We start from the raw sequence: 71,766 nt of genomic DNA, 5'->3' as shown, positions 1-71,766 counted from the left end.
CTATTCTTTAATAAGCTTCTTACTTTCTACTCTATGCTTGCCTGGATGTGCTTCTCTGGTGTTACACTTCAACATTTGAGGAAGCAGGACTTGTCAAGGATCAAGAGGTGACCCCAATTTCAAGTGGGGATCCCAGACGCTAACCTCCCATACCACCAACTTCTTCATTCCACTGAATTAGTCCTGGTAGCATATAAGCCTCAATATGGTCCACCTGGAGGAAATAGACATGGTCCCCTCCCCCTAAGAACAAAGTAAAACAAAGCAACACACATATAATCTCCCCCTGACCCAAGTCCCCTCCTGTCAACCTCCTATTTCCTTGACCCCTTCCTGGCAAAGCAGTTTTCTCTGTTTTCTTCTAAATCTACTTGTAAAAGGCTTCTCCCTCTACAAGTCACTAGCTTTGATCAAAGAGACCTGAGGCCAAATTCAATTCTCTTTCCTTATCTTACTGTATTTCAGCAAATTTAGCCACACTTTCTCTTCTAAACCTCCTAACATCAACCTTTCCTCTTCTTTTTCCTATTCCATGGGACAGTCTTTCTTAGTCTCTTGCTTGCTTGTACTCTGTCAGGTAGGAGCACCCAGAGCTCTGGAGTCTTCTCTATGTCTATTCTCTCCTTCATGAGTTTATTCAGTATGGAGGCCTTAAACTGTATGCTCATAATTTCTAAATATATATCTCAAACAAAGGAGACAATGATTTTTCCTGCAGAGTGTAGGAGGGCTCCCACACGGAGCATCCTCAATAGTGAGGAGCCTAGAGCGCTCTAAGACCTCCGAGTAGGGATTCCACCCCAGCCGCAGTTGAATGGTTATCTCTGGTGGGTGCCAGGAAACCTGCATCTCTAAAGAACTCTAGGGTGACTATTTCACACCTCTTCTCAAACTTCCTTCCCAACTGATGACTGCACCTTTTGGTTCTTAACAGTGAGTTTTTCCTGACCTTCAGATTCTAATATTCAATTCTCTACACAAAATGTTTCAGAGACATTTCAAACTTGATAAACCAAAACTCTTGATCTACTACCCGCTCAAAGCATTTCTTCCCTCAGTCCTTCCTGTCGGAAAATTGCTGGTCCATCCACTTAGTTGCTTACTTCAGAAATGAGACAGATGTATTTGATTCTCCTTTTTTTCCTCACCTACAGTTGAATCAATCAACAGATAATATTGGCTCTATTTCTAAAATATATCTGAAGTCAATCATGTGTCGTCATTGTCACTGTAACCTGGTCTACAGGAGTCCTGACTCTATCCCCTTTCACCTGGACCACTGACAGACATCCATCTGGGCTCCCTCTTTTTTTTTCTGCCCAAAAGCCCATTCTTCACACATCAGAGTGATCGATCTTCCCTTCCAATTTTCTGTTGTGAAAAAGGAAAGGAAAACCTCAAAGCTCTTCGGGTCATTTTAGGATATAGAAGCTAGTTGGCCTAGAGAGGTCTGGGGAGATGGGCTGAGCTCATTTGAATCTGTGAGTGTGAACCCTGGGAAGATGACTGAAGACACGCTCCATTTCAATGCAAGAGCCTCGGGCAGGAAGCCACTGGATAATGAAAAATGCATGCGTCTGGCAGAAGATGAAGCAGACAGTGCTCTCTTCTGCTCCATCTCAGTTCTACTGGCTGCCTCCTGTGGCTGTGGTTATGTGGCTCCTCATGCTCCCCTAATTTCAGACCTGGAATTGCACCACGACATCATGACTATTTTTCTCTGTGAAGAGGTAGTCCTTCAGCTATCCAGGGACCTCTGTGTGGAACTGTGCCCTGCTGTGTGTTTGGCCCTTTGTGCTGATGTCCTGGTTTCTAAAAACTTCCATGGCAAGGCCAGGCAGAGCGGCTGAGCTTTCAATGCAAAGTTCATGTCAGCCTCCCAGAACCCAGAGTGGGGAGCCTAAGGGCAGGGCCCATGCTCCAGGAAAACAGAGGGGTCATGCCTTTTGCCCTTTACCCCTATGGTCCTGGCTTTCTTCTTCTGCTTCTGTCCACATTCAACTGTAACTGAGCACTCTCTGTTCAAAGGCAAGGTTCTCCAGCTCAGAAAGGCATGACCATTCTGGGCTGGGTGTTTACAAGGAGATTATTTGAGAGTCTGGGGATATAGGTCAATGGTAGAGCACTTGCCTAGCATACACAAGACCCTAAGTTTGATCCCCGGCACTGAAAAAAAAAAAATAAAGACCCAAGAACAAAAACCAAGGAGATCATTTGGAACACTTTCTCTCTCCCAAGAACCCTTGTCTATAAACCAGTAGTCTCCAGGAATGTGTCCCTGAAAAGGGAACCTGGTAACCTAGTAGGGGAGAGAGATGTTGATTTCTGACTTCTGATGTCTGGGGTGGGTGTGGGATTGGTGGGATGGATCTATTTAGGATAGAGGAGGAAGAGGGCTTTGGGGATCCCATCAGTCATGAGAACTGGACAAGTGAGTACAAGTCAGCTTCTCTATCCCTCTCTTGTTTTTCTAATTCCCATTGTGTCCCTGGTGGCAAGAACCATGCCTGCAGTAGGGTCAATGTAAAGATGGAAGGTGCTAACTAAACCAGGTAGAGATGATTTATCAAACGGCAATGGTCTCAGGAGGTGGACATGTAAAGCCCAAAGGCTCTTCCCTTTTGTCAGCTCTCCTGGATCTGGTGTGGATGTGTGGGGCAGAGGCACACATAGTTAGTGTAGGTCAGTCTACCAGACTCCAGTGGGTTAATTCTTTACATCACATGTAGCCAGTCCCTTTAGGTTCTTTAACCAAGTACCTCAATCCACAATTTTGCTGGATTATAGATAATAGATAAAGAAACCCCCTTTTTCACCTTCCTCCTTACCCCATGACCCCCAACCACAGTCTGTGTGACCTGGGTCATGTGATGATTTCTTTGAGTCTCAGTTTATTATCTGCAAAATTGGAGGGTGGGGTTAATACTATTATCTATATCATAATGATTGTGAAGATACCATTAACTAACACAATAAATGGTATTGCCATTTCTCGCTCTAGTTCCTATTTTGGGGCTTGTATATAACAGGCATTCTACATACATTTATAGAAAGAATGAAGGAATGAATTTCAGAAAGATAATCCTACCCCCTCCTTTCAGTGAGGTGCTAACTTTTCTGTTTTCTTAGACCAGGGAAATCCCACAGCTTTCCAGAAATGGATGTTTAGCCTTCAGAAACTGATGCATTAAATTGAGAGAAAACAAACAAATCAACTCTGTTTTTTATCTCCCTGGCAGCTGTTGGTGAACCGGTAAATAGACATCTGGAGGGAGGTCTGAACCAGAGCTCATTAAATCACAAAGTCAAGGGCTTTCCTTCAAGAATGTTGCTTTTTGCATATTTACATAATGATACCAATGTGGCTGCCCTGACCTTGTCAGGAAACAGAATTCATGCTAGGTTCCAGATGTGGCTGGCAGGATTCTAGTCTGCTTCCTGCTCGGACAGTACTGGGCCCCATGGGAGGAAAAAGATTGGAGAGAATCAGACACTCCCTCTCTGCTGGCCTTGGGCTGCTGTCCCAGTAGATGTGGTCCCTACCTCTGGTGGTGATTCTCAAACTGTGCCCCCCATCACCTAGGAGAGTTGCTAAAGCTACAGGGAATTGTTGATAGAATTGGGCTGAGGTTAGGCCCACAGATTTCAATTTTTAACAAGTTTCCAGGAGATGTTGTAACTTAGAGGCTGCTAAAAAACACTGATTCTTCACTTGAGCCTTCAGATGCCCAATGGGATAACTAAAATAGGATAAAAACTTCATCTTTCTTTTTTCATTTTGCATCTGTCTCATTTCTATCTTAAATTCTGGGTCAGATTCCAGTTCAACTCTACACATAGAAATGTTAATCACTTAAAGAGTATTCATCCAAATCTGATAATCCTGCCCCTCCAAGGTAGAAGGCATCAAGATAAGAACACTTTTGAGATTTGCAGGAACATCATAATCAACTGATTGTCAACTGCTGGCTTTTACAGTGTTCTGTTTCAGACCCTTGGAGCAGTTTCTAGAAGTCTCCAGTCATGCCCTAAACCTGAGAAAAAAATAACATCATCTTACCTTTCCAGCTTGTCCTTTGTTCTGAGTCATTCTCTCTTGTAGACACCTGGATATGAGGGACAATAGGTCCGATTCATAAATCCTTCAAGTGTTGAAATCACCCATAGACAACATCAACTTTCTTATAGCAGATAATTATCAACCAGACTTCAGTTTGATATACACGTGGCCATATTGGAGGACCATTGTTCTGCATATTCAAATCATCTAGGGGAGGTTTTCAAACATTTTTGGTAAGACCAACTAAAATCAGAATCTCTGGAGTAGAGGTCCAGGCACTAGTGTTTTAAAAAGTTCCCCAGAGAATTCTAATATGCAGCCAGGATTAAGAACCACCTCTGTGTTGTGCTGAATGCACATCTTACCATTGGCCACTCAAAGTGGCGGTTCAAAGAGACTAAAGCCAGGCAAGGTGGTACAGATTTGTAATCCCAGCTACTTGGGAGGATGAGGCAGGAGGATTGCAAGTTTTGAGGCCCGCCTTTGAAACTTAGCAAGACCTTTGTCAAAGTAAATAAAAGAGGGCTAGGAGTGTAATTCAGTGGTAGGGCCTAGCATGCACAAGGCCCCGGGTTCCATCCCTGCACCTCCAAAAACAAAACAAAACCTCTCACACAACCAGAATAAATTCTGGTTCTATCACCCCATCACTACCACTCAGGTACTGGGGATGGATCCTGTGTTAATGCAGGAATAGTCAGAGGTGAAATGATTGGATTATGAGAGCTGTAACCTAATTAGTTCATCCAAGTATGAATAGACTACCTGTGTGGTAACCATAGTCAGGTGGGGTATAGCTGGAAGAGGTCCCTGGGGGTATGCCCTGGAAAGGCTCATCTTCCCTGTGTCCCCTTCCCCTCTCTTTCTTTCTCTATTTCTGTTTCCTGGCCACAGTGAGCACAGCAGTAGTCCTCTACCATGCCTTTACACCAGACTATTTCTGCCTCACATTTGTCTCCAAGCAATAGAGTTGGCTAAACCATGGACTGAACCTCTGAAACCATTATCCCAAAATAAACTTTAGCTCCTCTAAGTTGTTTTTATCAGGTATTTCGTCACAGCAACAAAAAACTAACACTCTAGGCAAGTGCTCTACCACTGGGCTACATCCCCAGCCCTTTTAATTTTTTTATTTTAAGACTGGTTCTGCCTAAGTTGTCCAGACTGGTTTTGAACTTGTGATTCTCCCACCTCAGTCTCCTAAGTCATTGGGATTACAGGCATGCACTACCACACCTGGCAAGAGGTAGCTTTGATTATTATTACTATACACAGAGTGTGTGACTGGCAGAGTTCCAGGGCCCTTAGTGACCTAATATCGGTTTCTGGCCAGCCCTAGGGCCACTTTGGGTGCGACAGGGTAAAATACAAGAAGACTACACGTGTTAAAATGCAAAGGTGAACACTTGTTCCCATAAGACCTTGTGAGATCTCACAGGCTCAGCTGATGGGGATTACATTTACAGGCAAACTTCATCCCACTCTGTGTCAATATCCTTGGGCTATCAGCTAGCCATCGGGGGAAAGAACACAGCTGTGGCCATGGGCCTACCCTCCTCAATACCCAGCAGGTTTCTCATGAGACTGGGGAAGTTTAGGTCTGGGAATCACCCCGATTCTTGAAAAAAGGGCTTGTACCCATGCAGTAGGCACTCACAGGGCTTGGAACCGACCCCCGGGCCTAGGAACCCTATGTTGACCCAGAACCCAGGCTCTCCATGGAGAAAAGCCAACTCAGAGTCTTCTGTGGATGCTCAATGAAGAAAATGAAATTATACTTATAGGATTATACCCAAATATAATTTTTCTAATGTTAAAATATGTTTAGAGGGCTTTTCTCTTTCTCATTCACTGGTTTCAAGTGGAACAAATTACCATGAAATTAGTGACTTCAAACAACATCCATTCACTATCTCACAATTTTGTAAAGTTAGGATTCTGGGTGGGCTCAGCTGATCTTTCTACTCCGTGTCTTATGGGCAGAAATCATGGGGTCAGTTGAACCTTTACTAAAGGCTCCATAGAAGAATCCCTTTCCTAGCTCATTTAGTTTGGTGACAGAATTGAGTCTCTTGTGGTTGTGGGTCTGGCTGTCATCTGAGGTCTCTTCTACTTACTGAGTACCTCTCACAGTTCCTCCCTAACCCATCTTGGCATGGAGTCCTTCTCAGTCTTCTTTCTGACCTCCAATTCTGCCCCCTGCTGGAGGAAAAATGTTGCTTTTAAAGAGCTGCGGTACTGCATCCTGCCCACCTGGGATAATCTCCCCAGTGCCAACAAGGGAATAACACTGGGGCCATGCAAGTTTAAATAATGGAAATTGCCTTAAAATTCTCCTGACCACAATGCCTGTTTTATTTTTATTTTGAAACCTATTAACAATTTATTTGGGTACGATAAAGGAAAATTACAATATATTATAAACATTCATAGTGTTCTCAAAAAGAAAATCTGAAAGGAGCTGCTAAAACTAATTTGACAAAGGTTGTCACGGGTAGGCTTATAGGTACTTTTTACTTTTTCTTTCTGCCGCTCTTCCTTTCCCAAAACTTTTGCAAGGAGAAAGTGTTAATTTTGTAAAAAGAAAAAAGTCATCTTCAAAAGCAAAGAGATCTAACTCTATGAGATATTAAAAGATACTGAATTAACACCAATTTACGTGGTGTGCTACAGATGTAAGCACAGCTATGTACATCAAAAGGACAGAACATGTGGCCCAGAGACACAGCTGATATGAATAAAAATGACACATAGTCATAGATAAGGAAATAATTGGTGAGTTTCTGGTGGTGGGGTAACAATTTGGAGGTGAAATTCATTAAGAACTTGAATTCCCATCTTTAAATCAAATTACAGTTGGATTAAAAAAATTAAAAAGAAAACGAGCTCTTTGTGGGGTTATACACTTATAGTCCCAGGTACTCTGGAGGTTAAGGCAGGAGGGATCACAAGTTTGAGGACAGCCTCAAAACCTTAGCAAGGCTGAAGTGGTACAGCACTCTTTGCTTCAGTCTCCAGTTCCAAAAAAAAAAAAAAAAAAAAAAGACAATAGAATGAATCAGACATAACTTTTCTCTGTTAATATAGGAATACACAACCAGTGAAACTCCACACACATCACGCACAACCACAAGAATGGGGAGTTAGACTCCATCTATGTACGATATGTCAAAATACATCCTACTGTCATGCATATATAAAAAGAACAAATAAAAACATTTAAAAAATATCTTAGCATCTCCTTAAAAAGATAGGCATATTAGGAAATAAAACTAAATTCCCAAAGATGATTTTTCTGAAGTTAAAAATCTGGTTAGAAAGATGATGAGGAGATATAGGACGCGGAAGAGGGCGGCGAAGGGAGTGCATCACCCCAGTGCGCCGCGTCACTGTGCGGGAGAAAGACGAGGTGAAACAGCTGAAGGCTATCTTGTTGGGAATTTCCAGTGAAATTGAGGTGCTCCAGAATCTAGTGGACGGATTTCTATCGCTCGAGGTTCGGCTGCGGGGGCTCGGACGCGGGCGATTTCTCCGCACGGAGGGTCACATTGCCTGATCGGCAGATAGCCCCGCAGCTAGAGTCTGCGGCGCGCGCTGGGAAGCGGCGAGGTGCCGGAGCGGGGCTGCAGCGATGCGGATTCTGGGGGCTCCTGCCAGTGGTGCAATGGCCATGCTTAGTGCTGAGTTCCGGCTTTGAGACAGAGGAGAGAAGCGGTCCAGTTCGGTTCTCGACACCGGTCGGACCATGGAGGAGGACAGCAGCCGCCATCTTGGAGAGCTGATGTAATCATCCCTGTTTTCTACTGATCTCAGCTCATTCAGCTACGGAACAGGTGATTTCAGGCTGGTATTTGCCTGCGTCTCGCAGACAGATCGCTCAGGCTCGGGGCTGGAGAACCAGTGGAGAATACTCCTAGGGGCTCGCTCCTGGCAAGGCGTGCGCCGGGCTCTGAGCAGCTGGATTCTGGTTCCGGGCGCTGCTTTGGCCCAGGGCTGGGGAACCTGCAGAGACTGCGTGTTGAGGCCAGCTCCAAGTGGAGCATGCGCTGAGCTAGGGGCGGCTGGGTTCTGACTCCCGGAACAGTTTTGGCCCGGGGCTGGGGAGCCCGCGGGGACTGCGTCTTTGAGCCTGCTCCCAGCGGAGCGTGCACCGAGCTCAGAAAGCTTGGAGCGGCCGGGCTCTGGCTCCCGGAGCTGCTTTGGCCTGGGGCAGGGGAACCCGTGGGGGTCGCTCCTTGGAGCCTGCTCCTAGCGGAGCGTGAGCCGGGATCGGAGAGGCCGGGTTCTGGCTCCCGAAGCTGATTTGGCCCAGGGTTGGGGAACCTGAGGTGACTGCTTCTCGGTCCGGGTCCTGCTGGGTGCTGTGGGGGCCAGGGGGGCAGAGTGGAGCTGCCGCCTGCGCCCAGAGCAGGCCAAGTGACCCGCCGGCGTGGTATCACGACACCCCAACTGTAGCTGGGGCCGAAGAGAGTAGCCGCCCATGCCTAGAACAGGACCAGCGACCCGACGGCGCGGTAGCCAAGTCACCCCATTTGGAGTAGGGGCTGTGCAGAGCCGCCGTCTGAGCCTGCAAGGTAGGCAGACCTGCGATCCACTGGCAGGATAGGCTCGGTAGCCTGCCAGTGTGGTGGATACGAGCACCGAGGCAGTCATGTCACACTGGTTGGAGTGGGGGAGGAGCAGAGCCGCAGCTTGTGTCCGGAAAAGGCCCAGCGACCCGTTGGAGAGGCAGTCAGGTACCCCCATTGGGGGGGGGGCTGAGCAGAGCTGCCCCCCGAGCCCCCAAGGTAGGCAGACCTGCGACCCACCGGCGGAACAGGCCTAGAGGCCTGCCAGCGTGGTAGACATGTCACACCAATTGGAGTAGGGGCCGAGCAGAGCCGCCGCCCATATCTGGATCAGGACCAACGACCCGAGGGCGTGGTAGTTACGTCACCACAATTGGAGTGCAGGCAGAGCAGAGCCGCCATCCGCGCCCGCAGGGTGGGCAGACCTGCGACCGACCAGCGTGGTAGACAGATCACCCTAATTAGAGGAGGAGCACAGCCACTACCCGCCCTGCAAGGGAGATTTTCCAACTATACAAGAGCAATATAAATAAATAGGGGGAAAATTTCAAAAAAACAACAGTTTCACCAAGCAGAAAGAAACACGAGCAGTATGAAAAGACAAGGAAAGAAAGGACCACAAGCAATGCAGGTCAACTCAACTTTAGAAGAGGTAATAGCTGCAACAGATGGAATGTCAGATAAAGAGTTCAGGATATACATGCTTCAGATGATCTGGAGTCTCAAGGAAGACATGAGACAGCAAAATCAGACAATGAAAGATCACTTTGACAAGGAACTACATAAACAAATCCGGGAAGTAAAAGATCAATTGCACAGGGAGATAGAGGTAATAAAAAACAAACAAATAGAAATCCTAGAAATGCAGGAAGCAATAAACCAACTTAAAAACTCAATTGAGAATACTACCAGCAGAGTAGATCACTTAGAAGATAGAACATCAGACAATGAAGACAAAGTATTTCAACTTGAAAAGAACATAGACAGCTCAGCAAGACTGCTAAGAAACCATGAGCAGAACATCCAAGAAATATGGGATAACATTAAAAGACCAAACTTAAGAGTCATTGGGATACAGGAAGGCACAGAGCTCCAAACCAAAGGAATAAACAATCTATTCAATGAAATAATATGAGAAAACTTCCCAGACTTGAAGAATGAGACAGAATCCCAAATCCTAGAAGCCTACAGGACGCCGAATGTGCAAAATCATAAGAGATCCACACCTAGACACATTATAATGAAGATGCCCAACATACAGAATAAGGAGAGAATTTTAAAAGCTACAAGAGAAAGGAAGCAGATTACATTTAGGGGTAAACCAATCAGGATAACAGCTGATCTCTCAACACAGACTCTGAAAGCTAGAAGATCCTGGAATAACATATTTCAAACACTGAAACAAAATGGGTTCCAACCAAGAATCGTGTATCCAGCGAAATTAAGCTTCAGGATGGAAGATGAAATTAAAACCTTCCATGATAAACAAAAGTTAAAAGAATTCGCAGCTAGAAAACCATCTCTTCAAAAAATCCTTGGCAAAACATTACAAGAAGAGGAGATGGAAAATAACAATGAAAACCAACAGTGGGAGGTAGGACAGTAAAGGGGGGAAAGTAATCAAAGAGGAAAACAAATCAGGTTTAGTAACATTAATAAACAAATATGGCTGGAAGAACAAACCATATCTCAATAATAACCCTAAATGTTAATGGCTTAAACTCACCAATTAAGAGACACAGGCTAGTTGAATGGATCACAAAACAAGACCCAACAATATGCTGCCTACAGAAGACGCATTTGATAGGAAAAGATATACATAGACTGAAGGTGAAAGGTTGGAAAAATCATACCACTCATATGGACTGCGGAAACAAGCAGGAGTGTCCATACTCATATCTAATAAAATAGATTTCAAGCCAAAGTTAATCAAAAGGGATAAAGAGGGACACTACATACTGCTCAAGGGAACCATACACCAACAAGACATAACAATCATAAATATATATGCCCCAAACAATGGTGCAGCTATGTTCGTCAAGCAAACTCTTCTCAAGTTAAAGAGTCTAATAGACCACCATACAATAATCATGGGAGACTTTAACACACCTCTCTCACCACTGGACAGATCTTCCAAACAAAAGTTAAATAAGGAAACTATAAAACTCAATAACACAATTAACAACCTAGACTTAATTGACATATATAGAATAAACCACCCAACATCAAGCAGTTACACTTTTTTCTCAGCAGCACATGGATCCTTCTCAAAAATAGATCATATATTATGTCACAGGGCAACTCTTAGACAATATAAAGGAGTAGAGATAATACCATGCATCTTATCTGATCATAATGGAATGAAACTGAAAATCAACGATAAAAGAAGGAAGGAAAAATCAATCAATAAGTACATGAAAAAATGCTCACCATCGCTAGCAATCAGAGAAATGCAAATCAAAACCACTCTAAGATACCATCTCACTCCAGTAAGATTGGCAGCCATTATGAAGTCCAACAACAACAAGTGCTGGAGGGGATGTGGGGAAAAGGGTACACTTGTTCGTTGTTGGTGGGACTGCAAATTGGTGCAGCCAATTTGGAAAGCAGTATGGAGATTTCTTGGAAAGCTGGGAATGGAACCACCATTTGACCCAGCTATTCCCCTTCTCGGTCTATTCCCTAAAGACCTAATAAGAGCATGCTACAGGGACACTGCTACATCGATGTTCATAGCAGCACAATTCACGATAGCAAGATTGTGGAACCAACCTAGATGCCCTTCAATAGATGAATGGATTAAAAAAATGTGGCATTTATACACAATGGAGTATTACTCTGCATTAAAAAATGACAAAATCATAGAATTTGGAGGGAAATGGATGGCATTAGAGCAGATTATGCTAAGTGAAGCTAGCCAATCCTTAAAAAACAAATGCCAAATGACTGCTTTGATATAAGGGGAGTAACCAAGGACAGGGTAGGAACGAAGAGCTTGAGAAGAAGATTAACATTAAACAGAGATGAGAGGTGGGAGGGAAAGGGAGTGAGAAGGGAAATCACATGGAAATGGAAGGTGACCCTCAGGGTTTTACAAAATTACATATAAGAGGAAAGGAGGGGTAAGAGAAGAATAATACAAGTGGAAGAAATGATTTACAGTAGAGGGGGTAGAGAGAGAAAAGGGGAGGGGTGGGGAGGGGAGGGGAGGGGGGATAGTAGAGAATAGGATAGACAGCAGAATACATCAGACACTAGAATGGCAATATGCAAATCAATGGAAGTGTAACTGATGTGATACAGCAATCTGTATACGGGGTAAAAATGGGAGTTCATAACCCACTTGAATCAAACTGTGAAATATGATATATTAAGAACTATGTAATGTTTTGAACGACCAACAATAAAAAAAATTAAAAAATAAAATAGGAAAAAAAAAAGAAAGATGATGAAAAGGCTTTTATTTTTAATCATTTGCTGGCATCAACTCCGTGATTTCCACAAAGCTGGTAGGCTATTGATACATGGTTTCCTGGTTGAAGTCTTTCTAGTATGTAAACAATAAACCACAAATGAGGTGGTTCCACATTACTGAAGTGCTGAGGGTTTTTATACTTTGGGGTACAGAGTGTCCCACCCATGCACACTCTCTGTTGTTGAAACAGTTCTGCATTGCCAGCCAAGGTCTTCCACACTGCTGACATGATGGGCATTCTCCGTAGACTGGTGCCCAGGTGGTTGGCACAGTGAGCTCTGTCTGGAGCCCTGTTAGTGCTCTTTCCTCTTTTGCTGTCATACTGCCACTAGGCCATTGAGGGACAGCCTCTATGCCCTGTGGCAGCTCCATGGCCTACTCATTCTGTTTGTCCACCACCTACTGTGCACAGTGTCTGCTTGAGATGCCCCAGGGGTGGAGACTTGTTGGCTGCATTCAGAAAGCAGGTGGAGCTACAGATTTCAGATTTCTTTGTAAAATGTGTTTGGTGAAAGGGTTAAAGATGTGTGTGTGTGTGTGGGGGGGGTATGCTTTCCTCAGAGCTGCCGAGGTTGCAGATATATGGGCATTTTCCTGAGAAGAGAATCCTCTTCTTCTGTCTGGAGCCCCTGGCCTGGAGGATCAGGGACTCCTGCTCTAAGTTGGACACGGTGGGATCTGAATGTAGGCAATAAGAATTCCTCTCAAAATCACCTGGGATTTGAAGCTATATCCGGGTGATTTGGAGACCCTGTTCTTCTTTATCTCTCAGGCCTGTTCTGAGGAGCTGCCCCTGAAGGATTGAGGTACTTATCCCTCATCCTTTTTCTCTCCCCTCCCTTCCCTCCCTGGGAGTGATTGACTAATCCTCCTCTGCTCCAAAGGTGGCTGGAAACAGCTCCTCTGAAGGTCTTTGTCCTCATCCTCCTGTTTGAGAAGCTTGACTGAGAGCTGTCATCAGGGAGGCCCATACATGCAGATGGAGTCCTTAAACTTGAATTATTTATGGACTGTTGCCAAAGAGCCACGGGGACCCACCAGCCCCATTGACAGGGGAGGAGAGTAGTTTTCCATCTGTTCACTCAAAAACTCATTTCCGCCCAAATGAAAATATTTAATCAGAAGCCTTTCCTCTCTGTCTCTGCAACTCCCAAATCTCAGACCTTCTTCCTTCTCATAGAACTGGGGGAAGGTCTTGGGAATAGGGAAAAACTCTCTAACCATGAAACTTCCTCCCCCAAAGGATTAGAGGGTTGTCACCTGCTCTGCAGTGCAATTAAGCAGCTCTCTGTTCCCTGAACCCAGCGAATAGTAAGCATCCAGGGAAACCTCCCCCTGCTTTTTCAGACAGCAACAGGGACCTGAGCCCATCTTGTTGAGTGAAGAGACCATTGTTCTCTGGGAACCAGGCTCTGGGTTTTGAATACTTATTGTGTGCCAGGCACATCCCTGTCCCCAACTAACTCCCTCCAGTGGCTTCTCACAGTCCTAAGGATAATGTCTAAAATTCTTGATATAGCCTACAATCCCCAGCAGGGCCCAGACCTCTCACCAGAGGGATTTCCTCTACTCTCTCCCCTCTAATGGTAGGGACTCCATGGCTAGATGGGGTGTGGATGGCTCTAGGAACCTCCCCCCAACAGGCCTGAGGTCAGAGCCGGAAGGTCTCATGGGGCAACCACACCTCAGTGACTGCCTTTCTCCCCAGGCCCCAGAGTTTGTGGAGTACAAGCTGTCTATGCCTGAGGCTACATCCTGGGTCTCTAAGACCCACAGGGGATGTGTGTGGGTGTGTGCATGTGTATAAGTGTGTTCATGTGTGAGTGTATAAGAGGATCCATGTGTGAGGAGAATGAGTGTGCAAGCGTGTGAGAGAATGTGTGAGTGTGTGTGTACACATGTGTGTATAGGGGTCCCAGGCTCCCTTCCCTCCCGACTGAGTTCCTGGACTGGCTCTCTGGTGTGGATGAGTTTCTTTCCTCGCCAGGCAGGGATGGCCAGACGCGGCCCCATTTGACTTCTCTGGATGAGGCATCGGGCCCATCCCTCATTCCATGGCCTCCTCTCCTGGCTTTGAAAGAGTTCTGAGCACAATATTCCAGGCAGCTCCTCAAAAGCATAATGTTGAATCACGGTTCCAAGCAAAGAGGTGTTTTTTTCTCTTTTTCCTGATATCCATGTGGTACCGGGGCACCCCCTGCTCTGGCTGCTCCCCTGTCCGGCTCCCCCAGCAGCATATGAACAAGTTATGGTCTAGGCTGTGCCAGCAGAGGTCAGACTTCCTGGGGTCTCTAGGAGAGTGCCTTTCTGGCCACCTGGCCCCATGTCCTGCTTGTCCAGGGCTGCCTCAGCCACCCTTCCATGGACTCTGGTCAAGTAGCAGGTAGAGGAGAACAGAGTGGCTAAGAGGGGGGCTCGTGGGCCAGGTCTGTGTTTCAAATTCTTCCTGTTTGGTGACCTGGCAGACTACTCTTCTGAGCTTCCATTCCTACAGCAGTGACATGAAAATTCTCATTGTTCTTCCCTGGTGTATAGATAGCACAGATGCAAAGACAACTCCTGTGGGTGTGCAGCCCAAGAGCTGCCCTCTCTGGCCCATAACTGTGCTGGTCTCTCAGTTTGCGGGTAAGGCCAGGTGGCCCCTGTCTGCTGAGGAAGGCACACCCCATTCTGGAAAGGTTTCTGGGCCCCAATGCTGAGGGTCTTTTCAGTCCTCTCTACACTCCAGAAAACCCTATAGTAGTCGTGAAACCCCTTTCCCTCTGTCTTCTGCGTCCTCTTCCTTGATTAGGGCTCAGCAGAGGCCTGAGTCCCCTCCTTCCCTCTTGTGCTGCATTCTGGTCTTTGGATGGTACAGGGCACAGGACAGACATGGCTCTCCCCTACTTCCCTCTTCTTGGAAGTTTATTCTCTGGATAGGAGCCCCTGATTAATGCTCAACCTGAGTCTCTGTGAGAAACTGGATGGTGTGAGGGCAGTGAAGGGATATTTAGGACTCCAAAAAGGGAACTGGACCCTCTCTGTCTAGGAGGGAAGGCTGTGCATGGTTATCAGCCAAAGGACTCCCCAGGAACAGTTTAGAGAATCAGATGGAGAGCCTCTTATTGGAAGGTGTGGGAGGAGGGCAGGCCAAGGATCGTAAGGGCAAATGGAGGGGAGAAGCAGGAGGACCTTAAACATATAGTTTAGCATTTGACATTTTTGAAGGACTCCTGTTGTAAGAGGACAAATAGATGAGGATGGTGGGAACACAAGGTTAAGAGAATAATTCCATAAAATGAGCCCACTGTGCTGACTCTCCACATGCTTTCTTTGCCAAAAAGCAATCTGCCTGCAGTCCAGCGTGGCCCAAGGGGACAGGATATGTCACATTCCTCAACAAACTGAGGCAGGGGGTGAAAGGCCTGACAATCAGTATAGATAATGAATGATGGGGGTGAGAAAATGAAGGCTGGTTATCAAAGAAATGATGGGTTGCTAACAGCTAATACCTCTGGAATCACAGGGATTACCCCCTGTGCTGCTCCTTCCTGTCCTTAGGCATCTACATGGAGAAGAAAAGAGAAGGTGAGGGTTCTGGGGTCTATAAAAGAGCAAGACACACCCACTTCTGGGGGCACCTAGCTTTGAACCCCACTACTCTTCAGAATAGTTTCTATCTCTCTGTCTTTTTCTTAAATAAAACTTGCTTTCTATTCTTGCTTCTGCAGCGTTTCTTGGGTGTTTGATCTTTAAAACTGGGGAACGAGGACCTGTTCCTGATCTCCAAGATCCGTGTCACTATGGTGATTTTTATTTTAAATGCAAGCATTTTAAAAAGGTATGCTAGCCATCTCTTTGGGTTCTGATGTTGTCTTGGTAAAGTCCAGGTGCATGTATTTGGGGGGCTTAAGACAATGTACAGCTGTAGGATACCTGGCATGAGCAAAGCTACTGTGGAAGCCCAAGCTGGTGACACTCTGGGAGGCAGGATGAGCTCTTGGGAAGAATCCAGTACTGGTCACTCACACAAGGCTAAGCTTCACCTCTCAGGACACCTTCTCCCCAGCCTTCTCCAGTTGGACCCTTCCCCTCCAGATTGCTCCTTCACCTCATTTCATCTCCTCCCACTTCTGGTTGCTCCTGGGGATCCCTTTCTCTGGTCCCCACTTTCTCAGATGCCTTCATAATCTGTCACAGAACCACATGCTATCCTTCAGGGTTCTCCGTATCATAGTCCATTGTGCCATTTGCTGACTGATGATTCTTTTTCCCACCTGTAGGGAAGCTTCATGAGAATAAGACCATGTCTATCCCCAGGGCCTAGCATGGGGGTGGATGTAGATGGCCCTTCACAAATATTTGTGGAACAAATGGATGAGTGACTTTATTTGCAGTGTTGGGGACTGAACCCAGGGCTTTGTGCATGCTAGGCAAGGGCTCTACCACTGAGCCACAGACCTAACTGGATGAGTGACTTAATGGATTGACTTAATGTGTCTTTCTCTAGGCTGGAAGCTATTAAAGGGAGGATCTCTGGGTGCCTCGTTCAACACTCTGGGCTCAGTAATGGTGGACTGAGCTGTATTTTGCTGTAGACATATTATTGATCACTAGGTTCATGATGTGGAGTGAATCAGCCCTGGCAGAGTAGGGTGAGAAGAGGCAGGACCATCCCATTCTCCTGGAAAGTGGGCTCACAGCTCCATGGATCCTGAGCATCCCTAACAGAGTGGTAGCAGTAAGGATAGGCCACGCTGCACCAAGCATTCTACATGGACCCCCATTTCATCCTCTTGATGGATCCAGGAAGCAGATGTGGCAGTCATCTCCCTGTTACAGAATAGCAGGTCCTGAGAGTTAAATGAATCTTCAAGGCCACACAGGTAGAGTGCAGTAACTCCATAGTGACTCCCTGAGTGCCAAGGCAGTCTAGACAGCAGATAAAGGAGTGGGGAAGGGATTTGATCATGGATTGACACAGAGGGTAGGGCATGGGAAACTTGGACTTGCTGTCTTGTCAGATGGTGGTCTTTGGGAGTCAGTATGCTGGGGTTCCAGCCCAGGCTCAGCTATTTTCTGCGTTATCAGTGGTTCTCCCTTTCCTGAGCCTCAGTCTCCTCATCTGTGTAATGGGACCATGAGAGCAACCACTTCACAGCGCAAAGACGAAGGGTCACAGCACAGAAGGGAAGATGCTTCAGAGTAAGGAAAGGAATAAAGTGCTGGGGGCTGGGGAATAATATTGGTCAAATTATATGGTTACATTGTGTTTATGCACAAATATGTAACAACAAATCCCACCCTAGGTCCAACTATAACGCACCAATAAAAAAATGTGGGGAAAAATAAAATGCTGGGGAAAGGGAACAATGAGGACTCAAACCCCCAGTGTTAGTGGAAGTAGAACTGAAAACAAGTTCAACAAAGATCCAGGTTCAAATCCCCACAAGCAGTATGGGCATCTGAGGGTCAACTGCTGGATCCAAGACCATCCCTCAGAGCTCCTTGCTGATCTGTTCCCAGGAAGACTTGAGGCATGAAGGACCGTGGAAGGCGGCCCCAAGAAACAGAACCCATCCCTCTGATACCCAGGCCAGCACCCAGTCCCATCCACACAAGGCATCTATTTCATTGGTTTTATTATTACAAACACACCATGGCGGACACACTCAAGAAATACAGGCTTTACATCCTTTTCTACTTGGACAGGGCCACATAGAAGCGTCCAAGCCACATGTGGATGCAAGACACATTTGACAGAAACAGTTCAACTCATAGCTTATAATGACGCCATTTCTCCAGCTGTGCAAGAGCTTTATAAAACCATACCAGAACTCCCCAGAGCGCTGCACTGCGTCATTCACGTTTTGTGAGCTCCACAATGCTGCAGCCTGGAAGAGATTCCAGGCACTTGGCATTGGCAGGACATTCCACGTTTGGGGTAAGTCCTTTCTGGAAGTGAATGTCAGGTAGTGACATCCAGATCTCTACCCTCAGTAGGCTAACAACCATGTGTAGGGGGAACAAAAAGTAAAAAGTACATATTCTCCCATCCCCCCACCCCAACCACCCAAGGCTCAGATCCCATTATGGTGTAGCCCAGGTGTATTGAAGTGTGATATTTGGTTTCAAAAACATTCAAATAGTCTCTTTGGCAAACTGAGAGAAATTGGCGGGAAGCTGGGAGGTGCATTCCTCCTGTGCTCCTTCGTGCTAATGCTTCATCCTTTCCAATAACCTCTGGTAGACAGGGGCTGTAAAAGAGGTTTGAAAAGTTAATAAGATGCAGACTTTCCCTTGTTCATCTGGGGGCACTGTCAGAATCTTCTGGAAAGGGCCAAATGGCCTTCCGCCATGCTTTCCGGCACATAGCAGGTGCTTTTTGGTTTGTGAAACTTTATATCTTATTCAATGTCTGATGTGCTGGGATTTTCTACATCTATCTGCTTGGAACCACATCCTTACCATGGGCTCCTGCCAAGTCCCTATGCAATACTCCCAGGGTCCCAAAGCCAAAGCTCACAGCAACCCTAAAAGACTGTGATGATCTTCATCTTACAGAAAAGGAGAGAGCTTTCTGGGTCTGACCTCAATTCACCTCTCTGGTCTGAGCTCAAAGGTCAGCTTACTCTACTGCACCATGATGTTCTTATATACATACAGTAGATGGCAGGCTTGGGCCTGATGGGGGTATGGCCCAGATAGAAATGCAAGGACTACAAATCCAGACCAGACTTACCTAGTCGCACAGACCTCTGGGAAGCCTGAAAGAGAACACAAGGTGTCAAGTTTTCTAGTGAAAATTATACCTGCCCCTACTTATGGAGTGGTTTGGCCCATCGCCATGCCTACTCAGAAAACATGCTGCAACGAGGAAGAGGAGAGGGAAGATAGAACTGATAGGCCCCTGGGAGCCCCTCAGTAGGCCTCTGTGTAAGCCCCTTTCAAGTGGGGTCTTAAGTAGACATTCATGGGAGGTCCCCAAGCCAGGCATTTCCATCGAGATCACAGCCTGGAGTTGGGGGACTGGTACTACTCCAGGTGGCTCCCAGGAGTGGGAGTTCAGCCCTAGAACCCTTCTTGAGGGCACTAAGGAGACACCTCTTTTCAAAAGTGAAGTGATGTGTTGGAGCTCCAGGTCTCTGGGTTCAGGCCTGCACTCCCAGCCTCTTCTCTTGAAATGTAAACCTTCTGTTTAGTGCTTCAGGTTCCCACAGGCTCCACCTGACCCAAAACAGCAAGGAGATTGTGTCCTGGGCCAGTTGGGGAGTAGTTGGAAAGGAAGCTCAGAAAGAGAGGTTCTGAGAAGGAGGCAGGGCTGAGGCCAGGGAAGGAGGCCCCCCACACATAATTGGCTCGGTAGCCCTTACCCAGGATCTACACACTGCCCAAGAGAGCCCCAACATCACCCAGAATGGGCATCCTATGGAAAATGAAAGAGCAACTCAGAGGCCCAGGCTCAGGGCAGGCCAGGCCACCCTAAGGTGACTTCAGTATGGGCTGGCATTGTTGGCCAGATGGACTCCAGAGTTTTTCTCACTAACAGTGGCTTCCTGGTGAACTGGGGTTCAGAGGCCCCTTTGTGGGCTAAAGTTCACAAAGGAAGCAGGAGCTACCTGGGTACTTTTTATGGATTCCACATCATCCAGGGCAGAGGATATCCCAGTGGATGTGGGGATATATTTCCTAAAAGCTCTGGGAAAGTGACCAAGGAAGTCAGGGTCTGGAAAGACCCTTCATGGACCCAAACAGGGACCCCAAGGCTGTTCCAGAGAGGCATGAACCTAATAGGCTTCTTACCCTGGAAAATGCGGATGCCTGTTTGAAGATTTCCAGGGCAGAGTCTGCAAGCTCATCCCCTCGTTCCTGAGGTCTGTTGGCTGGAGAAAGAAAAAGCAGCTTTGGTACGCTTAGCCTGGCGTCACTAACAGCCATGAGTGACAGGCACTATTGGGCTTTCTGACTCATGTTTCCAAACAAAATTTTCCCCTATAACTTTTCATAACTCATTGTGGAATTTGGCCCCTGGGGGAAGAGAGAGCAGAGAAAGCTAACATGCACAAGTGAGGAGGGACAGGACTGAAGTCCATCTGCCCTGGGGGTAAAGAGATACTGAAGATGAGCCCTGGGAACCCTGCAGCCCACAGCTGCATGCACTACACAACTGGACCTTGTCTTAGAGGGGCTAAGACAGTGGGCAATTCAGCAAGAAGACATGTATCCTCAAGTTCCTCAGTGTAGTGCATTCAAAACCACAGTTCCCAACTCACTTTTTAGACAGCCACAAGGAGCCCATTCATGTAGCCATGGTGGGAATGTCACAATTTCAGGTTATCTTTGTTTAGAACATTTTTCTTCTGTCACATGGAGAGAAGGACCCGCTGCAGAGTCAGCAGCGATGCTATATGTTAGGGACTTACCTGGAGGCTGCAGAATGGTGGTGATGACATGGACCACGCCATTTGTAGCCATGATGTCGGCTTCTGCAACAGGTTCCTTATTGACATTCACTACATTGTTTTTCTAAAGGAAAAAGAGACAACAATAATAAAACAGAACAGAATCTTCTTTCTTTCTTTCTTTCTTTTTGGTATAGTGGATTGAACTTGGAGGTGCTTAACCACTGAGCCACATCCTCAGCCCTATTTTGTAATTTATTTAGAGACAGGGTCACACAGAGTTGCTTAGTGCGTTACCCTTGCTGAGGCTGGCTTTGAATTCACAAACGTCCTGTCTCAGCCTCCCAAGCTGCTGAGATTACAGATGTGTGCCACCGCACCCAGCCCAGAACATAATTCTTCTATTCATTCACTAAGCATTTACTGAACACATACCTGTGTCAGGCCCCTGTTAAGTACTGGGGATACTCTGGTAAGTGACACAGTCCCCACCCTCTGCTGACCTTCAACCCCTGTCGTGGATTTGGCACACTGTGATTTATAAAATTTTCCTTTGTGTTATCCATTTAGTCCTCAAAAAACTTTTTTGTTTTGTTTTGTTTATCTTTGTGTCACTGGGGAGATGAACCCAGGGGCACTCTTCCACTGAGCTACATCCCCAGTTTTCTCTTCTTTTAAATTTTTTCTCAGGCTGGCTTTGAGTTTTCAATCCTCCTGCCTCAGCCTTCAAGTTGCTGGAATTCCAGGTGCATACCACCACACCCAGAGGGAGGTACTGTTGTCTCACTTATTGAAACTGAGTCTCAGGAGAGGTAAACTTCATATTTTAAGCCATGTAGGTGAGATAGCTGGGCACAGAAACCAGGCCTTTAATTCTGGGCCAAACGCCTTCCTTCCTCCCTCCCTTCCTTCCTTCCTTCCTTCCTTCCTTCCTTCCTTCCTTGGAGGCCCACTCAGGGAACATCTATCTCAGGCCTTCCTGAACCCATGCTCCTGTGACAGACAAGACCCAACACCTGAAACTAGGTGTTCTGGCTTGACCTGCAGGAGTCATACAAGTCACTCCCTATGTGTCTTCCCAGCTTCTAGGAAAAACTGGTGGTCAAGGGATGCTGAAGGCCAGGAGAGAGGATCGGGGGCCGTAGCCAGCCACACACAGAGTGATCCTTCCATGGAGAGGTCAGCAGCCTCTGCCAATGCAGCCGCTGGGCTGGGCTGGGCTGGCTATCTGCTCTCTCTCCAAGGTAGAATGGTATCAAAAACATGCAGAGCAAGAGAAGGTTCATGGAGCTGGCATCAGAACTGAAAAGTCCCTTGTAACAATCTGGTTCATGATGCAGCTCATGCCGCTCATGTTGGGGGCCAGCATAAGGAGAGGAGACAGATTTATCTCTCAAGACATATAGGTAATTCCCCACCATCTCCCCAAAGGGCCTCTCCAGATGCTTTATTCCCTTGTAAATCTGGAAGTTCTTACTCATGTCTAACTATATTCTCACTTCATTTCCCTGAGGCCCCTCTTCTCTTTTTCTCTCGTTCTTTGGACAAACAACACTCAGAGACCTAGGATGCATCTTAAAGAAAGTAAGTGTCACAGGCCATCCTGGGTGAGATGTGCCTTGGAACCTTGGAGGCCACAGCCAGCCTTTTGACTTGCTGGCACACTCACCGAGCTGACTTCCAGCTTGTCTCCTTGGAGAGACTTCAGCCGCACCAAGGCCCCAATGCCTCCGCTAACCAGGATTTCATCACCTACGTGGTATTTCAGGATGTTGGCAAGTTCCTTGGCATTTCCTGCAGGTCAGTGAGAAAAGGAGACAGAGTGAATCCCAAGGTTGGAAACTGCCTGGAGAGGTCAAGGGCCCAGATGAGAAGATGCAAGTGGTCACCCCTGAGATGGAGAACTCTCTGCCCTGGTAATAAGCACTCATTGAGCACTCAGTGTGTGCTCATTCCTGTGACCTGCTGTCTGCCTAACGGTCAGTGGACACAAGCACATATCTATCATCATGAATCTGCCCCTGCAGGCCCAGGGCTGCTGGGTTAAGCTCAGGCTCTCTCTGATGCTGAGCTCCCTAGCTGCTGAGGAGTTAATCCATACTCCTCTGCGAGTATGACTCATGTTTCCATGAACTAAATATTTGCTTGGAAAGCCAGAGACCTTTCCAGCACTGGCATCTGGGACGATTCATCAGTGTGGCTCCTGATGTTTACAACACAGTAGTGAAATATTTACACATTCTGCCCTCAATGCATATTGTGATTGAGACGGCTGTTTCCTGAAGGGAGTTTTTTTAAAAGAGTCAACAGCTGCACTCTGGAGGCGCCACGGAGCCCGCGAGGTCAGGGCCAAGGGGGTATTCCCTCTGCCGCATCCCTCCTCGGCACGTCTCCACATTCCTTCCAGCCCACATCAATTTCTCCACCAACTGGGGAGGCATCTGATGGCTCATAAAGGTGAACAGGCCTTTCCCAAATTAAGTGTGGGAGGCAGTTTCTAAAACCGCCAGCTGCCCTCTCAACTCTGAAACTCCTGTTTCCAGTCAATGGCTGATTCTCCCACGGCTCATGGGCAGCTATTCCCATCATCCTGAAACTGAGAACAGAGGAAGTTTTAAAGCCCGTTTTCCTGGTGGTACTGGGAATTAAACCCAGATGCATTCTACCTCTGTGCTACATTCCTAGCCTTTTTTATTTTGAGACAGGGTGTTGCTAAGTTGCCAAGGATAGCCTCTAACCTGCGATCCTCTTGCCTTGGCCTCACGAGCCATTGGGACTACAGGTGAGTCCTATCTCACTCACCTAACTAGCTTTAAAGCATCTTGTAGACTTTACTTGGACAAATCTACATTAGTGCCAGGGGATGGAGTCACAGGCACTAAGGGATTTCAAACATCTGCAGCTGCCATTGATGAGTTCCCCTTCCACAAAATACTGTCAGGAGATGCAGAGGTAGAAGACCCCCCCCCCCTCCCCAGCCAACTGCGCTGATGCCAGGCTGATGCCAGGGGCCTCCTTCTTTCCAGAAAGAGCTGGACTACACTCCATCTCCCAGGTCTGCCCATTTAGCCTGCCTGGGGTGGAGGTGAGGGGGGCCTGTTTGGGGAAGCTTTTTCTTGGCCCCTCCTCCACACCCATACAATTGAAAATGAGAGGGAAGCCCAGCAGGCCTGGGCCACCTAGGGAATATTCCATTCTTGCCTGGCTGAAAGAGGATGGAAAGTTTATGTTGTGCATGAACTTCTCCCCTCTTCTCAGGAACATACGTCAGCCTCAGGGACACAGACATTCATTTAGCAATAAAGAAAATTAAACAGGACACAAATTTAGCTCAGAGCTGACTGTAACCCGAGCCTTCTATGCTCCTGCAGGAAGGGAGGTGTAAACAATGTGTGTCTAGAGGTTTGGCAGAGGTCCTTCCTTGTCCTCATCCTCCTCCTCAGGCTCACCTTTCTGTGATGATGGCCCCGCCTCTCAAGGGCATGCAACTCAGCTAAATGCCAAAGCCCTCCGTCATCATGGCTCTTGATTCATGATGTGCACCTAGCACTGCTCAAAGCACCCCACAGAATCCCCACAACACACCCACTGAGGAAACTGGCTACCCTCATTTTTGTAATGGGAATACTGAGGCTCAGAGAGGTTAAGCAATTTGCTAGAGGTCACTCACCTGGTAAATGTCTGAGCCAGGATTTGAACCTGTTTTCAGGTAATCCAGAAGCCCAGACTTGTTACTGCTAGATTGCCTCCCGCACATCCTCAAAGACATTTCTCAAGGCTGTGCTTTTATCCCGAGGGACATTTAACACAAGAAACACAAGTAAATGGTCTCATTATTGCTCTTCTCACAGGTCCCCAGTGGAAAACACACCCCTGTGACTGAGCTGGTTGTTATCCACACTCAATTTCTGTCTACCTGTCTCTGCCTAGTTTGGTGCCCCAGGAAGCTGATTCTATGAATGACAACAACCTGGCTCCCTCCTCCTCCTGTGATTGGCTAATGGAGGCCCAGCAGGCAACTGGGAGGAGAGGGAGCTAGGGCACTGAGTGACCTCCCTTGCTATAAGTCCTGATAGTGGCTATGAATGGCTCTGCTGTTCTCAGCCCAAGGTGCAAGGTCTCTCTGTTTCTGCCCTCATTCCCCACCCCAGGCCGGGGTGGTGGTGGTGGTAAAGGCTTCCTTCTGTCACCAGCCCTGGATGGCATCATCCTTTGCTAGTTCCCTAAGCCCTGCCCTTTCTACAAATGGGCTCATCACTAAATTCCTTTGAGTCAACGCCTTTATAACACACCTACAGTTTCCTTCCAGGGCCCTGGATTGTTACTTTAGAAAAGTGGAAACATGGACTTAAGTTGGTTTTTACCCAAGAGTTTGTTCAGTTCTTCTGGTGGCACGGCTTGGAAGGCTTCATTTGTGGGAGCAAAAACTGTGTAAACCCCTTCCCGGTTGAGGGTCTCTGTCAGCCCTGCAGATTGGATGGCGGCTACCAGCATGCTGTGGATACACGCAAAGGAAATGTCACCCACCTGTGAGGGATGAGTCGGGAGGTTTTCTCCAAATACCTCACTACTGGGGATAGTAGAGTCCACACAACCAGAGTGCACACACCTTACCGTTTTTGACACCTTACTGGATTTGACATGCTGTCTATGCAAGAAAAGGAAACTAGTTCATTCTGCATCTTCTCTCCACCCAGTATTAATGTCATGCTTGGTTAAATGGGCAGAGCTCAGGGACCAGAGAGGGAAGGAGGGAGAAGAGAGGTGGGAGACATGGTTGACCCAGGGATTGACTGAGCCACTGGGGACTAGGCATGTGATTGTGGGAAGGGAAGAGGGATGTGTCTTCCAGGTCCTGGTACAGACAGCTGAGAAACTCAACATGACAATACCCAGTGGTGAATAAGCAAGTCAGAAATGGAGAGGGCACTGGGGACATCGGTTGCCAATAAGTAGATACTGCACAGAGAGGCAAAGACTTGTCTCCCCCTCAGAGTCATGTGCTGTCTGCTCTTAGGGATTTTGCAATGAGAGAGCAAAGTTTTTCTTGTGCTTTAGTAATAAAAACACTTCCCTTGATTATAGGGATTATAATCCCCAGAGTAACCTTTCTTTTAAACTTAAGATTCCAAGGGAAAGGACCCTTATCCTTTCCCTACCCCAAGTCTGGATGGTCACACCAGTGTACCACTAGTGTTAGCTGAAGCTCTGGGGAAGTTGAGGTACAGAGTCCTGCCCTGGCACAACCACTTGGCAAAAGTCCCACCCTGGGATGAGACTGGTTACCTAAAGCGACTGTCACCCTTCAGGATGTCCATGACGGTCCCCATGGGAGGGGTCAGCATCCGGTCCATGGTGAACAGGGACCCATACCGCCCCCTTTTGTCGTGGGCAGCAATGCAGCTGTTCTCGATGCACAGGCTCTGCAGAGAAAGACAGGGCTGGTCATCCTCCCAGAGCCTTCCGTCTGTTCAGGGCCTGTGCTGATGGCATCATCCCAAAGGTCAGAAAAGGTGGGATAAAATGACATATTTTCTCCAGGAAAGAAAACAATACCAAATGGTCTTCCTCAAGGAAAGAAAGAGCACAGAGGTCCCAGTAAAGTCACCCAGGGGACCCATAATGAGAATATTAGTTACACTTGAGGAACATGGACCATGATCAAATAAATAGAAGGAGGCCATGAGCTTGTTTATTTAACAGACGACAACCATCTTTAGTCAAATGGTGCTGGTTGGTCCCAGGCAGGAGCAACGTTTTGCCTTTTGATATCCCAGGGTAGTTGTGGGGTTTGAAGACAAATAAGAGACCAAGGAGGGCTGTTCAGGGGGCTTCTCTTCACATAAGCAGAAAGACTCAAAACCTTCATGCTTCCTCCCACATGTCCATCCCTCTGAGTTCCAGGTGGTCTTACTGTTTAATAATCCGGGTCAGATAGGTGTGTGGCTTATTATCTGAGACCTTCAGAAAAAGAGGTTCTATCTTTCTCCAGGAGCTCACTTACTATCCTATACTCTGCAGAAATCATTTCTTTCCTTACTAGAAACCAGCTCTTATGCCAACTCCTGCTTATAGAGGACATTTTAAAAACATGAATACAACTTCCATTTCTTAGAGTTGGGCCAAAGGAGGATGATTTAGGACCCAGAACTTACATTACGATAGACAAAAACTCTCAGTTTCTTGCCACCCAGAGTGTCCAGGGTCTGTCCATGGTACAAATACTTGGAGGCCACTTGGTCTTTAACTATGTGGTTCAGAAGCAAACTCCTCGTTTGGGCATCAAGGCGAGGGGTTCCATCTACAAGAGAAGGTGTGGTTACATCCAGAGAGCCAGGCTCCTTAGAGGACCAGAAGGATGAGAGACAAATGTGGTGAAAAGCTGATCACTCTTTTGAGTTTGGAAATGGAGATTGAGAAATCAAGCACGGCTGCCAATATTCCTTAATATCTGGCATCTTCCTCAAAGAAAATAAAAGTGCAGATAAGGGAAGGTGTTTGGAGTTTTGCCCTAAGTGGAAAAGAAAGGCATGCACACCACTTGATCCTCTTCTCTTCCTTCCCCATGGCTGCAGCTCAGCATTACCTCCATGCTGACCACCCACCTGTGCATTGGCATTGGCCTTACGGACAACAAAGCTAGGGGACATGCTGCTCTCCTGGCAGAGGTAAAATCTGGAGTTCTGAGAGAGAGACAGATCCCCAAATGCACCCTCAGCCTGGCCAAATGCAGAGAGTCTGAAGTTTCTGATGAAGCCACATCTGTTTGGATAGAGCTGGGTGGAAGGTCTAATGGAACCTGCAAAGCAGGAGAGTGTCCTGGAGGTGACAAGTGTGTGTGTGTGGCTGCCCCCAAAGATGGCCCAACTGGGGCACTTTCCCCATGTTACCTTTGAATACAGAATTCAGGGGGGCCAGGAGGGTCACCCGTTCACTTCCGGAGAGATGTGTACCGAGGCCTGCTTGTCTGAAAAGGTCAACGGCTGTGGAAACGTCAGACTCCGCAGCCAACTCAAACAGTGTCTTGGCTACGGGAAGGAGAGAGTGGGTTCAGAAGTTAACAGTGCTGTTTGCACTTGGCATCCGTCCACCCCAGAGTGTGACACGTATCAGCAGGAATGTCATCTCATGAATCAACAATCCTCTAAACACTGCAGGGCCCAGTGGATTTGTGTCATCAGAAAACTTAACCCAGGGGAAAATAGGTAAGCTTCAGTTGGGCACAGGGCAGAGGCTGCCCCAGGTGGCTTCATCGGGGCTTCTCTGAGGCTAGGCAGGCCACATTGCCTGTGTGGTGGCTTCTGAAGAGTACACAAGGGTCATGACCTCTCCTACAGATGGAGCGTTGTCTGTAACTGTGAGACTCCTTCACCCACTAAATAGGACACAGGCAGAGTCCATCCAGTCATCCTCCCTGGGTCAGTGACCCTGGGATAGCTTGAGCACTATTGATGAAGCAAATGCTCTGAGGTCAGCAAATGGTCCTCTGTGTCCAACCACAGTAGGCAGATCTGAAATGATTCCAGGATTGGGTCTCTCCTTCCCCATGTACTTTCTCAATAGGTCCCCACTGCCTCCCAGGTAACATCAAGACCCCCATACCTGAAGCAAAATCTGCTTATAATCTGGCCCCAACCCACCAGTTTCCAGGTGACTGTAAGACTACAAGTTACGTACAGGCAAGGAAGAGGCCCAAAGGATCCCTGAATCCCTCAAGCCCACCTCCAGGGACAGCAGGGGTGGTAAACCCGGCAGAATCAAGAGCCCTGGAGGCCTGGCTTACCTGAATCTGGGATAAGCAGTTCATCTATGTAGTGGATCACACCATTGGTGGCCAGGATGTCTTTGTTGGAGATGATGGCCTTCCCATTGATGGTGAGCATGTCCCCGCTGCAGCCCACCTCCAATGTGGTGCCCCCCAGAGTCTCCATGGACATCCCCGCAATAATAGCCTCTGCACACATGGCTGACTTCAAGATATGGTTGTTCAGCAGGTCTGGGTGCAGAAGAGGACACAGGTCAAGAAAGAGCCTGCTCTAACCCGACTTCAGGGCCAGCTGGCAGTCTGCTCATGGCTGTGAGCATTCCACACTTTTGGATAAGGACCTTCTGATGAGACTAGAGTGACACAGGGCCCAGATTCTTTCTCCTCCTGCTGGCCACCCTCTAAACTCTAGCTGGGGCTCTGGAGATAGACTGCCTGAGTTTGAATCCCATTGCCACGGGCTAGTTGTGGGACCCTGGGCGAGCCGTTTAGCCTCCTGGGGTCTCATCTTCCTCATCAGTCAAGTGAAGTCAAAAAAAGCATTTGTCTACTGTAGGTTGCTATAAGGCTGCCATGCAATCTGAAGCCTGAGAACAGAGGAGATTGTTAATCAACGTTCCCATTATCTTGAGAGCACTCAAATTCAGGGTGGATTCTCTATTAGGATCTGAACTTCAAGGGAAAAAGACTCAAGTGAGACTATCACGGTATTTTAAAAACTACTAACCTTTATAAAAATACAATATATGGCAGGAAAAGATGGAAACTGCAGCACAGGGCAGTTTTTATACAATTCATTTGTCTGGGTTTTTTGTTTATTTTACCCAAGAGTCTACTACTCGCTGCCAGGATCTGTCTTAGAGGTGTGCATGAGGAAGAGTAAGACATGGCCTTGGCCATCCCATTTGCCACACCTGCAATTAATAAATACCATTGTTTATTTACTTGTCCAGGTGCTACATTAGGGGCAGGGAAAGAACTGGGTTCCCAAGAAGTGCTCCTAAGCCCACCATGGCTCTTGCTGGCATTCATGACCTGTAAACAGAGGTGGCTATAAGGGTGATCAAGGAGGTCACGCCTTCCCCACCCCCCAGGCCAAACAGGTTCCTGGGCTGCTGCTCTCCAAGATCACCAAGGCCCTCTGTCTTACAGTCTCACCACAGAGTCTCAAGCTGTTCCTCAGTGTGGGAACCAAAACTGCGCTGTCATGGAGAAGAGGAAGCTCTGAGGCCCTGTAGAGGCTTTGGGCTGCTGGAAACAGACTTTGAAAGCCAGTGCTGACCCGATTCAGCCAGAGGGGAAGAGAAAGGACAGCAAGACCCCATGGGAATGAGGCCTTTGGGGATCTTGCATCTCAGACAAGGAAATTGAAGCTCTGGGGTGGGGTAGGGGTGAACTTCTAGGGCCAGGAGTAGTAGTCAAGCTTCAAATGGGACATGCCAGCCCAGGGTTGCTTCTCGCCTATCAGTCAACCTATGTAGTAACAGCAGGAGACCACTGATAGTAGGCCCATGGCCCTGTTCCTTCAACTCTGCAGCTACAGCAACAGAGAGCCCCTTCTTTGAGAAAACCAGTTACCAAGCAGAAAACACCAGATATGCAAAACACACAAATTAGCATTCATTTTTTTCTTCTACTTTACAATAAGGAGTTTGGATATTTATGAAGATATAATAATGTTCTGTACAAAAGATGTTTTAATGGGTACTATAGCTCTATTCTGGATCGTTCCCTGAAGGCCCAGGTGTTAAAGGCTTGGTCCCCAGGATGGCATTATTGGGAGGTGGTAGAAATTTTAAGAAGTGGGGCCTAGTGGGAGGTCTTTAGGTCATTGGGGGGTGGGCCCTCAAAGAGGATTGTGGGAACCTGGTCCCTCTCACTCTGTCTTTTTTCAGGTGAATGGCCCCAGAGTCATAGGCCCAAAAGCAATAGGGCCAATTGACCACAGATAGAAATTTATAAAACTAAGCCCAAAGGAACCTTTTTTCTTTATGAGTTGATTATCACAGGTATGTTATACTAATGGAAAGTTGACTCACACAATGGGGGACATAGTTCTCAATGGGAAGCAAACCATCTTGAGATGCCTGTAAGTCTCCTCTCGTTCAGGAAGACTTCAAGACCCCTGAACCTGTGTAGGCCCCATCCCAGCTTCATTCCCACAATGTGTTGAATATCTCTGTCATTGAACGCATCAGATCAGATCCCAACAATATGTTTTGAAGCCTGCCACTAGGCTTTAATGTCCATGATGGCAAAGACTGGGCTGTATTCACTTTTGTGACCCCAGGACCCAGCACAGTACAGGCATCTAGAGGCATCCTAATCCTCTGGACATACCACAGATCCCATCTGTGCTTTCAGAAATGTGCTCTTTCCTATCCATGCCCAGCCAGGAGGAGAACATTTTAAATTTATAGTATGTCTGAAATGCATGAGGCATGTATTGTAAAGGTAGGTTTAAATAGATTCAAAAGAAATGAAGTCATCCCTAGATTTTATGTTTGGGAGGAATTGTGTGGTTGGGATGCACAGGAGACTTGGGGCCTACTTTCTTTTCCAGGGCATTTGGGACTGATCAGGAAGCTTACTGCTCATGACCCTTAAAAAGTACAGAGTTGAGCCAGGTGCAGTGGTTCACACCTGTAATCCCAGTGGCTCAGGAGGCTGAGGCAGGAGGATTAGCAAAAGTGAGGCATTAAGCAACTTAGTGAGACCCAGTCTCTAAATAAAATACAAAATAGGGCTGGTGATGTGGCTAAGTGGTTGAATGTCCCTGAGTTCAAGCCCTGGTACCAAGAAAGAAAAAAAAAATACAGAGTTGAGGACTGTGGTTATGGCTCAGTGGTGGAGTGCTTGCCTAGCACACGTGAGGCACTGGGTTTGATGCTCAGCACCATATAAAAAAACAAATAAAATAAAGTTATTGTGACCATTTACAAACACACACACACACACACACACACACACACACACACACACACACATATACAAAAGAAGTACAGAGCTGAAAGGGATCTGGTGGGGGGAATGCTTGCTTCTTCCCTCCCCTTGGCATTAGTTGATGCCCACCTAACTTAGCAGCTCACCGAGGAAAGGATAGAACCAGCAATGGAGAGTTAAGAACTAGGGTTTTTTGGTTGTTGTTTGTTTTTGTTTTTTGTTTTTGGTTTTGTTTTGTTTTTGGGTACCAGGATTGAACTCAGGGGCACTTGACCACTGAGCCATATCCCAGCCCTATTTTGTATTGTATTCAGGCTGGCTTTGAACTGGGGATCCTCCAGCCTCAGCCTCCCAAACTGCTGGGATTACAGGCACCTGGCAAGAATTAGGTTTTAACTGTAGCTTACCCATGACTAGACAGAGGCAGATTTCCAGGGTCAGCATGGTGATTCTATTTTCAGGATACCTTTACCTGCCACCCCCATCCCACATCTCCAAACTGCCTATCCACCGGGCAGCCCTGCTCTGGTCTTGGCCACGTGAGTCTTTTGCTGTGGCTGGCCAGGGTCAGCTGTGACTTCCAGCTCTGCCTACTTCCCCAGCTCTCCTCAAATGCTGTGAGGTTCTGGGCTCACCACTTAACGCCAGGGAGGGGCTGTCTGGCTTCTGCAGAGACACGGCCAGACAGAAACAACACAAGCTATGACTGTGGTGTACATTCTGAAAGACCTCATGACAGGCAGTGTTCCTGTCTTGAAGTAGAGCAGGTTTGGGGTTCAGTCTGGTTGCTCAGCAGTTGCTGGAGCTAAGGATGCTCACCTCTCAGAGCCTCAGGGTCACCCAGGATTCGGTTCAGGGTCTCAGCAGGGATCTTCTCAAAGGCCTCATTGGTTGGAGCCAGGAGAGTGAACTGGCCGTCACCCTCAAGCACAGTGTTGAGCCCTGATGCAGCTACAGCAGCCTGGGAGGAAGAGAGAAGATGACGTACTTCCTGGAGCTCTGGGCTCTTCCCAGCAGGTGAACACACAGTCTTGCTAGTTCTCTATTGGGAGCTGGAGACTTTTACAGAAGCCCAAGGGGAAGAGAGAAGCTGATCTGGATATGGTGGCATACACCTATAATCTCAGGGACTCAGGAGGATGAGGCAGGAGGATCATAAGTTTAAGGCCAGCCTCAACAAATTAGCAAGACCCTCAGCAACTTAGGGAGACCCTGTCTCAAAATAAATTAAAAAGGTAGTTCTGTGGTAAAGCACCCCTGAGTTCAATCCCTAGTGCAAAAAAAAAAAAAAAAAAAAAAAGAAAAAGAGATGCTGGACCAAACCTCCCTTCTATTATGGCCTCCATGGGGGTCCTGGCTTGACCCCAACCATAAGGGCCATCTTTCAGGAACTACTGTACATCTTCCTTCCCACCTCCAGCTTATTCCCTCAGCCCTTCCCTCTTTCTTTGCTTCTTTGACTTTTATTCCTTCTTCAGGTCTTGTCAGAAATACCCTTTCTTTGAGAGGTCAACTTGGCATTCCTCCCAGCCCGCAAGCCCCCAGACAAAAGTCTATCTGCCTGGTTCTGACGCTCTCATGGCCTGTTGCCCTTCTCCCAACGGTAATCCCATAGTTATTGGTAATTACTTATGAGAGCTCCAGGAGCATAAGGATCACATGACCCATTCTTTACACCATAGCCAAAATGAGCTCCTAAAAGCCTGAGGGCATCCTGTCCCTCTCAGGATGGAGCCAGCCTCCTGCCCCCTCTGCATGGTCTGGCCTGGCCTTGCTGCATCCTCTTGCTTCCGTTGGGGTGTCACTCTGGCTCTTGTGCCTCTGCTTTGCTGTGCCTGCTTGGAGCTCTGCTCTTGCCTTCCCTCCACTGGCCTTGCTCTTGCCTAGTGTTTTGTAGAACAGGCCCATTATGTTCCTTCAGGCCTCCACTCCGGTCATCTCTTCCAAAGAGGCCTGCCCTAGGCCTCCTGATATTCTGCCCACCACCGACTTGCTGACCTCACCCTCTGTTCAGTCTGTGGCTGCCTTGTTTGCTCGTGTGGACTGGTTAACACAACAGAGAATATGAGCAACCCCAAGGACAGTCCACTCTATACCCCAGCACATAGAACAATACCCGGAAAGTAGGGGGTGCTTAGTAAGCATGTTAGGAACAGGAAAGATGGCCCTCAGGGAGGGCAAAGGGAAAAAGCAAGGGAGGAAGATTTGCCAAACCTAAATAGTAAGAGGGCTTTCAACAAGATCAACCATTATTGTTAATGAAAACATATGTTGCCAACTTTATAGTGACATCTTTCCCTTGCAGACTCCTGCCCTTTGGGTGACCCAGGAGAAAGGCAGGGGAGAAGAGTACAGAGTCACAGGGCCCTCCAGAGCCAGCTCCAAGCCATCCCAGCTTGCTGAGGCCCATCCACTCCAGCCGGTCCCTGTGTGTTTGTCTCTCTGTGTTGGAGATCTCCAGGGAGGGGCGGCCCACTCCCAATTGTATCCTTTGTGGTTAGGAAGTTCTTCTTGAATCAGAGCAAAAACCCTGACGGGGCAGCCTGCATTCACTTCCCCGAGTGGCCACTGCCAAGAGCAACACCACTCATCCCTTCAGTTGTAAGACAGATGCCTGCTGGGCATGGGGGATGGGAGCATGTTCTTTTGGCTCCAGACCAGTCAGAAGCCAGCCCAGGAGTCAGACTCTAAACTCCTGGTGGCCTCTCTGCTTGGTCTGGGTTTCAAAGAAACATGGGTAGGACTGGAACAGGGCTCCCAGGGTGGGAATGGGTGGTCTACACAGCCTGGCTGGCCATTATTCTGGTATCCCCATGAGGAAGCCAACATCCGGGAGGAAGGGTCCTCCCACCTCTGGAGCCCACAGTGGAGATCCAGGCAGCTCACAGCTCAGAGGACCCCATCCTGCTACAGTCACAAACCAATGAACCTTCCCAAGTAGCCAAGGAAAGGAAAGCTTTCCAAAGGAGGGGGCAGAGAGCCGGCATTCCACAGCTAGGCTCAGCTGGGCATATGATTAGTGGATTCTCCATGTTTCCTACATGAGACATCCTCTGTTCCACCAGGCCTCTCTTGGGAAGCCAGGTGTCCCCAGCCTGGGCCTCCGCCGAGGGAAGTGCCTCACCCGAAGGGTCTCAAAGGTGTCCTCAATCTCAATGATCTGTTGGATGTTGTTGGTGATGGTGGAGATGACCTTATCGATGAGGTGCACCACACCATTGGTGGCGTGGTGGTCAGCTTTCAGCAGCCGAGCACAGTTGACAGTTATAATCTGCCCAGAGAAAAAGCAAAGACAAGTGGTTAGCAAAATAGAATCAGGATGTGGAAGCCTCAGGAGGGGAAGATGATGTTTTCACATCCACCCACTGTGAAACCAGAGGATCTAAGGAGAAGACCCAGGAGGCCAGGGGTTGCAGAACAAAACCCCAGAGAGTAGCCCCACATATGGGTCAGCAGTGGACAGAAGACAGTGCTGTGTGGCTGGGGATTCCCGTACCCCATTGGGATAGTGATGGATTTGGATGTTGGAATTCTGGTACATGGAGGTGAGGGCCATGCCATGCTTCAGCTCATCGGTCAGGACCCGCCTGTCCACCATGTGGTAGCGGAGGGCGTTGAGCAGCTCAATGTTGACGTTGCTCACCAGGGAGTCCAGCACTTCCTAGAAGGAAGAACAATGTGACAGTTAGGAGGCTGCAGACCCCATGTTCAAGGGGTGGGCCCTCATTCCCCTGGGAAATATGCTTCCTAATCCTCAGGTAGACGTAGACCTCACTCCTACCAAAGAGACCTCCTCTGTGAATACCAAGACGGGTCTGTGCCCAGTGGGACAGACAGGACACTGTAAGAGACTTTGTGAGTCCTATTTAATTTGTATCTGTGGGGTGAAAGGTAAAGCTTCCAGAAACAGTAGGATATTGCTTCAGATCCTATTCTCCAAGCCCAGACCTCTCAGAATAAAGCAGTTCCCAGGAAGAGCCCTCTGGGCAGAAGGAACAGCTCACCGCTGGCAAAGAAGCCCAGGCCTCGTTGCTAGGGGCGAAGATGGTGAAGCTGCCTGGTCCCTCCATCTCAGGCCTCAGCTTCTCTGTGCGGTCCGTGTACAGCTGAGTGGTGGTGGATCCGACAACTCCCAGGGTCTCGTAAAGGTTTGAGAGGGGAAGGGCTGCAGGGATAGAAGACAAAGGAGGGATGGGCCTCTGCAGGACCACCCCAGCCAGACCACTCCTGCCCTTCCTTCTCTGCCAGAGAGGCCTGGAGATACATCTGCAGGTGAAGAGGGGTGAGGGAGTGGGTGGAAAAGCCCGAAGACAGTCTATTGCTGGGGAGCTGAGAGCTTAAAATAACTCAGTAAGTAGTCAAATGCCTCTCTATGTGAACTCAGCTAATTGGAAATTTCTAATCATTTTTTCCCCTAATCATTTTAAACACAGCAGAACACAGCTTTTTTTTTTCCTTAGACATTTAGATAACACAGGTAGGAATGTACACCAGAAAGAGAAATCCTTAACTACACACTAGTTTTATAGATTTGTATTCTTATTGAAACTAGTTTCCTAATGGCCTCTACTAGAAGGAAACAATTATAAATCTTTGAGAGGTATTTTGTGTATTTGCAGGTAATAAAATCCTTCTTAGACAGTGAGCCTAATGTTCATTTTAAAAGATCTAAAACTAGGGTCCAGAGATCAAGCTCCCCCTTATGGCCTATCTCCTTTCCCCAACCACTCTCCCCATCCCACCTAGTCCTTCTACTTGGGTCATCATGACATGCCCCCCACACCACGCCAACAACATCCTCCTCGTGACCTTGGCACTGACCATGTTGCACGCTCCCCCACTGCCCTTTAAATTTCAGGTTCACATTATTATTTTTTTTTTTGTCAAAAAGGTCTATTTTGTTGTCTGTCACTGATTTTATGACTTTGATCTAGTTATGGACTCAGTATCACACTGCTTTTATCATCATACTTTTTTTTATTAGCCATTTTTCAGGTTCATAATCTTAACTTAAAAGTAACTTATTTTTCAAAGTTAAAACACAAACTCCTCTACACAGTTGCTGGTAATGTGTGGCACTAAAGAAGAGACTCTGATCAATTTCAAAGGTGGCATCCTGTCTTTGGCCCAGAGCTGCCAATCATGGTATCCTTTACTGACTCTGGGTGAGCCTCCTTGCAGCTCTGCTCACTGCTGAACTCCAGTGGGCCAAATTTAGACACAGAGTGGGGGTACCCTGGGTTCCCAGCCCAGCCAGAGACCAAGTTATCCCATCTGACCTCTAGCAGGATCTGATCAGAAAGCAAAGGGCTGCCACGCCAAACCTGCTGAATGCATTTAGAATCAAAGATAAGAGGCCCAGGAGCCTCCACTTTCTAAAGAGGCTGGGCAGGCCAGAACTGGGTTCTGCTCCACTAGTTTGTTGAAAAGTAGCTCAGGAAATGCGCTATTTCTAGCTCCTATCTTCCACCTCTTGCATGGAACATAAAGGCCAGTGACACGTGAAAGAATGGGAGAATGCCAATACACCCTTCCCAGGGACCCATGTTCAGACCTTGTACACTTTTATATGCATGCTCCTCTCTCCTTACTCACCCCTCCAACCACACCCACAGGCAGGGCCTGGCTTATTACCTGCAGGACAGCCCTTCTCTCCTGGGACCTTCTCATATCCGGGACAGCACTCATAGCTGATGACTCTGTAACAAGAGGCACACACATTTGTCAGGCAGGGCTTCACTCCTCCTCCAGTGCCATCAGTCTCTCTCTCCCAGCAAATCACCGAATAGAAGAAGAGATCATGGGTGCAGCATCTTCCTCTGAGGAGCCATTTGCTAGATCATAACTACCTTTCACTGGCAAGAAGCTCCTCATGTCTCCTTGGCCTTATAGAATGTTCCTGAAGGTTGCCAACATCTACAACAAACCAACTAGGAAGCCCAACTAACTCAGTATACTCAATAGTGTAATTAGAAAACACCAAGAATTTATCTCCAACATGCACCAGAAACTAGATGGCCACTGTGCTGGAAAGGGAGCAGGGAGGAGCAGACAGATATGCACTAGTTCTAGCTCTGAGTCTGTCACATCCCGGCCAGTCCCCTTTCCTCCCTGGGTCTCAGTTTTCTCATCTATAAAATGCATGTGTGCATGTGTGGGTGTCACTGATTAAATCTCTCATGCTCTTCTAACTCTGATTTAATAACCAAAAAGTATAGGGTATCTGTGATCATCAAGTTTTTCTCAGTTTCTAATAATCAAATTTTAAAATTTAAAACTAAAATAAAAGCAGAGCTCCTCTTATGAAGTAGTATTTTTTTAAATTTTAAAGCTAAAAATGTGTTAATTGATAAAATGTTTTTATGGTTTCAAACTGAAGATACACAAAGGATGACATAGCAAAGTGTTCCCTACCCACCCTCCTCCTTCAACCATGCCTCGTCCTTCCAGAAGAAAACCCATATTGTCCATTTGTAAAATTATCTGCATTTGGATGAACATGAGATTGGTAGTGCAGTTTTAATCTTTGAAACAATTTGTTCAAGAAACTAAAGATGGTCTCCTTCCTTCAGACTACCCTATAATGAGACATTTTCTCCTATGTGGAGATCTGAAAGACACAGCTTCAGAAAATGTGATACTATGGGGAAGCCACAGGACTTCAATAACATTGCAAGGAAAAATTCTGAAAGTCTATTCCTTCCTAAGAAAGATCTTGTCGAGGTCACACCACAGCGCCAGCCAACTCTCCTTAGCAGGCCTGGAACCAAATGCAAACAGCACGGACTCCCCATGCTTTCCCTTCTTTCTGATACATCGATATGCCCTTTGGGACAAGAGAGAGGTTAGACTTGAATTGAAAAGGGCTTTATCAGACTCATGTAGGATGCTTAATGACATCACCAGAAGAGAGGCAGATGGATTGGGAAGAATTGTGGCTTTGGAGCGCTGGATTAGACTCTCAGTGCACACTGAGCATCCTGCTCTTGTGAATGCAACTGGAGTCAACTCTGGGAAGACTTATCAAGTGAAGATGAAGCCCGGTTCACCAGTTATCCAGGAGAATGTTTCAGGTTCTCAGGATATCAGGGAGTTATAGGTGCCACTTTTAGCTAGAAATGGGCCCCCAGGGAATGATGAGGATCCACAAGTTAGAAACATTCTTCTCTGTCCCATTTTCTCCATTCTCCTTTTGTCCAGCCCTTCTGTTCCTTTCTAACCTTGCATCCCAGCACTTATAAGGCCCAAACATGCTGTTCCCCAAGACTGACCTTGACCCACCCACAATTTTATCTTCAGAACTAAAATTGACTCTGCAACTAAAATAATATTTCATTGACATACAATTTGCAAAGGCAGTGTAGTTAAGAGAAACCGTACTAGAATCAGGGGTTTGCATTGTAATTCATTGGTAACTAACAGGGTGACCTTGAAAGTCTATTTCTCTCTGGTCTCAGTTTCCCCGTATACACAATGTTAGATGATCTCTAAAATTCCTTCCAACCTCACACTCACAAGTCTTTTAGTTGGTGGGCTGATTTCTATGGGACAGAGAGCCACTCTCTCAAAGAAGGACAATATCCTTCGATCCAGGGAGAGTTCCAAGCTTTGATCCTATGAATAAATACTAGGGTTTAGTGACTTCATTGGGAAGAAATGGAGTTAGGGAAGTAGGAGTAGGTCATATCTCTCCACAGTTAGTTTATTTCAAAAGTTATCTGTTACAAAATTCCATGGAGTTGGAGAAGGACAGTTGGAAAATCTACCAAGTCCTCTGGGCCTCTGGTGAGCATGGGTGCTATACACTCTATGGCCTGGAGTCCCCCATCAATCTGGCCAAAGACTCAAAAAATATTGGCTTCTGAGTTACATCTCTGCCCTTCTCCCCAGAAAAACAAAAGCACAGGAAAGACAAACAGCTCAGGTAGCTTCCCAAATGGGAACCTATGATTCCTGCAACAAGATATGTGTATGGGGGTGGGGCACATATGCACATGTGTGCAAGTAGGATATGTAGGGAGAAAAGGGTGCTGAGGGGCTGGGGGGAAAAGGTCAGAGATGAGCAGAACAGTCTCAGCAAGGAGAGGGTTAACAGGATTAAATTAAGATGTGTGAAGACATGAATGGTGTGACTCTACTTTGTGTACAATCAGAAACATGAAAAATTGTGCTCTATATATGTAATATGAAGTGAGGTTCATTCTTCTGTCATATATAACAAACTAGAATAAATTAATTTAATGAAAAAAAAAGCTCTAGGGGTGAAGGGGTCTCTTGACATGACAGGTGGATCGAGGCAGTACTAGGGCTCCCCTCACATTGCACCAAGTCGGACTCTTTTTCCATTGCTCTTGTCAATGCGCACATTTGGCAAAAGCAGAATGATCTGAAACTGTGACATCTGGAGGACACGGTTGTGTCTCCAAATCAAACAAGGTTAACTTCCGTCAGCACTCCCTGTGCTTCTTCAGGTGGGCTCTCTGCACCCATGTCTCATGGCAGCAGGACTGTACTCTGCTGTCACATGCGGATAGCTTTGTCAGCAAGTTCCCCACGGTAGAGACTCAGTTTCTGAGGTTGCAAAGTCTCCCCCAGCCAAGATCTTTTTCTAGTAAACTGAGCACAGCTCTCAGAAGGTTTCTCCTCTTCCCCTTGCCCTGCTGATCTCCCTCTCCCCGGCTCTCTCTGGGCATGCAAGTGTAGGCCAGGACACTCAGCCTGGGTATGACAGGCTTGTGACTTGAGATGGTTCTACAGCTGCTAGTCTCCTTGCTCTACCTGTCCCAACAATACTGGCCCTTTCCAGAACCAGCCTGCATGACCCCAGAGAAGCAGAGAGCAGCTGCAGGCCGCAGACCTAGAAACGGTCCATTGGGACGATTCCCCTGAAAGATTCTTGGGTTGCTGAGCTGCACAGCAGCTTGCCCCACCCTCCCTGTGCCCAGTGGGGTACTCCATGTGGGATCTAGCCCTGGAGAACACAGTTGCTGTGGGGAGACAGACAAGCAAGAGCCTGGATCTAATGCCATCCCTCTAGGATGAACACAGAGAAGGACAGAAACGAGTGGGAACCTGCAGTTCCTAGGTGTCTCTGAACAGCAAGGAACTGTTGGTCTCTGAATCTCATCTCATCAGCCAAAGCTTCTCTGCTCCTATCTTCTTGACCAGAAATAGTTTCTAATGACTAAAAACCTCAGGTCATAAAAAGCAAACTCTCCAAGGCAACAAGATACTAATTATCTGGTTCCAGTTTCTCAGGACAGAACAAGTTGCAGAAGAAAGCGAGTCAAGGTACCAGGATTAGAAGGGTATTTAAAGCAGCGGGCCAAAAAGATAGTGTCTACACAGGGCCTGGGTTTAGGGATGTTTGGGAAGCTCTCCTCCATCCCCCTGTAACATTTTCACATAGAATTGGACACAGAAAGAACCAGTATTTCTCTTCCCAAAGTAATTTTCCACAAAGTTAATATAAAGTTAAAATAATCACTCTCTCCCAAGTGCGCTTCACTGGGTGTAAATGCCAAGGAATTAACTAGACTTGTGGAGGAGATGGAGCAAGGAGTGGAGCCTGAGAGCCAGTCTCCTGTGACAGAAGGTAAACTATTCTCTGGGTCACAGTTTCCAACAGGAATCTCAGAGCAAACAGAATCACAGCGTCTAGACATGGGGGTGCCCCGCGGACTGCCTGCCTGGAGTGGTTTACTTTTTTCTGCATTCCTGGCCTTGGAAAGGAAGCTGAGCTGATTCTTAAGGTCCCCAATAGAAAATCAGAGATTGCTCTAAGCCACCTTCCACCAGCAAAGGCTTCCAGCATCCCAGGAATTCACTAGCCTGGTTAGTGATTAGGATGAAGACTTCAGAAAATGGGTGTATGCAATTGTGGTGATTTGTGTGAGATGTGTGAGGACATTTTGGGGACTCCTGGGTGTCTTCTCAGTTCTCATGCCCGTCATCTGATGAGGGCTGTTGAGGAGCCTCTTGCAGCAAGGGATCACCAAAGCCACCAGATTGGGAGTGACTCTGGGCCAAAGGGCTTCTCTGATCCTGAGGAGGCTTTGTCTCTGGAACCCACAAACACAGTTTTCAGGGCTGTAGAGAGAGACCTGGGCAGTTCATTCAGGTCCCACAGGCATGCTCATTTGTATACCTCCTTTGACACTACTGCTAGGCTTGATTCTTCCTGGGGGCAGCACAGTAGAGTGGACAGAACTGCCCCATTTACCAGCAGATGATTCTGAGCAGGACGCTTAGGCTTGCTGGGACTCAGTCACCCCATCTACAAATGAGCTAATGATCACATTCTATTAGAATGTAGAGTATGAGAAGTGAATGAGTTTTCATATGAGAAGCACTTAATGGATACTGGCTGTCAACTAAGTGCTCAGTTGTCCAGCTTCTTCTAAAACAAAGCATTCTAAGTGTAAACTTTAAAGTGGAAGCTAGGATAATAACTTGAGGCAAAGCAATATCCTACAGTGAGCTCACTGATTGAGTCACATTGTAACAAATAAATCCCCATAATACATGGGTGGAAGGCTTCTATTAGTTTCCCATAGCTTACTGTAACAAATAACCACAAATGTAGTGGTTTAAAACAATACAAACTTATTATGTTACAATTCTGGAGGTTAGAGCCACTAATCAGCCTCATGGGGGCTAAATCAAAGGTTGCATTCATTCCAGAAGCATTAGAAACTCGGTTCCTTTCCATTCCCAGTTTCTGGAGGCTACTGCATGCCTTGGCTTGTGGTTTTATCACCCCAACTTTCCACCACATCTTCTCTGACTCTGAACCTGCTGCCTCCCTCTTATAAGGACCCTTATGATTACATTAGATTCACCAAATAATCCAGGATAATGTCCTCCTCTCAAGATCCTTTTTTTTTTTAAAATGCATGAATACATTTATTAAAATTATATGTCTTAAGATCCTTAACCACAGCTGCAAAGTCCCATTGTCCATGTTGGGGAACACATTTACAGGTTTGCAGATTAGGATGTGGACATCTTTAGGGGTCATTTTTCTATTTTTCCCCAGGGCTTTTGCCCCAGGTAGTAAGTATGTGGTTCATATAAATTCTCAGCAGCATGAAATTTCAAATCAGCTAAGCAGCTTCCTAATTTACAGAATGTTCTAGAATCTTCAGGAAACACTGCTTAACAGATGTGATTTTGGTGTATGTCCAATATCCCTGATATGAAGCAGATCATCCACGGGGTCCTAGATGGTTGTTTGGGAAATATGAAACAGTGCTAGGGTGGGTCTGGGGACAGCCTACATGGCTTCTCACCATCCTCTTTTTCCTTTGGGACCAAGTTATGGGATACAGAAAAGAGAAGACTGGCTCTTCTCCAGTTTCATGTCAGATGTCTCAGCGTGCTTTGCACAGAATGAAATCTATTGAAAACAGACCTGCCACCTGATGGACAAGCTCAACCTTGTCATGGCTGGCTTCAGTAAAGGTGACATTTCTAAGCTTTAACACAGTGCTGAACAAGTATTGCAATGTAGCCCCTGGGCAAAGCAACACTTGCTACTAGAAAACCAGCAATATCCTGCCAGCCCATCTTGGCTCCAGAGAACTGCTTCTGCACTTGTGAAATGTGTTGCTTATGGAACAATTTCAAGACTTTGGAATGGACAGCTGCCATCCCTACCTGCCAGCTCCCTTCCTGTGTCACATTCATGATGTCTGAGCCCCTGCTATGTCTGCGACATCCCTATGACGACTGCTCTGATTTAGCTATTAAACAGATCTCCCTCTCTGCAGACACACACACACACACACACACACACACACACACACACACATGAAGACTAGTACAGAGACAGCCAGACTCCTGACCACAATTTCCTGCACCTTTGTTCAACCTTCCACATGTAAGAATTTTATTACCAATCAAACCAGGGCCTGAAATCACAGAGGAGGATGCTATTTCCCATAACCCTTTTTGATTGACCATTGTTATCACTCTGGTGCTCCTTAGGATCTGAAATAAAAGCTAAAGTGAGTTTCTAAGGAATAAAATGTACTCAAGTCTCTAGATAGGAGCCCACTGGTAACTACTTCTTGTAATAAAATGTATATGTTGGCTTGACACATAGTGTCCAAGTCTCAGATTCTTCTCTTTGGAAATACAGAAAAGCTCTTGTCTGAAGACATGAGGACAGTGCTGAGTGCGGCCTGTCCTCTCCCCTCCAGGAAGTGGAGTCCAGGGCCTCCCGGCTGCAGGCAAGTGGGTTCAGGGTCCTGCCTCACCTGCCTGTCCCGTGTCTCTGCTTGAATTGACGCCACAACCTTCACCCTTGTGCTTGGGGCTTGGTGCTGTTCATTTGCTTTCAAGGTCAAATTTTCCTTCTGGCCTTAGGTCCCCTGATGACCCATGTTGCCTCCTCCCCCAGACCATTTTGCTCTTTCATCTCAACACAACTGAGTCTTGCTGGGAAAAGGCCCGGTGCCCATGTCAGCCCCACTCTAAGATGGTTTTCTTTACTCCAACTACCATGCTCCCATGTCCCACTCAGTTCCTCATCCAACTCAATGCACGAGGGACCTACTTCCCCCAGGGTGACATTAATTCCAGCCAGCATGCACCCCACCCCCAGTACCCACAGCACTTAATTCATGGTGGTCAGATGGCAGCTCCCTCAGGGGTCTGGGTCTTAGATAAACAAGTCCCCCCCCCCCCCCCCCCCCCCGCAAAGCTGCCCTTAGCTTTCAAGGACAACAGAACTAAGTCAACCTCTTCCTCTTTTCCTCTCTGCTTTTTCTGGTTCTTCTCCAAGTCAGCTCCACCTTTCTGATGCTGCACGTGATGTTCCAGGAAGGGCCTGTCTTGTCCTGGATCATGAAATTTTACAACGACTCTTGTTTTTCTCTCCTCATTTCCTCTTTTCTGAAGCTACTCAGAGCAACAGCCACATTCAAGAGCTGAATGTGAACATCTTTTCCCTTTGATTTTCATTTTCCTTTTCTCTATTCCCTGGCTCCCCTCTGTGCTGACTGGAGTGAGGGTGCTGCCCCAATTCCTCAACACATTCTCTAAACCAAACCTGTCCCAGAAGGCAAGATTATTGCTGGGAGTGTTTTGTCAACACGTAGCTCTACTGCTTGTGACTTGTCCTGGCACACGCACAGAGAAAGAGGAGAGTGTTAAGAGCCAATAAGCCAATGTGACTCATCCTCCACCAGCGTCAGCCACGAGCTGCCGAGGAAAGTTACCAAGCTACTGTTAACCAGTCGGGCAAATGCTTCAACAGGGGGGCATCCAAAGTGCCACCCTGTGGCCAGCTTGTCATCACAATTGGATGACATTTGTAGAGAAACTTCAATTAATGAAAATATGGCCTCATTGTAACCGAGAGCTGTGAGATGGAGAAGTACTCTTGGCACAGGTGCTTTGGTTATCTTCCAAGAAGCAATTATGTGGGGCCTGGCTTTGTGTTTAATTGAGTAATTAATTGTTTGAGTAGATAATGTACCCATATGAAAAAAGACAGTTGGTACCAGTGGTATTATTATTTTTGAACCCAGGGTTCCTCTACCACTGAGATACACCTCCAGTTCTTTTTATTTTGTATTTTGAGACAGGGTCTCACTAAATTGACAAAGCTGGCTTCAAATTTGCAATCTTTCTGTCTCAGCCTCCCAAGTTGTGGGGACCATAGGTGTGTCCCACCACACCCAGCATTATTATTATATATATTTTTAATTTGGGCAACAGGGAAGAATAGGCTAGGCATAGAATTTGCATAATCTCTTTTTGTTCAAAACTGGAAAAATTATTGCTGAGCTTCTGTTCACTGAACCTGGAGAGTGTATCCTTCTAACTCACACAACTCTTAGATTTCAGGTGGGACTCTCATTGGCAGGGAGCCAGCTGCCACAGACCTGCCCCAGACAGGCTCCAGGGAGAAGCAGCTCTCTCCAGCTCTGTTCTGATTCCTGATTTCCCTCGATTCAGACTAGGATTGATCATTGCCTCACATAATCAGGGCCACACATTGGGATATTTATTTCCATGTACATTTTAAGGAAAGGGCATTTCCCTTTCCTTTAGTTGATTATTAAATTAGAAGAGATGGTTACTTGAAAGCAACATCAAAGCAATAAATTTAAAAATCCATAAGAGTGGAAGAAGTCCAAGACAGTGGCTTAGAGTTTCTTAATCCTCCTATTACACAGATGAGAGGAAGGTAAGGACCCTACAAATGGAAGTTTTGCACAGCACATCTTCCTATCTGTAGGATAGAGCCAACTTTGACAACTGCTGACAGTTAGTGCCCAAACAGATTAGGTTTCCTCAGAATTCTGTTAGAATATGCACACTACCCTATTTCCACCAGGCGCTGGGCAGTAGGGATGAAGGCTGCCTCCCTTTGTGCTTATACAGGAAGCAACAAGCCTTATAGTAATGTCACTGGAATATAGCCTGTTGTCACTTTTCTGTCTGTTTGTGTGGTCTAATTTGCAAATTCTATTGTAATGATAATAGCAGCTAGTATTTATTGAGCAGTTACTATGTGCCAGGCACCGTATTTGTTCTCTTATGTACATTATTTCATTTAATCCTCCTAACAAAACCATAAGGCAGGTCATTTCATTATTTCCATTTTACAGAGGAGACAGCTGAGTATTCTAAAAATGAACCCTGTCAAAGTTAGGGTCTAAGCCTATCTTAATATTGGGGGCCATCTCATTGTGGGCACATTTCTAAGCAACCTAAATCTTTTTGAGGTGTTTACCTTAGGACAACAGAGTCAGAGTGGGCTTTCCTATCAGCTCACCAACAGATTTTCTTTCCCAGAGTGACATGCTGGTGGTCTCTCCATGGACTTTCTGAATCATTTAGTGAAGATTTGGAAACGCACACACGTATGCACGTGCGCGCGCATGCACACACACACACATACAATTTTATGCTTCTTGCAATTCCAAACTAGCCTGAAAGACGTATTAAAGTGTTGTCAGCAGCCTTAAAAATGCAGAAAAAAATTGGCCAGCTTCCTAAAAATGCCACTCCCCAGAACACATTCTCTGACACGTTTGTACATGCACCTTCATGGCTCTTTAGGCAGCCTGACCTTTTAGAAGGTGGCTGGCCCAGCCCTGGGGGCACCTGTGGCTGGCACACGTGCAACATGGCCTCTTTGGTCTTGGTTATTTGCAGATACTCACGTGGACTTGCCACAGATCTTCCTCTGGTACCACTGCTTGCAGTTGGTGAAATACTTCTTGTTGGTGCCAATGAGCTTCTGCACAGCACACACGTTGGGGCTGGAAACAAAAGCAATGGTGTTAGTGAGGTCAGCATGTCCATCACATCATGTAGGTCTTCCCAGTTCATCAGATGGAGGACAGACAGCCATTTCGGTCTTGGCAGCAGGGTGGATTTTGGGGTAGGCTTTGGACCTGTCTACCTAGATTCCCATTGGTCCCCATGAAAGCTTTCCATCAAACAAAAAATTGCTTATCTATCTCACACATTGATATAATTTCATGTAACTATCCTTGGTATGGGCAATGGGACAGTGTAAATAAAGGCGTCGTAAATGTTTTAGATGGCATGGTATAGATCCAAAAAAATAGCAAAGTCAAAGTGGCATGTTTCCTATGCAAAGCAGCTTTGAAAGACATCCCAGCCATTCTCTGTATCTGTACTTCATACTGAGCCCAAACTTGACATCCCAATGTCTGTCACAGGCTCTGCAGTCATGAGGAGAAGACCCCAGCATCCCCCTGGCAGCTCTACATACACATATACTCATTGTCTAGACCAGCTGCCTGTCTCCCCAGCGATGACTCATCCAGAGGACAACACTGTAAATGAGGGTACATGGCAAGTAGTACATGACACCAAATAGGGGTGTTCTCCCACTTAACTCTTAGTTGTCAATTACTTAGACCCCAGTTTGAGTTCCACTTCTCCCCAAAAGCCTTCCTCCACTGCCCTATGTGACATCTTCTTTACATTCTCTGATCTGGGATGCAACTCTTTTGATGCTGGTTACCTGAAACCCTATAGCTGATGTGCGATGGATATCTCCTTTCTCCAGCTACCCTCAAAAGAACCTCGAAGGCAAGAGTCCTGCCTCTTTCTACCTTTGACATTCTGGATAGAGCCTGGCAACCGGTCAGGTGCAGAAGCTTGGAATAATCTTGTTGAAAATACTTGGTGAAAAGCATGACCCAGCTCAAAAAGACCTCAATGACTGGGAAAGCAAAGTGCAAATTTCCTGGGGTTTTGCCTAGAAGGCTCCAGAGCCACAGGGTTTTGTTGCAGGGTATTTTATTCTATTGTACCATCTCCTGATCCAATAGAATAGTGCTCAGGCCATTAGGAACCCCTGGGGGTAAGGAGGCTGCTGTGGCTGCATGGTGACATTTGGGATGGGAGAAGATGAGGAGGCAGACAGTTCATCTGACTAAATCATAAATCAGACAAAGCAAAGAAACTACAGCTGAGGGTTTTCACAAGACCTCAGTGCTCAGAGAGCTTCAGGTGTCACCCAATGAGTGGGCAATTACTTCAACATCAATTTCTTTGTGACTTTAAAACTGTAATCCATAGGTACCCTTTCATATGCACGATATTTTTCAGGAAAACCCTGATTTTTGCAGTAAAGCTAGGCCAACCATCCCACTATTTGGGCTGCTAGAATTTGATCAGCTCTTAAATATTTAGGTTATTGGGTGATTGTTTACTCTGAACCCTTACTTCTTTACCTGTCTCTTTTACCATGTCACCTCTTATCCACATTTTAAAATTATTATTATTTTTGGTTGTCCATTGACCTTTGTTTTATTTATTTATTTATCTGCAGTTCCAAGAATTGAACCCAGTGCCCCACACATGTTAGGCAAGCTCTCTACCACAACCCCAGCCCCTTGTTCACATTTTTATTCAATAAGCAGAGGTGAGTGGGCCACGAATACACAGAGAGTATTAGGGAAGTAATGCAAGAACCAGATAGGGAACAAAGCTGAGGCAGAAGAGAATGTGACAAGCCAGCAGGAGGGCAGGTGAGGGCTGCCTTACTCCCAATAGGATGTCACTAAATGCCCCCAGCAGATTTCTAAACACCTTGCTTCTCTGTTTGCTCTCTGGGATTCAGAGGTTAGACAGTCCCTAAGTAACTCCTGAAGATTCCCAGACAGCCACACTCCAGCTGCAAGTCCTACTTATTGTTGAATAATCTGCAAAGTTCTCCTATCTGGCCAAGCAGGCAATAATTACTGTTGATGAATTCCCTGCAACTTTCTGTAGGCATTTGGCCAATCTTCATGAGCCTCTTATGGATGTGGCTTCTACATTCCTCTGCAGAGGGAGAGTCCACTGCTGCTGCCCTGTGTGACAGAAACAGTGGTTGGGGCTGCTGTGACCCTCTCTTTCTCATATCAGGCCTGTATGAGCTGTGTACACAAGAAATTTATGCTGTAGTGCAATCAAAAAGAGCAAGCCATTTCTGGGCCTTCTGCCTGAAGAATAACAGAGCTGCTGTTCAACTTGGACTTGAAAAACCAAGTGCTTTAGGAGGATCACTCCAGTTTTTGATCTGTGATATTTGGAAGTGTGGCTGCATTTCTAACTTCTCGTTCAGTAGTATTTTTCCCCCTTCCCTATAGCAAAAGGCAAACCTGGGAGCCAAGAGACCACATTACAGAGACCACCCTCCCAACAGTTTTCTATGTTTGGATAAAGTCACTCTCTGTCACTAAGCTGTAGTTTCACCATCTGTAAAATGGGAACATGTACTGTGGGGAAGTTGAACACAAAAGTGGTGGTAGGGAGAAAGCGCTGCCCATGAGCAGAACACTGACCATTTTTCCCTTCATATCATGGAGCAGTCTGCATTTCCTTAAACTGGCAGAAATGTTTTTCTTCCCTTTTCACCAGTTCTCACTTTGAATAAAGGGCTGGAACTTGAACAGGGTTATCCATTTGCACAGGGTGCCACACCCATGTGTGCAGGGCCAGGCAGTCCCGTGGTATTTTCAAGGGATGGTTAGATCAGGGTAAATGCAAGTGTGCCTGCAACCACTTTGCCATGGTGCATGCACACGTGCATCCAGATTTTACTGGGGGAGGGAGTGCTCGTGTGACTTCTTGATCACTGTGCCCATCACAGACAGATTACTATGGGTTTTTTCAACTGCACTGCAAGAAGTTAATCAAGAGGATTAGCCTGCAGAGGTATGGCAGGGAAGTTGATCTACTATTTGAAACTCAATACAAAGCATCCGTATTTTTTTAAAACCCTATTTTCCATCCCGTCAGTATCTCTTCTGGCCTCTGAAGGGAAGTGGGTTTTCTGTGGAGATGGTTCTTGGTGCAGCACCCTCAGTACCTTCACTGTGTACAGAGATGCCATTCTGGGAGACAATGCTGCGGGGGCAGACTATGGGGATCTTCTCCTGACTTAGTGGTTAAGAGGCAGAAGAAACAGAAACATCCCAGGCATATTGTGGCATCAAAATAAAGCACAAGAAAGGCAGAGGAAGCAAAGGTGGGCTGGAGAGAAATAATAGGCCCGTCATCCCAGAGACTCAGGAGGCTGAGGCAGGAGAATTGCAAATTTGAAGACAGCTTTGGCAACTCATTGAGACCCTGTCTTAAAATTAAAAATAAAAGGGCTGGGGATAGAATTCAGTGGTATAGCAACTCGGGTTCAATCCTCTGTACCAAAAATAAATAAAAATAAAATAAAAAAATAAAAATAAAAACAAATAAATAAAAATAAAAATGCCAGTTTCACATTTTGACATTGAAGCCCCATGTCCTCCATGTCCTTCTTACCTGCCCTCTCACCCTTATGCCCAGGGCCTAAGTCAAAGATCATCTCCCAGTTCCCTAAGACCCCAACTCATCCTCAGTGCTCTCCTTCCAGGAGCCTGTTGAGGCTGTGGCTTTATTTCATTTTGCAGAGTAGACAAGACAAATTTGCCCCCAAGAGCCGTTCTCCCGAAAAGCCCTGAAGCGCCTGGAAGGCCAAGTGAGGTCAGAAAGCCATGGAGGAAACAAGGGTGACTACTCTCTAAAAGGGGCAGCCTATATCCACCCCCTAGAGCATGGCTGGGTATGGGAGTGAAGGCTTTGCTGGGACCTATGAAATCAACTTTGTCACCCTCAACAGTGACTTTTCATCTAAGTATAGATCTGGCTAGACTCTTGAAGGGCTGGCATTGCCTGTAATGTCACTGCCAGACCCAATAGCATCTGATCCTCCCCTGAGGACTCTTACCTGCCTCTACCTACATATAGTTTTACAAAGTTGTTTAAAAAAAAAAATGTCTGTGAAAACAGGTAGGCTGGAAGCCACAGTAAAGCCTGGTAATATGAAAAGCCCACATGGCTTGGCTTTGGATGGATGTAGAAATGTTGCCCACCTTTGCATGGGTCTGTGCCTGGGTCTTTACCAGGTTAGACCTTTTACCTGGGTCTCTCTCCTAAAGCAAAGACATCTTCAGTGACTCAAAGGAATGCCTGCAGTTATAAGGTCCCACAGTTACAAACCCAACTTTTGCTTTAGGTCAAACTCAACCCTGGACCTAATACATACCACAGGACTGTGGGAAGGTCTTCTAGGGGCTCAGTTTCCCCACCTCTGCTTGGTGAATACTGCTCTTCATTGTGTGTTTGGTGGGGAGATGCCACACTGTCCCTTCTGTGCCCGGGAAGTACTGCCTGATGCCTGATGGTGGGTGCAGGGCACGACCAGGTGCACGGAAATCTGGGGCACCTATGCCACCTGGTGTAGCCCCAGTCTTATGTCTGGAGTCACTGGACAATGACCTGGCTGGGTTGGTTTGTGCATGGCTGCCTTGGGCACCTTCCCACAGTGATTCTGGTCAGAGAGATGCCCACGCCCCCTTCTACCTATGTCTGGATGGAGAAACTGAAAGCGTGGGCTGTCCCATGCTTTTGTCCTGAGTAGAGGGTCACTGTTTGGCTTCCCCACCCTCTTCCCCTACAAAGCGTCCCGAGCAGGCTTCCCTCCATCATCCGGCACCCCCCTCCCTCCACCGAGTGCAGGACTGGTCTCAGCGCTGCACATTGCCTGCTTTTCTATCGGGCTTTGTCCCTTGCTTTCTGCCCCCTTCAATGCCCCCAGCGGCGTGCGTTCTGAGCCTGGCGACCCGCCCCTCCGCTCGGCTTACCCGTGCTGGCGGCCCCGGAGCTGGCTGTGCTGCAGCACCAGCTGGTAAGGTGACTTGGCGGGACCTGCCAGGGTCGCGGCGGGACCCAAGGCCAACGCCAGGGCAAGGGCCAGCAACCGCACGAGGAGCGCCATGGAGAGGGAGGACTCGCACCGACCGACGGTGCGCGAGCGGGCCACTCCGGGGAAGTAAGAGCGCCCCGCTGCCTGCGCCAGGTTAAGTAAGCCTCGAGCCCAGGGAGCGGCCGCGAGGGGCGGGGCAGCCGGGCCGGCCCGGAGCGGGGAGGGCGGGCTGCTGGCGCCTCCCAACCCGCGCGCCCGGGGCTGCGCTCCGCACTCACTACGCCCCCTCTGCCAGCAGATCACTTTCCTCTCTGTTCTCTCCTGCGCTGACCAGCCCTCCCTCATGCCCTACCTCCGTCTCCTCCCCTAGTCAATTTTGCTCGAGCACAAAGTATGCAGATCCTTGAGACTTGGGCTTTTTGCAAGTGGGGACACTGGGAGTGAGGGGCAACTTTCTCTGAGGCTCGCTTCAAACTTTGTTCTTCCATAAGGGTCCGCAAGTCTTGAGTCCAAAGATGCCTCAATGATCAGGTTACAAACACTGCAAGAAAGGGGAGGGTGCTGATTCCCACAACGCTATGGCCCATCAGAATGGCCTCCAGACACACCAGTCATGATAATAGAAACACAGATGGGGAGTAAGTCTTCTGATTGACAGAAGCCTTAAAATGTCGGGCAGGTTTTGTTAGGTGCTAAGCTGCTCTTGGAAACTTGGGGAAGGGTGGAGTCCTTACCTTACTCATCTACCGTCAACAAACATCTCTGCAGCATTTGTGGCAGATAAAGATTCAAAGAGGCAGAAAAGGCAAGATTCCTGCCCTGAAGGAGCTCAGAGCAATTAAGCAAATGGTCAGAGCAATTATGCAAATGGACTAAGTGCTGAACCTTCCCCTTATTAATCACCCATCAGTTACCTGGCAACTCTAGCCCTGGGGAGACAAAGATGGATGTGTGGATGAGACCCAGGTCCTTTGGAAGAAGCTCACAGCTGGACGGATCCCTGGGTCAAGCCAACAGTGTGGCCCAGAGGAGTAGCTTGGGCTTTGGGAGTCCAGAGAAGGGACCTGGTCTGGACAGGAGGTGACATCTACTTTTAGGCCTGAAGCGTGCAAAGGAGTTAGCCAGGCAAAATGAAGCATGTATTTAGGAAATTCAAGTTAGCCAGTTGTCTGAAGCATGAGGACTGGAATCAAGGGTAGGAGTGGAAGGCAGGAGTGTAGCAGGGTCCACCCCAAGTTGAGTCCTACAGACAAAGGGGAAGCTAGCAAGTGCCATGGTCGGTGGGTGTCACTAGCAGGATTTGGTAAGACCAGATGAGATAAGGCAAGGTGGGAGGAAGGAGGATCAGGTGACCAAGAGGGGATTTTGTGAGAGCTTGAACTGTGGTAGCAGAGGCAGAGAGGAAGAGGGGTATCTAGGAGGTAACATGCTCAGGAGGAGACTCAAGGATGAGTATGGTGTTTTTGGCCTAAGAATCATGGTGGAGAGTGGTGCTATTTTTAATATGAGGGAACTGGTAGGAGTGCAAGTTTGCCAGGAGAGCATAAATGGATTGAGGAGCGCGGAGTTTGAGGTGCTTGTGATTCATCCAGATGGAGTATCTCCCTGGGCAGCTGGATGTAAGGATCTGGGTCCTGAGTGAGGGATTCAGGATGGGGATTCACACCTGGGAGTCCTCCTCTAGAGACAGCATGTGAAGCTAGAGGTAAGCGATGACAGATGATGAAGCAGAGACTCAGGCCCAGAGCAGTCCACAAAGAGAGAAAGGAATGCTGATGGTAGAGTGGGCCGAAATGGCTAGTGTGGAGCTGTCAAGGGAGGAGGGAGTCCTATAAGAGGAAGCTGTTAACAGAGAGGAATGCTGCACACAAGACAGAGTCCATCAGCATCCACTGTGTCGGAAACAAAAAGGTCCCTGGGGACTTGGCTGTGCAGAGCAGGATTGAGTGTAGAGTGTCAAAGGGAAGGAGAGAGTTAGGATGGAAGCCAGAAGAAGACAAGGTCAAGAACACTGATAGAAATAACTGAGAATGAGGAGTCAAAGCCATGGGAGGGAGCGAAGTAATGAGTGAGGGATGAGGAGCAAGATGAGCCTGGAGCAGAGGGGTTTAGGTGCTGGAAGAAGAGTGGGGTCTTAGAAAGATATTGAAGGACTGATTAGAAGAGTAGAGTGAGTGGAGGGGCATGGACAGGTTTAGTCATAGCACTGACCAGACTTGGAAGCTCTTTGGATATGGAGACTAAGGGACAGGGACAGAGATAACTGGGAGGCTCATGACTGGGAAACTGGATTCATCCACAGGGTGCCCTGGTGAAGGTTCACATTTGAGTGCATGAGGGCAGTGACAAGCCACCAGCATTTCCAGGTGGAAGAACTGGATGGGAGACAGCTGCATTCACTGGTCTGTAGCTCAGGAGAGCTGTGAGAATTGAAGAAGCAGATTTGAGTCTCCACCACTAGAGGTGGTTTCAAAAGCCATGAACTGGATGAGCTCCGTGGGGAACATGTGTTGGAATAGAGGAGGAGAAAGAGTGATAAGAAGAGGAAAGGATGATTGGCAGAGATCTAGGGAGGATTTTCTGATTTAGAGAGGGTGGAGAAATGACAGAGCTTGAGAGGCAGGCAGAAAAAGGAACGCTAAAGGCACAGAGAGGTCCAGGGAAATCCAGAGAGGCCACAGAGGAAGAGAATTTCAGAGAACTACCATCATTACCAGGTGGTACACAGAATTCAGGCTGGACCATATCAGTGAGTAGTTTTTAGCACTTGGTTGGCACTCAGGAAAGAAAAGATTACAAGGCTATTAAAAGTTTCCTGGAACATTCAAACCCTAGCCTGTATCTTTTGCAATGAAGACTAGAGGATGTTCTGGAATGGCTTTGACTTTGGAGAAAGCCACATCCTTCCCTGATGCCCTTCTGGTCTCCTACCTTACCCCATCTCCCCCACAGAGAGATATTTATTCCCCTGGCTACATATGGGGTCCAGTTCCAGTGCTAGGGTCTTCTGCCACAATGGGGGTTAATGTTTCCTTTGTCCTGTCTCTGCCCAGGTGGGATTCACTGCTTGCTGGTGAGGACTGTTGAGTACAAGGTTTGGTCTACACTAAGTGGATTTTCCCTAAAGCAACTTTCTGAGAGAGGAGGATGCTTCTCTTGCTGGATTAGTTCTGGGATTGGACTCCTAGGAGTTAGCCCTACTTTATCTGTGAATCATTTCCCTTATTATGGTATTCATCATCGTTTTTCTTTGTTTTCTTGAAACCTCCAGGGATACTGGTGATTTCTACATCAAAAAATCCTATTTGCTGACTTTCTGCTCAGCCAGTGGATCCTGCAAAGAGAGAAGTGTCCCTGGCCATGACCCCACGCGGCACATCAGGTTGGATGGCAGCTAAGATTCTGAACCGTGAAGGTGGGCTTGGCCAGGGTGAGGGTCTGAAACACAGTGTGGCCTCCGTGAGGCATCCAAATATGAGCTGATGTTAAAGTAACATCAGGGTGGTCCTGGCCAGGGTAGGACAATAAATGGAAGCTTCTGGAATGGGTGTGTGTTCAAAGGGGAGAAAGCAACTTTTGGCAATGTTGCTACATGGTTCTGTTAGTCAGCATTGCATCGCTGTGACCAAAATACCTGACAAGAACAACTTGGAGGAGGCATAGTTTATTTTGACTCGTGGTTTCAGAGGTTTAGTCCATGTTTGGTGACTCCATTACTCCCCAAAGTGAGGCAGAACATCACAGCAGAAGGGCAGCAGAGGAAAGCTTCTCTGCTCACGGCAACTGGGAAGCAGAGAGAGGAAGGGAAGGGGCTTCAGGAAATATGCACCCTTTTAGGGTGCACCCTCAATTACACAGCTCCTCCATCCACACCCCACCTACCTATAGTTATCACCCAGTTAGTTCTTCAAACTATTTAGATTAGGTTATAGCGTTCACATGTCCATCATTTCACTTCTGAACACTTGTGCAGTAACACAGGAGCTTCTGGGGACTCCTCATATCCAAACCATAACAATAGTTTAGATTTACAGCTTGGATCCCCTAACCAGGTTCCAGTGACGAGGCAATGGCATTGGCGTAGCAAAGTTGTTGAGTGCTGACTCTTGTGACAGGTGACGTGAGTTCCAACACCAGCCTTAGGTGCAGCCTTAGGTGGATTATTCAGCCTCTCAGAGACCATGATAAAGCCTACTCCACAGGACTCTAGGGTAGGATGTATGATATAGTTCAAGTACAATGGCCAATCATTCTGAATTGCTATTGTTATTCCCTCTCTCCAGTAACTGTTCTGTAATACAGAGCTCAATGAAAAGATATGATGCTTTAGCAACTATCGAAACAATGATCTGAAAGTACTCATTTGACTGACTGAAAGCAAAAAGCTTCTCTGTTTGAAACTATATGCTTGGTCTAGGACATTGGAAGGCACTCGAAGAGACGCAAGCTCGTGGTTCATATTGGAAGATGTTTCCTGGGACCAGGAGAACTGGCAGCATCACCATTTCTAGGGAAGATGCCTCTTGTAGGCAAGAGGCTAGGAAGCATACCGTTTCCTCGCTCCCCTCCAGCAAGATGGAGGGGCTCCAGGCAAGTCAAGTAATCTCACTGGACCTCACTCCCCTCATCTGTAAAACGAATGCTTGATGAGTTGAAATTTTCCATGAGCTCAGTAAAGAGATCACAGTAATACTTCAGTTACTGTTTAGATATTTTAAAAAGTTCCACCCCATGCTCCACCACCTACCCCCTCTCCAAAACCATAAAAAGCAGAACCCTGCAAATGTAAACATGTTCTTCCACTGCAGGCTGCTGCTTCTCTGGAGATGGAGCGATGCTGCTCGAGGGAGGAGCAGGGTCCTCCATCCCCAGATGACCTGGAATCACCCAGGACAAACACAGCACAGCACAATAAAAGACCTTTCATTTGGGCAGGATATTTTTTTTTCTTTCCATGTTGGAAAATCTAAACAGGAGAAAATGAGGCTTGTTTGGAACAATAATTACTAGACTTTTTCAGGTACTTAAAAAAAAATAACTACTTTCACATTCTGTGGCACATACAAGATTACCAAAAACGGTTTAGTCTTAGAAAATAACCGTGTAGTGCATGACAGCAGGTCTTAAACATCAAGATGAATTAGTAGTTCCAACGAGTTGCCTGCAAAGGAAACTAAGAAACTGAGTTTAGGGCTATCAGTGGGAGAGCTGGCATTTGTGGGGGTGGACCTGGGCCTCCAAAATTCCTGGTGATGTTTGGCCAACAGTGGAGATAGATGACACAGTCAAAATAACTTCCAGAGGACACTTGGCCCTTCCTACCTGCCACCACTCAGCTATTTAGAGAGCTCTTAGAATTCAGAACTTGCTCAGAAGAAAGAAGGATGAGTTTTGGCATGAGATCTCCAAATGAAAATGGTACATGAGTCAAATTTTGTTCCATTCCTTGTATAATGCACAGCACATAGGACAGGACTTCACACAGCAATTATTCCATTCAGGTAACAAACATAGAGGAGAAACATCTCGTTTACTAAAATTAAGGAGGTGACTATACTACTAGTTAGGAGAATTTTTTAAAATTTGATTTTGCACAACTCTTTCATGATCTTGCCATTCAAAATTTGGTCTGCAAACAGCAGCATCAAGACTACCTGGAACTTGCTAGAAATTCAGTGTGGGCCTACTGAATGTTTACAAGATTCCTAGGTGACTTGTAAGCACGTCACAATTCGAGAAGCACAGTCCTACAAAGTCATGTTAAATCAGAGTTCAGATGAGAGTAAAATAAGATTCAATTTATGTAGAATTTGGTCAAAAAGAAATACACCCAAATATTCGCACCAGTAAAATGACCATAGAGGAAATTTCATCTTGTGCTGAGGCCCAGCTCCTAATGCGAATGTCTGTCAAGATGTGTTTTTCTCTACATCTAGTTGTCTTCTCTGCACTAAACAGGAACAGGAAATCGGGTTCTATCTGAGTAATCTTCCATCATTCTCTCCTTTCAAAGACCTCAAAGGGTGCAGGGGTGGATGACAGGTTTGTAACAGCAAGAACTTAAAACAAACCTGCAGCTTGAGGCTCCCCAGTTGATAGACACCAAACAGCTGTCAGGCCCTGAAATGGCATTAGGTTTACTCTGTTGAATGACTTGCTGCTTTCCCAACTTCCTCAAACTCTGGCTTTTTAAATGAGGGCTTGCCAAATGCTGCTTGCTGGTTAGAACCCAAATTTAATTTCCAGGGAAATTGATTTTTCACAAGAGAGTTTCCTTGATTTGGCTCAGCTAAAATATCTTAAACAAGAAGAATTCAGAAATGCTTTTGGCATAGCTTTAATTGCCTGACCTCAAATATTTATGAGTGTGATACCCATAGGTAATTGTTGGCTGTGGAACAGAGATTATTCACACCTCTTCCTCTGCATCCCTTGAGTTCTCCTACAAGATAGGCATAGGCCTTAGAGAACTAGATCCCACCCAGCAGCAATGAATTCCAAAGTACAGAAATCCCATGACTCTAGCAGCTCCCCTTCTTCCTTTCTTCATTTTTGCCCTTGGTAGTGCTCAATGCTGGAAACCTAGCAAGCAGCTCTGCGTCCCCTTGCTTCTAACCTCCACATATGCTGTGAGTGTTCTTTCCAAGTATCTCCTAGAAATTTCTGTCTTCTCCCCAGCCCTTGAACATTCAGATCCCCATGGCCCCATCTCCATCACCTCAGCCCCCCACTAGTCTCCTTAACATCAGCTCCCACTCCCAGGCATCCATCTTTCCCAACATTTGCTAATTTTCTTCAAGCACTTCTACCAAAACGCAGTTCTCCTAGGACATTCTTGATGGTTTCTATTGTTTACAAGAAAAAATCTAGACTTCTCTGCCTGCTTTTTCGTGTTTTTTTTTTTTTCCCAATGAACATCTTGACTTTCTGACCTTGTTTAGAAAAGGAATACCGTATGTTGTAAAAGGCTTGGTAAATACTGAAAAGGTTAGATAACAAGAAAACATCATCCATCCATAATCCCTATACCAAAAGAACTTCAGATGTATTGCTCTATTTCCATTGCACCTGACTTTTAAGTCTTTCCAAAATTCCTCCTTTTGACCCATCTCACTTGCTTGCCTGTGTGTGCCAGTGTGGGCCAGTTTTCTGCAGGACATGTACCTCCTCCTACGGTCCCCAAGCATGGACTGCTCCCCCATGCAGTCAGTGCTCTGGGATCCTCTTTGACTCCATATGTATATATAATACTCTCCCTCCAAGACCAGCTTTGCTATTAGGCAGCTTTACTCAGGCAGATTCCTTAACCTTTCCGTACTGCTGTTTTCTCAGCTGGCCTCCCTTCTGTGGCTTTCCCATTTATTGGAGCCTCTCCTTTTTGAAGTCAAATGCCTGTTCTCACAGTCAGCCCATGTGCTTGCTCCTGTGATTCTTTTACAGCCTCATAATAAGTCATCATAGAGCCCAGTTAACATTTATGGATCCACCAATGGACTGGCTGTCTGTGTTTTGAAAGGTCTAGCCTACATTCTTTCTGGTGCAATTCACACTTTTTCCATCGGAGAGAGAGGAGAGGTCTGCATGAAATACTTAGGTGGCACAGCTTTGGGGGCTATTCCAGCACATGCCTTGGGCTAGACTGATATGTGTGGCCTTGTGGATCAGGCAGAGATTCTGAGGGGCCTTAAAGAACATTGGTCCTGGGTTCCTCCCACCCAGGACCAGGGTCCATAGTGTGGGATATGCAGTCCCAGCAAAAAAGGAGAGAGATTCTTCAAACTGGTGCTCCCAACATCACATCCTGGTTTTCTAGATATTCCTCTAAGCCAGGTAAAAGAAAGTTTCTCCTTTATCAGTTTCAGTGTTGTACCAAAATCAAAGAGCAGACAGGAAGATAGACTGAAGCAGCTGGGACTGCTGGCTTTATGGCAGTCATTCTGATAGCTGAGCCCAAAATTCCTAAGAATTTGCTCTTATCCACTCCATCTTAAAAACTCTCAGACAGTCAAGTCCAGGCTGTAGAAGGCAATTTGTGCAGGCTGGAGAGCTGTGAGATGAGGACCCAAACATTTTGCCTGCATGTTTGAACATTTGGAACATGCTCACTGTCCGGATCAGCCCTTTGTCCCTGGCATGAAAGATAAAATTAAATCCAGAGAGTGCCCCATGATACCTACCTTAGACTGCTTTGAACCTCTACTTCCTCTCACCCAGCTCTTGGGCACTGGGCCCAGCCAGGGAGACAGGGTCCACAGGTAGGTCTAGTAGCATGAGCTAGCTATAACATCCCATATCCTGGTCTTCCCCAGTGTTTTCCTCCTCAGTCTTCCATCCAGGGGGCTCCTGGTATTTTACTGGGACATGAATAGGGTGACTGCTGAAGTTCTACACAAACTACACACTGCCTTACAGTGAAAATCATAAGTGTTTAGAGTGATCAGAGGAGACAGTTAAGGGCCTCGGATTGCTGCTTCTAACAAGCAAAAATTAGCCTCCAAGTTTCCTCTGAACCAGGCTGATTAAGAAAAACTATATGTTTGAGTATGATGCAGGGAAGTAATCAGAAGAGGAAGAGAAGATACGTGCATGCATGTGCACATACAGAATACTAGCCCATTAACAAATAATTAGAATTCACCAACATCAAGTGCCAGCCTAAATACTTTCATGTATTAAGTCCTTTCATCCTTGAAATAATCCTATGGGGTAGGTTTTGTTATCTTTTCTATTTAATGGATGAGAAAAGCAGGAAAGGGGGAGGCAAAGAAACTTGCTAGAGTAGTGACAAAGCTAGTAAATAGCAGAGTCAGCATTCAAAGGCAGCCAGCCCAGCCCCTAGTTCCGGCCCCACCCAAACCACAGTGTGCACTATGCCCCCTTCTCAGGGAGTGGAATTGCGTATTTCCCCTGCTAGTGCTGGGGAATTGAATCCCAGGGGTACTCTACCCATAAGCAGAATTATTTTTATTTTTAATTTTGAGATGGGGTCTTTCCAAGTTGCCTGGGCTGGCCTCCAACCTGAGAGCCTCCTGCCTCAGCTTCTTAAATTGCCAGGATTATAGGCATGCACCACTGTGACCAGGTATTTGCTTTTATTTTTATTTTTTTGAAACCCTCAAACCTCCTCCTTTGCATAGATGTTTATTGAGCAAACCCTCTCAGGTTCGCAGCAGTCACTCTGATGAATGAGGCAGCTTTGGTGAGGAAAGCCACCGCTACTTGTTCCTTTGTCCAGGTGGCTGGGGTAACTGACCTGCTGGAAGCCACTATTTAAATTTACCATGAAATCGGTGTTCCTGTGACTAGATCAACTCACGTTGTTTGGCAATCCTCAACAATCTTACTGTCCCCACTCCCAGCCTACAAGAAGAATGCTCTGTATATACAGTTTAGTGAATCTAAGTGAGGCGGTGATTCCCAGGCCTGGGAGAGGGGATTATTTATCAACCAAAATCTCCTTCTGCTCAGGTAGTGGTGACTTTCTGCTCCCTCCAAATCATACTGTTTTAGAGTCTGCCTGTCGTGGCAACTCTAGAATTTTAACTAAAAATAAAAATCCTACCCACCTAGCATGAGCAAAAGGGGGATTGGATTGCTTCCTTGAATTTGTGGCAGGTGTCTCCCTATCTTTCCTCCAGGGCCTGGGTAGATAGCTGAGGGAGTCTACAGCACTGACATCTGCTTCCCAGAGGGAATATTCCTCAGCCCCATGCCATTTACCCTAGGGTGTCCTGCAGTCCCAGGTGTTGATTGATGGCCTCTGCTCCTATGGGGCTCTTAAGTATCCTGAAGCAGGATCCAGCAGCTTCCACCATTCATCTTGGACTGCCTAGACCCCTCTTTGCCTTCTACATTTCAAGCAGTGACCTCTGTCTGACTCCTTGGTTGGCAAGACGGCACGTTTTCTTTCCTAATGTATTTCAGATTGGGGATAGACTCATAGACTTAGCAGTCACTGTTTCTTAAAGCACCATAAAAGTATGAGAAATAAGTGAAAGACGTTGTGGGGGCGGGGGGCGGGGGACGGGTGCTCGGCACAGCCCCACAGGTGACGACACTCTGGCAAGACATATTCCCAGAAAAAAAAGCTTCTCCTTCTTTATTACCTCATTGAATTACTGATCAAATATCAATATTCTGCCTACGAATTATTCACATTGATGGCATGGTCATTTTAATTTAACATTTAAAACACCAAAAAAGAGGAATAAAATTAAAATGACCTACTGGGTCTATAGAAAAAATTGGCCCACACTAATTGGCACATTTCTGAAATAACAGTCAAACTAGAAGGTGAGTTAGCTATATTATTCATCGTTAAAAAAAATATTGCTGACAGTGTTCAGATAACCAGAACACTCTGAAAGTGGGTCTTGACTGGTTCTACCAACACTTGAGCCCAGCCGGCAGCGGGCTGCACACTGGCTTCCAGACGTGTGTGAGTCACACTCTGGCTGGGAGACACTTGCAGTCCCAGGAGAGCTGGGCGCACATACAAAGAAATGAGTGCCCAGTATGGGGCTATATGCAATAGTAACTCCAAAGGAAAGTACCAACCGCACACTCCACTGTGGGGGCAGGGAGCAGGGGCTGGGGGGGGGGGTGGTGGAGCATGGAGCCAGAGGGGACCGGAGTCTTCCCAGAAGAGGTGATTCATCATCGGGTGGAGAGTGATGCCAAGTCAGCAAGGTAGACTGCAGCTCATCAAGCCAGAACCGGCGTCGGAGTTAGCACTTGAGGCAGGATTGCTGGTCTGGGTTTCTGGTTCTTGTTAGCACTTTATAATTCCCAAGACATAGGAGAGCCTGAAAGAGTTGCTTTTCTGTGCATTCATTCTGAATGGCCAAGGAAAATGTCCTCCTGTTTTTTTTTTGTTTTTTTTTTTAACTTAAGATCATCGTTTTATCCCTTCCAAGATTACACAGAAATCTACTAAATTTCCTCAGGATTTGATCTTTCTCAAAAAATACATCCAAGTCTTCTCTGTAGCTACTTTTGAAATTCTAAAACTAACAGGCCCTGAAGCAGGCCCCTAGTACTTGTACAACCTGTTTATATCTTCAGGACACCGGCCACTAACATTATGCTGGTGCTACACAAAAACCTCTTCCTCAATGTTCTGGTTGCTTACGGTTTAAAGGAGGCAGGGAATGACAGCAAGTATGTGTGTCTCTATGCTCTGAAAATAACAGAATCTGCCTGTGTGACCAAATCCAATAAGTACAAATTCTATGGAGCCCTTGAGACAGAGACCACAGAATCTGCCAAGTTGGGGAGGGGCCCAAAGCTTAAGGCAGGGCTTACAAAGGCTTGGCTTGATGATTAAAATACACTCCAATATGCAACTTCAAAAATGTGTTTATTTGGATACAAAGTCCACCCAAGCCCCCCAAAATAAGACCTTGGCCTGCTTTCATAGTGTTGTAACAGTCATGACCTATTTTTTTACTTTGGTTTCTGGACTTACTCTGGGGACCCCAGTTGATCACTCCAAATCCAGTAAATTAATAAATAGAGCAGCAGAAAGGAAGACTGCAGGGTCATGAGACCCAGGCTTTCATGCCTCTTCTTTCTCTATAACTGTTTCCAGATGTGGAGTTTGGCGTAGTATCAGCTCTGGGACAATAACTAATCAAAGTCCTTTTCCCCCAGCTAACAGCAGGTGGCTACTGGTCCCAGCAGAACAGCCTGTTTGTGTTTTCATTTCAGGACTCAGTTGGCTGGAAGCTTTGCCCTCGTCAAGTGTTTACCTGGCATCAGCATGGAGTTGACGGCAGCGAGACGCAAGAACCTCAGTGCAAGATGTCCCTGAGAAAAGAAGGTTGTGAAGATTGTGTACTTATAACAGTAGGCCTAAACAATGGGGCAAGACAGAGTGGATTTGGGGTGAAAACATCCCATCACTGAGGAAATGACACATATGCAGTCATTAGCTCAGAGTCCTGCCATGAACATTGATGAAACGCTTGCTTCCTCTATAGTGCCAAAGGGAAGAGGTGAAGAGAGAGTTGTTCCTGACTTCAGGGTGCTTATAAACTGAGATGGGTCCTACACCTATGAAACAAAAACCGGAGGAGTGACAGGGACCAGATGAGATTTATCAGGAAGGTGTCCAGTCAAACAGGTATAGGGAAGGACTCAGGACATTCAGAACTGCTTTCTAGGAGAACAAAAGTACTAGAAAATGGTAGGTTCTGGAACTGTTCAGGTGGCCTCTTTGCATGTGGGGGGGACTTCACCCTTGCATTCAGACTGTAGCCAACGTACAGCCGAGCTGCTTTTGGCCCAAGGTGTTGAGGCCAGGCCATCAGAGCTCAGGCTTCTTACATTGTGCCTCAATCCATCCCTGGTTTGGGGGAAAGTCTCTTTCTTCTGCTGATTTTAATTTGCTGACCAACTTGCTTGCCTTACCCACAAGGAAAATCAACTCTGCATTTTTGAAACTGGAAACATATCAGTTGGTTTGGCATAAATGTGGACTTCTCCTACAGACAGCGAGGGAGTATCATTGACCACCTTGGAGCCAACCAGGTCATTCAGCTGGTGTGGATAGTGTAAGAATAAGCTTTACTGCTCTCTAGAACCCAGGGACCACTGATTTGTGGATTTCCAAGCTCACAAAAATTTCCAGGAAGAGCTCTGAAAGATCACGAAAATCTTTGCTTCATGCCTTTGAAGGAATATCCCATCCTAGTTAGTTTTTGACTGGTTGGTGAACCAGAGCTTCTTTCCCCGAGTCACTTGCAGGAGTTAATTTTGTGGATGTGAGCAGCACACCCTGAAGGGTGTGGGCTACAGAGGAGAGCACGGGGTTGGTAAGGGACACAGAGCAGCAAGAAAGGTGAGTCTGTCTGCTAGAGACTGGATCTGACCTGTCCCTGATCAAGCCAGTCTGAATGGACAATCCTGCTCTCTCATCCCTGCTGCTGACTCTGCTCTTCCCTGGGCTGGGATGGGAGATGCAAGCTGAGACAAGCCATACCACTGCCACCCATCCATCCACAGGCTCAGAGGCCCAGCCCCAGGGGCACCGGGCATGCACTCCCCTTGCAGGGGAAATGCTCCCATACAATCCTGATTTTGGAAAAATGGAAGAAAAGATATTTCACAGCATTGCTTCCTGGGTATTCATGTCTGAGGGGCCAGCAGATGGTATCTGGTAGCCCCTGTCTGGTTAAACTGTGCTATGCTTTCCAGGCCCAGGGGGTATATGAAGAAATTTCTAAGGGGGCCTCTCTTTCTAGTAAATTAAATGACCAATGCACACTTACCAAAGTATAAACTATGGCTATTGCATAGTCAAACAAATATGCCGGTGAGCACAAAAGATGATGATTATTTTCCAGAAACACACCATTGTCTAGGAGCGTCAAGCAAAGGGAAGAAATCAAGTTCAAGACTAGGAAACATGCATCTCCATGGCCAAGTTTACCAAAAGCTTTTCAGTTCTCCAAACCCACCCAGCATGCTTTCTCTCATCTCTAGGCCTTTGAACACACTATTCCTCCTTCCAGGGGCCCTTTAGATTTTAGTTTAAATAGCTCTCTCTGCAGGAAGGTTTCCTTGATGCCCTTAGCCTAATAAGTGCCCTTTCTCTGGGCTTTTACTGGCCCCTCTTTCTAATGTCATAGCACTGGTGATGATATGTCTGTCTTCTCTGCTAGATTGCAGGTTTGATGTGGGCAGGAGAAAAGCCTGTCTGACTCACTACCCCATTTCCAGAAGTCATTCATCAATTCATTAACTTATTTATGGAGTACCTAGCATGAGCTAGTGAAATAAAAGAGAAAGGTCATTTGAAGCTATGTTGGTCAGGGGAGTCTTCTTAGAGGTGGTGCATTTTGAGATTTTCTTCGAAGAAGATTGAAAAGGGAGTACATACAGTAGGAGGTATGGAACCTGGCTGCATGGGGCTCCCCCACCATGCAATGTCTGGGCATCCATGAGAATCAATCTGGGAACCATTAATCAGGCTCGGGAGGGGTGTACACTTTCACGGGGCTACCGCTACATGCCAGAATGGTTTTCCATATGCCAACCATGTTAACAATCCTTACCATTCACCAGGAGCGGGCAGCCTGCCCACTTCTTGGACTGTCTCAGTTGATCTTTTCAACATCCCTGCTGAGAAGAGATGCTTGTACCCATTTTTACAGATGAGGGACTGAGACTCAGAAAGGGTGGGATTTGGCCAATATGAAGGAGAGACTGAGCTAAGAGTCTTAGCTAGGGCTGTTTGGCTCAAAATCAGTCATCTTCAAATAGTTTGCTTACAAACCTCCTCAAAGAATTGACCCTCTTACACATTTTAAAGCTTATCTATAGTGATTTTTTATCATATATTTAAATAACTGCAATAGATGCCAGAGTATATTTTGAATATGTACATACATTATTTTTTTTGTCAAAATATTATAGATTAAGCTCATGCAATTTATAGAAAATATCTGCCATATCTCAGCTGTCTCTCTTACTAGCCTTGGGCAAGTTACTTAATCTCTTAGATGTCAGTGTTCTCTGTAAACTGGGAATAGTAATAATACCTACTTATAGGGCTTCTGCGAGGATTAGATGAGCTAATTCATGTAAACTGGTTAGAATTAGGACAGGTCCACACAGCTAGGTATTATTTGCCATTATTACATGATCTAATTGCAAAGCCAGTCTCACTGTCAACATTGCCAAAGCAGACTTAGTTTGGGTAGAAATAGCATGATTTCATCTTAATTCAAATAAACATATTACTACCTGCCCTCCTGAAACCATCTCTCTTACTAACTGTAATTATAGGAGGAAAAGATAAGTCTACGTGAATTGCCAGAAGCCTTTTGCCTGGACAGAACCAAGCACATAGCTTCAACACTTCTTGTTTTGATTTTGGGAGACTTGGTTTTCTAGTTGTCCTTTGTCAGGTATCCTGGAACGATGCCCATGGTAAGTGGGTGAAAGGGAAGTCTTGCTTTTGTCAAGGTGGGAAAGGAGCATCAGCTGAAGGGAGGGACACCCCAGGCAAGTCTGCTTTAGGAGAGGGCACATGTGGAAAGGTCCCCAATTTCCTTGAAAGGCAGCAACCACCAGTAACCAAGGAGGAGGTGCTCTTTCATCAGGGACCAGCATCCCAGGACATAGCAGACAAAAAGAGGTTAAAGGTTTTTCTCATTTTTTGCTCCCCTAGGAAGTTAAATTGCAGACAGATGCTTCAGTCCTATGGACTCCAGCTACCCAAAGAATGGTCTATGGACCAGCAACACAAGCATTTCCTCAACTTGCAGAATGGGTCCCACCCCTAGTGACTCAGAATCGGCTACAAATCACTGGTTCTCACCCGAGTTGCATCTTAGAATCCCTAATCATGGTGAATAGACATGTATGTGTATGCACAGATACACACACATACGCATACACATACACACATAGTTGTTCATATTTACAGGGTATAATATATTTTGACACAAGTATACAATGTGTAATGATGAGATCTGGTTAACTGGTTTATAAATAACCTCAAATATTTATCATTTCTTTCTATTGGGAATACTCAAAATCCTCTCTATTAGTTATTTTGAAATATACAATTAACTATACCCACCCTTCTACTGATCTATAGAACATTAGAAGTTATTTCTCCTGTTTAGTTGCTTCCCTGTATCCATAAATCATCCTCCCTCCATTCCCCCCTCCCCATTTCTTCCCAGCCTCTGGTTACCACTATTCCTCTCTGTATTTATGAGATCCACTTTTTAGCTTCCATATATAAGTGAGAACATGCAGTATTTGTCTTGATGCAGGCATTGCTGTTTTTTAAGTTCTCCAGGTTATTCTAGCACACAGGAGTGAGGACCATGGATGCAGACTCCTCTGCCACAGGCTTCATGCATCCCCGCCCTTCCTATCCACTGCCCTGCACTCCCCTCCTCTCCTCTGAGCCACTGTGGCAGTCTCCAGCCTTTTCCCATTCAAAGCAACATGGCCCTGACTTCTCTTTGAGAGAAGTCAAATATTCCCCTACTTTCCAACCCGCAACTCGATGACTCACTCTTCTGCAAACATGCCTCAAAGTTTCTCTCATGCCCACGCTGATTCTCTGCCTTCCCCATCTTCCCCACTTCTTGCCCAAACTCTGCTCATCATTTTTTTTTTTGGTGCCAAGGATTGAACCCAGGGGTACTCAACCACTGAGCCACATCCCCTTTTTATTTTTTAACTTTGAGACAGTATCTTTCTAAGGGCCTCACTAAGTTGCTAAGGCTGGCTTTAAATTCGTGATCCTCCTGCCGCAGCCTCAGCTAGGATTATAGGTGTGCACCACTACATCCAGCTTCTGCTCATCTTTTAAGGCTTTTAGGATGTTTCCTCTGCCTGATGCTCTCTCCCCATAGCATATTATTTGACTTTCCTCATGGCCCTTCACACTAGCTAGTTTGGATTTGCATCCAGTGCCTTCTTTCTCCACTCTGCTCCCCTCCCATTAGACCGAGGGCTTCGAGGCAGAAACACTTACCTGTGTTTATTTTTGGGACCCACACTTGGGTGGACACACAGGAGGCCCATGCACAACCACCATCTCCACCCTGCTCCTTCCCCAGGAGAGGGCAGGACCAACCCTACTGGGAAGGCTGTGAGAGGCAGGCACAGCCTGACAGTCCTTGCGATTCTGCAGACCATGCCACCACCACAGGGGAGTTTGGGGCATGCCAATTTGTTTCATTAAGAGGTCTTTTAAAATTAGGTAGTTGGGCAAAACCAACATTAGGCGTGTTGCTTTGGCCCTTGCAACATAAAAGTTGTCTAGAAATGAAGTTTTCTGCCATTTGTAGCCATGTTAATACAGAACTTCAAATATGGGACCCCTCCCTTCTAAATAACAGCCTTACCCTTTGGTGGGACAAGATGGGTCCATTACCACAGTCAGCAGAAATTGACCACCAAACTTCAAAGGAAATATTCTCCAGTCACTGCTTCTTGCCCACTCTGGCAGTCTGCGCTTGGCCTCAGCTCAAATCCATGATAAATGTTCTTTTTATGCAGAGCCTTGCATTTGAGCTCAGATTCTGTCTCTGCTTTCCTTTTACACTATGGAAATCATTTAGTAATTTGCCTGTGCAAAATCTAAGCGGTGGTAGATACTTAGTATCAAGACGCTGCACAGAGACAGGGGGCCTGGACCTCACTATTGCTGCCATGCATGTGCCTTTCAGCAGGACTCACCCTGTGCCCTCCTCTCCAATGTGTGGGAACCCATGCTGCAGCTCCTTCTAGTCCCTGGTGACTTCTTCACTTTCATCTTCTGTCTATGCCAGGCACCCATTCCTAACCTGGCTCTGCCAGTCCATGTTTTAGACAGAGTTCTGATAGGCTTCAGCGTGTGTCACATTCAAAGTTCCGTTCTTCTCCAAGATCGGATGTGTACTGACAAGGTTGCAGGTACATGGCAGGAGTTATTAAAGAGCCAGATGAGGTTTTTCAGCATTGTCATCTTAACCCTAAACCATAAGTCTCAAGAGAAATGTGAGAAAGTGTTGCCTCCCTAATACAAATAACCTAAGAATAAATATTTAGCAGACACAGAAGCCAGCCAATCTCTCTGTGTGTCTCACCCAAGCCTGTGGTATTACAATAGCACCTCACAGAGCAGCAGGTTAGAGCAGGACATGTTTATATGACATGTTCAAAAGGTCCTCTTGAGTGGCAGGCCTGGAATGGGATGCAGAAGCTGCTGGGAGACATCCTGAGGAGATCTTGAAGACTATGCAGCCCTATATTACACTGCGGAAGGAAAAGTACTTCAGCATGGGGAGGAAGTTTGCTGAAGGTTGCTTGTTCCCTGGAAGTTTGTGCCATGAATAGGGGACCTCTGGCCAGAGCCAGGAAACCTTGTGGTCCTTCTCTAACTTTTACTTAAGTGCCTGTAACTCAGAGAACACTTTTCAACACGCCATATAATTTCTACACTGCTCTGAGGTCTCACTCTTGCAGAGAGTTAGACACTTCAGCCCAGGGGAAGGAAAAAAATTCAGCTTTGTGAGCCAAACACCAAGTAACTCATGTTCGCACATGCCTATGCATTCATCTCTTCAGAGTGAACATCTAAACAGTAGAGAACATCTAAATTCTGAACTGTCCCTTGTTTCAAAAATCTTTCAGAAAACAACACGTCAAAGTTAACTAAGAGCTTGGAGATTTATACCTTGAGTTCAAAATTTCTGATGAGAACTGCAGTTTTGCCATTTATTGGGAAAAGCACAAATTAGACACTTATAGTAAGAAGAGGAAATAGCTTACCAAATATCAGCGTTAATTCCTGAGCTTCTGTTTTATTACACAATACTTGACTTCCTCTTCCACAACAAACATGAACAAGCAGTTGTCTGAAATACTAGCTACGTAAAACTATAGCAAATGCTAACGTCTAAATCTGAAAATTGCATATGGGTATTCTTCATGTGCAAAAGCAAATAGCATTATATGCAGAGAAGATCATGTAGATGAGGTGGTCTTTTTCTCCCTGCTTTCCTTGGAGATTCTAGGAAGACATTTTTTCAAGTTCATTTCTGATTTTCAAAACCACAGGCTGCTAACAATAAGTAGTTAGCTTTTGCATCTTGGACTACAACCACCCAGAGTAAATTGCTCCCTTATTAACCTAGGGAGCATAACTACCAAGTACGAGATCATCTTTCATTCATTAGCAGTGATCTGTCTCCAATCCATACATTCAGTCCACAATTTTTTCACATATGTGAACACTTAGACATTGGTGTGAGTTTCCTGCTGGTTTCAATGTGCCTTTCTTTTCAATCCCTCCCCCCAAAAGATCCAAAGATTATCAGATAAGAAATAGTTCAAAGCTTAGAACAAATCCTCTTGTTATATTCCCACCTACCTGTATCTCTTATCATGAGTTATATTAAGTGCTTTGGGCTGTGTTCTCAAACACCCAGACACATTTCTGGGAAGAGTGAGTCACGACAGCATTGAATTCATGGTTCCGAACAGTCTCCCAGGAATAGAGAAAACAACGGTAGGATCTTAAATCGTTGGTGATGATGGACTGGGAACTAGACATTTATTCAAGTGAAGAAAACAAAATAGGAAAACATTGCTTTCCAACTTTAAAGGAACGAATCGACTTACAGGAGTTGTGTCAACTAAGAAGTATGGCGCTGTTGGCAGAGGCCGGCAAGAACAGAAGTGAGAGCGAAGCTGCCTTATTAATGAATTAAACTAAACTCTAGAGTAAAATGTGGACTTGTAAAAGTTTCAGGGGAAAAACAGATTTACTCTTTTCCTTCCATTCATTGTTTTTTTTTTTCTGTGTAGAGAAATTTTATGATGGTGATTTCAATAGACCATGAAGTCAGTTATTCCTAAAATATCTATTTGAACCAGATGCTATTTAACATGTGTGCGATAATGACTAATGTGCTTGTGTCTAGAGCCCTTACCCTTTGACATCCCCATGTAAGGAGTTTCATTTCTGCCAGTGTGCTGATTGGAGCTGCTGATTTTGATTCAAGATATTGGAGTACACCTAGCCTCAGTGAGCATGCATAAAATCCCAGCTATTCAGGAGGCTAAGACAGGAGGATTGTAAGTGTGAGGTCAGTCTCAGCAATTTAGTAAAACCCTAAGCAACTTAGTGAGACCCTGTCTCAAAAAAAAAAAAAAAGGTGGGGGTGTGGCTCAGTGTTTAAGCATCTCTGGGTTCAATCCCTGGAGATAGATAGATAGATAGATATCTGTATCTATCTATCTATCTATCTAGATAGATAGATAGAGATATATCCATATATCCTGATATCTAGATAGATAGATAGATAGATAGATATCAAGGTAAAGAAGAAAACTTCTGGGAATCTTCACTGATTTGGCCCAGCATCATCAGATCAGTGAGAGTTACATATATAATTTTTAATTTTTTCTTGTATTTTTTCCATACTGGGGTTTACATCCAGGTCCTGATGTATACTGGACAAGTGCTCTACCATTGAGTTATACCTCCAGCCTAGTAAATTTGAACTTTCAAGTAACTATATAAGAAATATGAAGAAGAAACAGGCGACCACTATTATGGAAAGCAATATCGAGATTCCTTAGAAAATTTGGAATGGAACCACCATTTGATTCAGTTACCCGACTCCTTTATACCCAAAGGACTTAAAATCAGCATACTCCAGTGATGCAGCCACCTCAATGTTGACAGCAGCACAATTCACAATAGCTAAACTATGGAACCAACCTAGATGCCCTTCAGTGGATGGATAGATAAAGAAACTGTGACATATATACACAATGGAATATTACTCTGCCATAAAGAAGAATGAAATTATGACATTTGCTGCAAAATGGGTAG

General features: G+C 46.3%; 1 protein-coding gene across 1 annotated transcript; it reads right to left on the bottom strand.

Annotated features, from left to right (window-relative positions):
* Nucleotides 1-17,707: 17,707 nt before the first annotated feature.
* Nucleotides 17,708-51,606, bottom strand: TGFBI (transforming growth factor beta induced). The gene is made up of 17 exons (XM_081310931.1): nt 51,352-51,606; nt 46,372-46,470; nt 36,827-36,891; nt 35,197-35,357; nt 34,689-34,853; nt 34,317-34,463; nt 32,012-32,153; nt 28,268-28,480; nt 27,375-27,512; nt 26,640-26,785; nt 25,771-25,907; nt 24,849-24,979; nt 22,154-22,278; nt 20,506-20,608; nt 19,886-19,965; nt 18,825-18,849; nt 17,708-18,339 (listed from the first exon to the last, which is right to left on the bottom strand). The coding sequence occupies exons 1-17, from the start codon at nt 51,483-51,485 to the stop codon at nt 18,299-18,301; spliced, it is 2,052 nt and encodes a 683-aa protein (XP_081167057.1). The 5' UTR covers nt 51,486-51,606; the 3' UTR covers nt 17,708-18,298.
* Nucleotides 51,607-71,766: the final 20,160 nt, after the last annotated feature.

This window comes from Spermophilus citellus (genome assembly GCF_964194105.1).
Source record: "Spermophilus citellus genome assembly, chromosome: 1".
In the NCBI taxonomy this organism is placed as follows: domain Eukaryota; kingdom Metazoa; phylum Chordata; class Mammalia; order Rodentia; family Sciuridae; genus Spermophilus; species Spermophilus citellus.
This window is presented reverse-complemented; position numbering and strand designations above follow the sequence as displayed.

Excerpts from the sequence above, each read along its gene's own strand:
- TGFBI (XM_081310931.1), bottom strand. The coding sequence starts at position 51,485 with ATGGCGCTCCTCGTGCGGTTGCTGGCCCTTGCCCTGGCGTTGGCCTTG. Across the intron at positions 26,786-27,374 it reads CCTGAATTCTGTATTCAAAG|ATGGAACCCCTCGCCTTGAT; the intron begins GTAACATGGGGA and ends CTTCTCTTGTAG. Across the intron at positions 22,279-24,848 it reads AGAACTGAACAAACTCTTGG|GAAATGCCAAGGAACTTGCC; the intron begins GTAAAAACCAAC and ends ACTGACCTGCAG.